The sequence below is a fragment of the Marmota marmota genome, unplaced genomic scaffold (assembly GCF_001458135.2).
Source record: "Marmota marmota marmota unplaced genomic scaffold, marMar, whole genome shotgun sequence".
NCBI lineage: Eukaryota > Metazoa > Chordata > Mammalia > Rodentia > Sciuridae > Marmota > Marmota marmota.
The window spans coordinates 4,529,269-4,601,357 of NW_025999925.1; the positions used below are offsets into that span (position 1 = coordinate 4,529,269).

The 72,089-nt window shown below is 39.3% G+C and overlaps 2 protein-coding genes, 1 long non-coding RNA gene and 1 pseudogene across 5 annotated transcripts; all 4 read right to left on the reverse strand.

The window, feature by feature from the left end:
* Positions 1–7,073: 7,073 nt before the first annotated feature.
* Positions 7,074–8,627, reverse strand: LOC125615815 (male-specific lethal 3 homolog). Its single transcript, XM_048800155.1, has one exon. The coding sequence runs from the start codon at positions 8,625–8,627 to the stop codon at positions 7,830–7,832; it is 798 nt and encodes a 265-aa protein (XP_048656112.1). The 3' UTR covers positions 7,074–7,829.
* Positions 7,163–9,398, reverse strand: LOC107152293 (male-specific lethal 3 homolog). Its single transcript, XM_048800156.1, has one exon. It carries the CDS (start codon positions 9,396–9,398, stop codon positions 8,664–8,666), a length of 735 nt encoding a protein of 244 aa, XP_048656113.1. The 3' UTR covers positions 7,163–8,663.
* Positions 9,399–20,945: 11,547 nt separating this feature from the next.
* LOC107152356 lies at positions 20,946–22,803 on the reverse strand (annotated as a pseudogene).
* Positions 22,804–31,760: 8,957 nt separating this feature from the next.
* On the reverse strand, positions 31,761–43,651 carry LOC125615816. 3 transcript variants are annotated; one of them, XR_007346412.1, is made up of 4 exons: positions 37,671–43,645; positions 36,860–36,984; positions 35,240–35,309; positions 31,761–33,876 (listed from the first exon to the last, which is right to left on the reverse strand). It is a non-coding gene; the product is annotated as an uncharacterized LOC125615816 (long non-coding RNA). The 3 variants fall into 3 exon arrangements; XR_007346411.1 differs by lacking the exon at positions 31,761–33,876 and having other exon boundaries at positions 33,916–35,309; positions 37,671–41,740; positions 43,281–43,651; XR_007346410.1 differs by lacking the exon at positions 31,761–33,876 and having other exon boundaries at positions 33,916–35,309; positions 37,671–43,640.
* Between the last annotated feature and the right edge of the window lie 28,438 nt (positions 43,652–72,089).

Sequence of the window (72,089 nt, forward strand, 5' to 3'; positions counted from 1 at the left end):
ACTGGAGCACTGTGTCTTCCTAATAGTCTTTATTCAGCTTGTCTACCTATGTATGACCTTATTCAACCTGTTTAACTATATATGCAAAAAGGGGACAATAACATTAACCTTGATAGTAGAGAAAACCAAATGAATTCTTACATTCCTTTTTCTCCCTAAGGAAAATGTATGTCCAGATACTAACAATTGTTTCCCATTCCATGGAGGTTTTTAAGGAAAACATCACATCCAACTTGATACAATAGAAAATGGCTGAAGACAGCCCAAAGCTCCAAGATGAGAAGGACCGATTTCTTGAGTGGAGTTCTACTTGAAGATTTGGCTTCAATTAACTATTCACTACCTGTCCTAATCAATTGTTGCTTATTAGAATTTCAGAATTAGTTTTCCTAATAAGAATCTAAAAATTAGAAAATTCTATATTTTGCAACATATTCTGGAATTCTTTTGCTTTTGGAATAGGAAGGCTATGGGATTTTAGAGTTTTCCTTCAAACAAATTCCTTTCTTTTGTATAATATTTTAATCTTTGTAACTGCAGTGTGGATGATAGTGAGCTATCCTGGAAGACTGTATCATTAACCATAGTTCTGTTTTTTAACTATGAGTGCTGACCCACTGACAATCAAAGCTCTAGTTACCCATCTATACATCTATGAGCTTTAGAGCATCTAGTTTGAATTAATTGGTCATTTTCCCTGAACTCCAGCAACCTTTTAATATCTCTTCTAACACTGTTTTCAGACTGTCAGAAAAAGTCTCAGATCTCTCAGGGAGATTTAGGGGATTAAAAAAGGGTTTGAGTTTTTGGTCATGTCTTTTATTTAAACAATATATTTGCTACCTTGGTTAATTAGGACTTTTGTAATTATCACAGACCAGGAGACAACAATCATTTGTTTCTCACAGTTACAGGAGCTGGGAAGCCCAAAACCAAGGTGACAACAGATCCAGTGTCCAGGGAGGTGGCACTTTCTGGTTTTCAGAGACCCAAAATTATATTCTCGCATGGAGAAATAAGAGATAGCTAGCTCTTTGGCCTTTTCTATAATGGCACCAATCCCATTCATGAAGACTTCAGCTCCATGACCTAATTATCTCCCCGACCATCACGTTGGGATTTAGGTTTCAACACAGAATTTTGAGGAGTCACTAACAGCCAGTTCACTGCAGACTCATTAATTAGATGGTAAGGCTATAGAACAGAATCTAAGAACACAGCTTGCTGCCAAACCCTGTAGTGAGAAAAGCGGCCCAGAGTGTGACCAATTCAGCCTCTGGCACTGGAGAAGAGTTAATGGGGCAGCTCACACAGGAAGTGTCAAAGTGCTAGCTGAGGGTGGGACAACGTTGCAGACTTCAAGCAAGAAGCCACATTTTCTTCCGACATGGGAGCTTAAAACATCCTTCTTATCTCTGTTGCAGAGAGAGGGCAGCTGGGGCGGGGGGCGGGCTCTGGTAAGCAAGTCGTTCTCATTAGCAGCCAGCCATTTTTATTAATAGGTAAAGGAAACAGCCAATACCTTGCTGGACACAAGGGAGAAAGGCAGAGCTGTTTGGAGACAAGAAGAAGATTTTGACAAGTGACCTGGGGACAACAGCTGCAGGGAACCTACAGAAGAGGATACAAACTGCTTTGGAGCACAAACTTGCTTCAGCCTTTTCTGTTAAGGCCAACCTACTCTTCCACAGTGAGGAGGAGTAGAGACGGATGTCAAAACCCACTGTGAATTCTTTATGGTTCTTGCCATTAACCATATGTACCAAATTGAATGTGATTTCAATTAACGATTTCAACCCTCCTCAATTAAACCTCTCCATGAACAATTTTGAATACATTTAAATGGAAACCCTAGGCCAGGTGAACCCTTCTCATTACAGTTAAGGCTCTGATGTCAAGAAGAGTAAAATTCAGGTAATCTGAGCTTTCCCATATCCGCTTGCTCTCAAAATCCTCTTAGACATAATTCCCAAGATTCCTGGGTCTTAGAAAGAGAAGAGAAGCAGACATACTCTGTTAAAATCAGGAGGAGCTTCCAGATGATTTTGGTTAATGGTTTCCTCAGGAAACTTTCTATTTAAACTCTTTTATTTCAGTCAGGAATTTTAAGTAGGAAATGAGAAGCAAGAAAGAAGCATTAGTTAAAGAAGAAGATGATCAAGGAGGCACACAACACTTGCAACTACCTGCTAAAACAAGTAACAAAATACACAGTCATTCAAACACAATAGAAGGTTAGTTATCACAGTCCAAGTGAGTGTCCCTTCTCAGTGGAGGTTGGTTTGTCCCCACACCCACCAAGGTCATGCAAGAACTCCAGATGGCAGGGAATCTTCCACCTTCAACGTAAGGTTTTGATATGAGGTGTCCTCCAATTAGTGTCCTATCCAATGTGGTAGGAATGTTCAGAGATAAAAATAATTAGATTATGAAAGTTGTAACCCAATCAGTGAACTAATCCACTAGATTAATAATTTAAATGAATCCATTTAAATTATTAATTTACTGGGTGATAAGTATAGGCAAGTGGGGTGTGGCTGAAGGAAGTAGGTCACTAGAAGTGTCTCCTTAGGAGTCGTATATTTTGTCCCTGCTTCCTCTTTCTCTCTCTGCTTTCTGGCTGCCATGAGCAAATTTCTTCTATGGCTCCCATCCGCCATGATGTTCTGACTCATTTCTGGCCCAGAGCTGTGGAGTCAGCTGACCATGAACTGAGACCTCTGAGATGGAGCCAAAAGAAATGTTTCCTATTCTAAGTTGTTCTTGTGTCACTCATTTCTGTCACTGCAACAAAAAGCTGACTAATACAGTTTCTAGGGTCACCATAATTGTTCCTCATCCCAGGGAAAAGAGGATGGAGGAGGTTTCCAGGAGATATCTATGGAACATCCCTAGTAATGGCACCTTTATCTTCTGTTCATATTCCGTTGGTCAGCACTCAGTCACAGGGCATCCCCCAACTATAAGGGAGTTAGGAAATGTGGTCTTAGCTGCCTGCCCAAGAATATGAGGAAACAGGGTTTTGTCAACAGACTATGACACAGAAGTTACAAAAATCTATTGACCCCATGCACACAATCAGGTGTACTGATTCTTTACTGAAAACCAAGAAATGGTTATGTTTACAATAAAAAGAGTAATGTAAGAGCTACTTACTAGGTTCTATTACCTATGTTAAGTGTACACATTAACTTATTTAATCCTCAAAGTAACCCTGATTTTGCAGACCAGGGAACTGAGGCTGAGCAAGGTTAACTCATCTGCCCAGGGCCCCATGGTAAGAGTTGAGATTTGAACCCAGGATGTCTGACTCCAATGCCCATGCCCTTAACCACCTCATTATACAATCATCCCCACCTGACAGAAGGACCAAAATTTAAATTGCAATCTGCTCCAGAGTTAAGCCAGGGTTCTCCTATTTTTCAATACCAGGAAAAGGAAGGAATGATCTTCAGATTTTAGAAGATTCTCAAGTGTCTGATCTTGAAATAGAAAAGCAGAAGAGCCTTTGGCCAACTTTAGAAATCCTTCGAACTCCTTGGATTCTGCCACTGAAGCCTAGCCTGAGCCTTTCTGGCTATTTTTAATTCTTACCAGGCACCATTTCCTGGATCAGTGAAACAGGTTTAAACATCCTTATGAGGTTTTTGGACCCATGTCCAAATTTTTTTTTTTAACTGAGAAAGAAATGCAGCTAAACCATAAGGCAAAGATATCTAAAATAAGAGGTCAGCACTTACACAATAAAAGAACAGAGCAACTAAAGCAGGCGGGTTTTGTTATGGCTGGCCTCCTACAGGGCTAAAAATCCTCTGGGAAACTTCACTCATTCCAGGAGTCTGTGGTCCCTGACCTGAGCCTGAAGGTCATGTCCTTTACTTAGCTCCCTTTCCCAATACGTCTGAACCAAAGGCAATGCAGACCCTTAAACTCCCAAACACTCTTATAATCTTTGTGGCTTGACCTTTATTAACTACCCACATATAACTCACCTGCCCAGGGCCTCATTGCCAATACCTAATTAGTCACTCAGGCTAAAATCAAGATATGGGAGTAGAGATATACACCAGAAATCCCAGGTGATCCAGTTGAAGCACCTTCTCTCCTAAGGAGGTTGTTGGAGAAAAACTATCACCTTTCCCCTCTCCTCTTAATCCTCCAGGCACTACCTCTCTGACTCCATACTAAAGTTACTATGCCTCATAGTATATCTGGAATGTGGATGGAATCCTTGCCTCCCATTATAACCTCGGAAAGAAAGAGGTAAAGGCAAACAAGCTTACCTGTCACCTTCCCTATGGCTATTTCCTCCTGATGAGAAAGAGAATAAAGTAAGATTGTTACTAGAATATGGTAAGGTGTGAACAACGCTCAGTGGTAGGAACAAGGGTGATCAATCTATTATTCTATGTAAGCATTTTGTAATATTTTAATATTTAAGGATAAATCAGATATCACCAGGAAAAGCTAGACCAAGTTTCTCGTTTCCATTTCCAATGCTACTACTCAGTGGCCGTGTGGACAGCCCAGATGGAAAGTGAGGCTGGAGTGCTCTGATGGGCATGAAGAGTTCACTGCCCTGGGTGCTGGGTATGTGCCCAAGGTTATTTTCCTTTATGCCATTCCACACCTTCTTTATATTGTTCCAGGTGAGTTTTTATGTATTCCAATTCATCCTTTCAGTCTGTCCCAAAGTAGTTCTAGCAAAAGTATAATCATTTTCCTATTAATAAGTTCATAAATCATCTAACAAGGTAATACCTTGGTTCCTGAGAGGGGCAGATGTTTCCCTTCCCTTGTGTAAATTTTCTCCGGGAAGATTGCCCATGTCTTTTGTTAGATCTATTCATTGACAATCTGTATTGGTGGCTTTATAAATGATAACTTTGTAAAAGTAAAATTTCTGGTAAATAGAAATGGAACTGACTTTTGTGTATAGATATTATAACTGTGAACTTGTTAACCTCTTTTATTGACCATAATTATTTTTATTTATTTATTTATTTTTATTTTTACTTCCCATGTGAACAATTACATCATCTGCCAACAATGACAGTCTTGAAGTCTCTTATTTCCTCTTTATTACTCATTGTACCAATCAGGACCTCTAGAACCATGTCGACTGGAAGTAATGATACCACAGCTGACTTTCCAAGTTTTTTTCATGATTTTTTTTAAAGGTCAGGAAGGTTGAGATATAATTGACATACAGTGAAATGCATCCTTCACAGATGTACAGATCTTTGTGCAACTAGAACCACAACCAAGATGTAGAATGGTTCTATTACCCCAAATTCTCCGGGGTTACCATTGCATTCCCTACCCCCAGTTCCTGGCACTCGCTGATCTGCTTTTTGTCCTTAAAGATTTGCTTACATCAGTATTTCATTGCCTTTTGTAACTGAATGGTATTCCATTTTAATGCTCTAAAACAACTCTTTTCTATCTATTCAGTTTACAGACATTGGGGTTGTGTCTTGTATGGGACAGTGATGAATAAAGCTGCTGTAAGTATTTATGTACAAGATTTTTGTGGACATGTGTCTGAATTTATTTTGGGTAAATACATAGGAGTAGGATTGCTGAGCTATACAATAAGTGTCTATTTAACTTCATAAGAAATTGCCAAACTGCTTCCTGAAGTTGTTGTACTAGCAAAGTGGCAACGTATGAGATTTCAGTTGCTTCACATTCTTGCCAACACTTGGTATTTTCAGATTTTAGAAAATGTCATCCATTCTTGTAGGCAAATCATGGTATTTCCTTGTGATTTTAATTTCCATTTCCCTAATGACTAAGGATTCTGAGCATGTCTTCATGGGCTTATTTGCCATCCATATGGCTTCTTTACTAAAGTATCTATTAAACTTCTTGTCTATTTTTAAAACCTGAGTTTTTATCTTTGTATGATTGAGTTTTCAAAGTTCTTCATAAACTCCGGATAACTGTCCTTCTCAGACTTCTGTTTTTCAAATTACCACCCCCAAATCTTTACCTTATATTTCTCTTTTTTCTTTTCTTGGCAGTACTGGGGATTGAACCCAAGGCCTTGGTCATGCTAGGCCAGTGATCTTCCAGTGAGTTACATCTCCAGCCCTTTTATAAAATTTTGAGATAGGGTCTCAAACTTGAACTTACAACCCTCCTGCCTCAGCCTCCTGAGTAGCTGGAATTACAGGTGGGTACCACTGCACCCAGCTTTCTTTTTATTTTCTTAATAGTGCCTTTCAAAAAGCAGAATTTTTCCTTGTAGTAAATTTATTTTATTCACTTTGTCTTATGGTTTGTTGCTTTTTTTCTCCGTTACAAATCTTTTCCTAATCCAAGTTCCCAAAGAATTTCTTCTATGTTTTCATGTAGGATGTTTAAAGTGTTTGGTTTTTATATTTCTTTGTGTGGTCTTTCCAGTGAATTTTTTATATGAGCTAATTGTGGATGGAGATTTCTTTTGTGGATTTGTTTTGGAAATTACTGTGTTCTCTAGGTAACCACGAACACTTATGATAACCATACCAACAACCAATTCTCCAACTCTCCAGGTACCAAGAAGGTATCCAATAATTAATTATATTCTAATATTAACTACCTAGAGTTTACATCATACCTGCATATAAAGGACTCAGTCCTACAAGACTATCTTCCAAACACATGCCAATCATAAGTTCCAGGCCTCTGGTACTTTAGAGGAACCAGCTATAAGTTAGAGATTCTCAAGTCTCCTTCTTTGGGCTGGATAATTTACTAGAACAAGTCACAGAACTCAGGAAAACGGCTTACTTATGATTATTATACAACAAGATTATACAATAATTACTGTTTATTACAATAGACACAGCCAGATAGATGAGATATATAGGGCAAAGAATGGAGAAGGGATGCTGAGCTCCCATACATTCTCCAGGTGGGCCACCCTCCCAGCACCTCCATGTTTTCACCAGTCTGGAAGCTCTCGGAACCCTGTTGTTTAGGATTTTATGGAGGTTTCAGTACATAGGCATGCTTGACTAATCTTTGGCCATTAATGGCTGAATTTATTTATTTATTTATTTATTTATTTATTTATTTATTTTTGATTCTTTCAAACAAAACAGGTGACACTTTATTTAGATCACCAAAAATAACACTTTATAGAAATGGAACCATAACATTACACAACAAAGTATAGCTGTAAAGTCTCCAACAAGACAGGCAATGCTTTATTTAGATAACCAAAAATAATGTTTTCACATTAGATATATTTAGATAACCAAAAATAATGTTTCACAGAGAGGGAACTGTTACAAGCAAATGTATAGCTGCAAGTTTTCTTTTGCCGTCAATATCAATTCCCTCTAAAGTACTTTTGAGACTATTTTGCACTTTCTAAGTACAAACTACAATTCGTTGAACAGAGTTGCTTAGCCTCCTCTCAAGAATGAAAATAGTTTGCAAAAATATTTTGTTTAATGCTAACAAATAACTAAACAATGTGGTTCTTGCTAACAACAAACTGCAACATCTACCAAAACAACTTCGTCTATGTACGCTTTCATGAACATTTCTTTATGAACACAACTGTTCTTTTCCTGCCATCACAGATGGCCTGTGCAGCAGCAAATGTGACATCACAGCATGTTCAGGCACCTAGAAAGTAATTTATAACAAACAACTCAAAGAACTACAGTATGTGGGCAACTCAAATAACAGAGCCTGCCTCTCACAGAGCCCTCCAGGGTAGGCCCAGTGTTTGTGCTCTCTGTAAAGAAAGCTGAGTACCTCATCAGTTCTTAACCTGGAACCCAGAATACAAAGCCAGACAGAGCAACTGTTCTTATAGAACCATTAAAACTTTAATAAATTGCCCTGGGGTTCTTGGTGCTGTAGTGTGCCTCACAGGCAGCAACATAAGCAGATTCTGGGAAGAAGTCATCATGGTATTCTGCTAAAAACCTCAGAAAGAGATCAAAGTGCTTCAGTAAAGCCTTCAGATTCTTCTCAGAAAAGGACATCTTTCCAAGGATTTCTGGAAGTTTTACAAATAATTGCAACAAATGTTGTGCCCCATAAATATAAGAGGGTGGTGGAGGCTGGTCACCTGGCGGGTAATTGTCAGGCACAAGCTTCCAGGAGAGGACCTCATTTATCTCATTAGTTCTTCTCCCCTCAAAGCCAGCAAACACAGCACTCCCTTCCTTACTAGGAGTTAGAGGAATGGGGGAAGATGATCTGCTATGAACTGGTGTCTTCTTTTCCAGGTGCAGGAATAATTTGGGCATGCTGGAGGATGTGTCCTGCTGCCTTCCCTTGGGCTGAGGTGAAGCGCTACTCTCAGATAGCCTGTCACAGTTGGTGCTATGGCGTGTGGACCGCCTCAGAGACTGCAGTGCTTCTGACTCAGCTTTGCGCCTCTTGGGGGTGGCTGGTTCACCAGTGGTAGGCTGACTCTCTGTGGACTGTGGTGTAGATGGATTCAACAAAGGTGGGCTTGGAGAGAGCTCTTCCTGGCTCCTATTAGTGTTTGTGGCACTTTCCTTAATTGGAAGAAAAAATTTAGACGAAGTCACCTTTTTATACTGAGCTTGTTCATATGGGTAGAGCAAAACCAGTGGGAGAGTATAATCAAAGGTTATTCTTAATCCATCCACCATCTCCTTACAAAGGTCCACATGTTTTTTCTGCTGGGACTAATGCACATTCATATTGGCGTGTACCATAGCATGATGGTGACGAGGCCTCTCATTGGCAGAAAAGGCTGCATTAATAGCAAAATGCTTCACATAGGATTCCAAAATAGTTATGATGTTGGTCTGGCATGGAAGTTTCACTAACCGTTTCCTCCTGTTAATATAGTAACAATCATCTTCAAGCTGCTTCTTCAGAACTTCGGGGATGTCTATAGTTATTGTCCTTTCTTCCATTTCTTTTTTTGTTTGCAGCTCTAGTTCTTCTTTCACTTCAGTCTTTTCTTCACTATCACTTCCTTCACTTATTTCTTCATCCTTTTCTTCACCACTGTCATCAGAGGAACTGCTTATGGAATTTTCACCATTTTCATCTTTTTCTTCAACAGGGAGACTTTTTAAGACAGAGTCAACACCGGGCAACCTACAGCGCTTTTTCTTTCTTCCTGTGCTTCTCAGGCGAGCTACAGCTTTTCTTGCCAATTTACGCTGTAATCTACGATTTTCATCTGTATCACGAAGCACATGATCTTCGGCTGCCCATCTATCCCAGCTTCTGTTCCAACCATTAAAATGAATCAGGTATTCTGGGATCTTTCTGCCTTTTTCGTCTTTCCCAACAATAACATCGACAATCTTGGCATCGTACAGCACTCGCGCCTTGGTGGGGTCAGGCTCGAAGCACAGCACTTTCTCCCCAGAGTGGAATTTAAATTTCATGCCCTCGCTTGCGCTCATTTGCTCTTCGTGGCGGAGGGCTAGGCTCCGGGGCCGGCGGAGCGCGCGCGGTGGGGAAGGGCGGGCGGGGAGGCCAATGGCTGAATTTAATCTCCTGGTCCCTCCCTCCGGAGGTCAGGAAGTGAGGATACAAATTCCAAACTTCCAGTTAAGCTTTGGTCTTCCTGGTGACTAGACACCAATCTGAAGCTACCTAGGAGCCCATCCACCTGTCATTTCATCTCATCATACAAAAAGACAACCATCACTTGGGTGATTTTAAAGCTTTTACAGCTCTTATGCCAGGAACTGGGGGAAAAAACCCGAATACTATAACAAAAAAAACGTTCCTGTCACTCTGGAAATTACAAGAATTTCAAGAGGTTTGAGCCAAGGAACAGAAACAAAGATCAAGTATGTATTTCACAATATTGTAACAAGAGATGCCCAATTTTTCCAGCATCATTTATTAAAAAGAATATTTTTTTCTCTATTGTATTACCACTGCACCCATTAAAAATCAGTTTTATAAGTACATAGTTTGCAAAGGTACACACATACACTCAGAGATACATGCTATTTGGTTTTGTTGCTCTCTATATGTATCCTGTTACCATGACCACGCTGTCTCAATTACTGTATCTTTATATTAAATCTAGAAGGGAGAACTTACAAGTGCTCCAACTTTGTTTTTTTTAAAAAAATAACTTTAGCTATTTTAGGTCCCTAACTTTTCTACATAAACTGTGGACTCATATTGACTATTTCCATAAAAATGCCAGCTATTTTGATTATGACTGCGTTGAATCTATAGACTAATTTGGGGACAATTGACATCTTAACCATATTGAGTTTTTTTTTTGGTTTTGTTTTGTTTTTTATGGGCAGGGTATAACTCTTCCTTTATTTAGATCTTCTTTGCTATCTCTCATTATAGTTTTGTCATTTTCAGCACACAAACCCAGCTAATATTTCTAAGATTTATCTCTAGTATTTATGTCTTATATACTATAAATGATTCTATTTTCTAGATTCTGATTTCCAAATGTTTGTTGCTAGTACAAAGAAATACACTTCAGTTTTATATATTGACTTTATATCCTGTGATCTCGCTAAATTTACTTGTTGGATCTAACAGTATTTTTATTATGTTTTGAAAGGTAGGGGATAGTTTCTGCATATGCAATCATGTTGTTTATGAAGAAAGATAATTTCATTTCTTCCCTTAAAATCTGTATCCTTTTATTTCTTTCTCTTGTTTTGGCTGGGCCCTCTGGTATGATGTGGATAGTGTAGATCTTTGGTAAATGATTTTTTAAAAAAATCAATTGAGAAAGTTACCTTTTATTACCAGTTTTCTGAGAGCTGTTAATATGAAGATACACTGAATTTTTTCAAATGATTTTTCGGCATCAAAAGAGAGAATAAGCTGGGCATGGTGGTGCATACCTGTAATTCCAGCAACTCAGGAGGATGAGGCAGAAGAGTCATAAGTTTGAGGCCAGCCTCAGCAATGTAGTCAGGCTCTAAGGAACTTAGTAAGATGCTGTCTCAAAATAAATTTTTTAAAAAAGGCTGGGGATGTAGCTCAGTGTAAAGTGTCCCTAGATTCAATCCTCAGTATGAGAGAGAGAGAGAGAGAGAGAGAGAGAGAGAGAGAGAGAGAGAGAGAGAGAATAGTTGCTTGTTTTTAGTCTATTAATAAGGTGAAAGAGACTTATTTTTAAATTTTGAAACTTTACATCCCCAGAATAACTCCATTTGCTAAGATATATTGTGCTTTTTATATATTGCCGAATTCAACTTGCAAATATTTTGTTACAGGTTTTTGTGTCTATGTTCATGAGGTACATTGAGCTTTAGTTTTCTGATGCTATAATGTCTATTCATAGTTTTAGTATCAAGACACTATTAGCTTCATAAAATAACTTGAAAAGTGTCCTTTTCTGTTTTCTGGAAAACTTTGTTTAGAATTGGTGTTATTTCTTCCCTAAGTGTTTGGTAAAATTTGCTAGTGACACTATCTTTTTTAATTGCTACATTAAATATTCCCTCAAAAGTTAGCATCTTAAAAAAATAAACATGGAAGTCTTAACCAGAGATTAGTCAAGCAAATAAATAAATAAATAAAGGTCAGCCAAATTACAGAAGAAGTAAGTCAAACTTTCCCTGCCTGCAGACAACATGATCTTAGATATAGAAAACCTAAAGACTCAATGAACTGTTAGAACCAATAAATTCAGTAAAGTTGCAGGATATAGGACCAACATACAAAAATCAACAGCATTTCTATATACCAACAACAAACATCTGAAAACAGAAACCAAGAAAAGCAATACCATTCACAATAATTTTTTTTTTAAAAATGAACAACAACAAGAACAATAAAAAAATAACCTAGGAATAAATTTAATCTAGCAGGTGAAAGACCTCTACAATGAAAACTTTGGAATGCTGATGGAGTTAACTGAAGAGTATACACACACACACACACACACACACACACACACAAATGGGAATACATCCCATGTTCATGGATTGGAAGAATTAATATTGTTAAAATGTCTGTATTACCCAAAGCAATCTACAGATTCAATGTAATCCCTATCAAAACACTATTGGCATTCTTCACAGAAATAGAAAACATACCAAAATTCATATAGAACTTAAAGAGATTCCGATAGTCAAAGAAATTTTGATCAAAATAAAATGAAAACAAAGCTAGACACTTCATAATGCCTGACTTCAAAACATACTACAAAACTATAGTAAATCAAAACAGTAGGATACTGATATAAAAACAGACACAAAGACCAATGAAACAAAGTGGAGAACCCAGAAATAGATCCACAAATTTATAGCAAGCTGACAAAGGCACCAAGAATATACACTGGGGAAGGCTAATTTATTCAATAAATAGTGTCAGGAAAACTGGATATCCATATGCAAAAGAATGAAACTAGACCTATATCTCTCTTCTTACACAAAATTCAACTCAAAATTGATCAGACTTAAATTTAAGACCCAAAACTACACAAATACTTGTAAACATGGTTAAAATTATTTAGAACATTGATATGGACAATTTTTTTATGGATATAACTTCAAAAGTCAGGAAATAAAAGCAAAAATTGACAAATGTAATCACATCAAACTGAAAAGCTTTTGAATGGCAAAGGAAATAATCAACAGTGTGAAAGGGGAATCTACACAAAAAGGGAAAAAATATTCACACACTATACATCTAACAAGGGGTTAGTATCCCAAATATACTAGGAACTCAACTCAATAGCAAAATCATCATCATCATCATCATCATCATCATCATCATCATCATTCAGTTAGAAGTTGGCAAAGGATAGACAACTCCCAAAAGAAGACATTCAAATGGCCAATAGGCGTACGACAAAATGCTTGACATTACTATTCATCAGGGAGATGCATATTGAAACACAATGAGATACAACTTCATTCCAGTTAAAGTGGCTGTTATTAAAAAGAGAAAAGAGAAATGCTGACATGGGTGTGGAAAAAGGGGAACTCTTATGCACTGTTGGTAGGAATATAAATTAGTTCGGCCACTATGGAAAATTGTATGGAGGCTACTCAAAAAACTAGAAATATGACTACCATATGATCCAGCAATCCCATAAATGATTGTGTATCCAAAGAATATGAAATTAGTATATTGAAAAAATATTGCACTTCCATGTTCATTGTAGTATTATTAATAATAGCCAAGATGTGGAATCAACTTAACTGTTCGTTGACTGATGAAATGGTACACTATTTAGCAGTAAAAAACACAATGACATTCTTTCATTTGCAGCCACATGGATGATTCTGGAGGACATTATGTTAAGTAAAATACAAATACCATACATTCTTATTTATATAAGGAAGCTAAAAAAGTTGATCTCATAGAAGAAGAGAGTTGGCAGTAACTGAATAATACCTAAAGCTGGGAAGGATGTGGGAATGGAGAGAAGATGGCAGGTACAGGAGTGTAGTTGGAGAGGAGGAATAAATTCTAATTTCTCTAGCACAGTAGAGTAACTATGGTTGACAATAATTATATATCTCTTTTGAATGTTCCTAACACAAAGAAATGATAAATGTTTGAGGTGGTGGATATGCCTCTTATTCTGATATTATTATTACATGTATCAAAATATCACACTGTGCCCAATCAATATGTACAATTATTATATTTTAATTAATAAATTAATTGTTTTTATTAATTTAATAAATTAATATGTGTTAAATAAAATAAATTTAATTTAATAAATTAATTGTTTTAATTGATAAATTAATTAGTATGTTTAAAAATACTATCAGTTTCTGTGGTTTAGGAATTTGGAAGCAGCTTAGCTGGGTGGTTTGGGTTGAAGATTTCTCATGAGGTGGTAGTCAAGCTGTAAGTCAGGGAAGAGACATCTCAAAATCTGACTGGAGCTGTAGGATCTACATCCAGGCTTACCCACATGGTTGTTGACAGCCTTCTCTTCCTTGTGGGTTGTTGGACTGAGGGCCTCATTTTCTCACCATACTATGTGGGTCTTCACACCAGGGCTACTCCCAACGTGACAGCTTGCTGTGCATAGAGTGAGTAAGGAGAGACAACCCAAAACAGAAGCCAGTGTTTTTATAACCTTGTCTCATAAGTGATAGCTCATTCCTTCCTGTCCCCCATATTCTATTTGTAAGAAATAAGTCTGTAAACCTTTAAATTCTCAAGAAGAAAGTATATAATGTTGGAAATATCAGCAGATGAGGAGTTTGGGGGGCCATCTTAGAGACTGCCTATCATACCATCTCTATCAAGAGTTTTCCTTTAAATTTCCTTCATATATATAGACTCCTCAGGTTTTTCTATTTTACTTTGAGTAAGATTTGGTTGTTTATGTCTTTTTAAGGAATTTGTCCATTTTTTTCTAAGTTATCAAATGAAACAACATGATGTTTTGTTATTATGTTTTTGATGTCATCTGTACTGGTGGTCCCTCCAGATGTAGGTAATTTGTGTCTTTACTCTTTTTGTCTTGGTCATTTTGAATAGAGGTTTATCCATTTTCTTAATCTTTTCAAAAAACCAAGTTTTGCATTTAATTGATTTTTCTTCATAGTTTTTCTGCTTTTTTATTTTATTGATTTTTATTATTATTTACCTCCTTCTTGATTTGGGTATATTTTACTTCCCTAATTTCTTAAGATGGGAACCTATTTTATTGACTTGATACCTTTTTCATATGTAAGCATTTAACATAAATTTCCCCCTTTCTTCTTCTTTAGTATATCTGACACATGTTGATAAGTTGTGTTTTTATGGTTACACTTAAACTGATCATCTTTCTGTTGTTTTCTATTCATCCCATCTATTCTTTATTTCCATGTTTCTCTCTCTATGCCTTCTTTTAGATCAGTTTACTATTTCCTATAATTCCATTTATTTTCACATTTGACATCTTAGTTATAGCTCTTTTTTTTAGAGAGAGAGAGAATTTTAATATTTATTTTTCAGTTTTTGGCGGACACAACATCTTTTGTTTGTATGTGGTGCTGAGGATCGAACCTGGGCCGCACGCATGCCAGGCGAGCGCGCTACTGCTTGATCCACATCCCCAGCGCCTTAGTTATAGCTCTTTTGGAAAAAAAAACTTAAATTGCTGGTTTCTCAGGGTTTATAGTATGCATTTTCATTTACCAAAATTTACATTCAAATGCTATTACTATACTTCACAATGCCATAAAAAACCCTACAATAATACCCTTCCAATTCTCTCTTTCTTATTTTGTGCCTTAATTTTTCTTTTACATGTGTTATAAGACCTATAAAGCAATGTTACAAATTTTACTTTAAATAGTAATCTTTTTTCATCAAGAAAAATATTTACACATATTAAGTATTTACATATATAGTAATTATATATATAAAGTATTTGCATTTATATGATATATATATATATATATATATATATATATATATATATATATATATATATTTCATTTTTACCCCTTCTGAAATTTTTCATTTCTTTGTATGACTCCAACCTTCAATCTGGTATAATACTTCCACTGCTTGAAAATTTCTTTGTAATACAATTTTGCTGGTAATTAATTATTTCAGATTTTCTTTTTCTTAAGTTTTTATTTTGTATTCAACTATGAAAAGTATTTTCTCTGAGTGTAGAGTTCAGGGATAAAATGATTTTCAATTCTTTAAGATGTCACTTGTTATAGTTTGGATGTATGGTACCCCCCAAAACCTCCTGGGATTGTGGCTCAGTATTAAAGCACTTGCCCAGCATGTGTGAGGCACTGGATTCAATTCTCAGCACCACATTATAAATAAATGAATAAAATAAAGCCCATCAACAACTAAAAGTACATCTTTAAAAAAAGCTCCTGTTAAATATGCAGGAATATTCAGAGGTGGAATGATTAGATTATGATAGCAGTAATCTGATCAGTCCATACTAGTTTGAATGGATTGACTGGGTGGTAACTGCAGGCAGATGGGGCATGGCTGGAGGAGATGGTCACTGGAGGCATGCTCTGCCCCTTCCTGTCTCTTACTCTTTGCTTCCTTGCCATAAGGGGAGCAGCTTTCCTCTGCCACACTCACCTTAGGCCAGAGCAATCAAGTCAGACATCTATGGACTGAGATGAAACTGTGAGCCTCACATAAACTTTCCCTCTAAGTGTTCTTGTCAGGTATTCTGGTCACTGTTTTACCATCATTCATCTGCTTTTGGTTTACATAGTTCCTGATAATAAGTCTGCTGTACATCTTACCATTTTTCCTCTGCGTGTAAAATGTGTTTCTTCTCTGGCTGCCTTTAGTTTTCAGAAGTTTGAACATAACAAATCTAGTGTCTATGTCTGGGTGTGTGCATGTGTATGGTATTTATCCTGCTTGGGGTTCTCCAGGATTCCATTGATGTTGTCCCACAGATCTTAGATATGTTTTCTATTTATTTTTACTCTTTTGTCTGCATTTAGTATGGATGGTTCCTATTGCCCTATCTTCAAGTTCATTGAGTCTTTTCTCAACTGTTGATTCTATTAATGAGCCTATAAAAAGATTTTTTTTGGTGGGTACCAAGGATTGAACTCAGGGGCACTTGACTACTGACCCACATTCCCATTGCTTAGCTCCCTGCTTTTGTTAAGGCTAGCTTTGAACTCGAGATCCTCCTGCCTCAGCCTCCCAAGTTGCTGGGAATTACAGGCATATGCCACAATGCTTGGTTAGGAATTCTTTATTTTAGAATTTTTTGATTTCTTCTTAACACTTCCATCTGATTCTACCTTATAGTTTCCTTCTCTTTACTAATATTTTCCATCTGTTCATGCATATTGTTCATGTTTTCACTTGATCTTTTAACATATTGTCTATAGTTATGTTAAAGTTCCTGTGTTTGTTCCAACATCAGGATCATCTCTGAGTCTATTCTTTTAATTGTTCCATCTATTGACAATGTGTTGGGGTTTTCATGTACCTTGTACTTTTATTGACTGCTAGACATTGCACATAGAATAATAGAGTTTGTGAGGTATAGTGTTTGTGATGGACAGATTCTAAAATAGCCCATAAGTACCCCACTTCTTGATACTTATTCCTCTATGTTATCCTCTCACATTGAGGGTGGGCAGATTCTATGACTTACTTCTAACAGTATGTGGCAAAGGCAATATAGTATCACTTTTTTAAAAAATTATTTTTTAGTTGTAGTTGGACACAATACTTTTGTATTTTGTTTATTTATTTTTATGTGGTGCTGAGGATTAAACCCAAGGGCTCACATGTGCTAGCAAGTGTTCCACTACTGAGCCACAACCCCAGCCCTTGAGTATCACTTTTGAAATTATGTTCTATAATAGCTTTCATCTTGCTATCAGTCTTCTTTTCCTTTTCAGCTTGCATGTTTTGATGAACAAATGCTATGTAGGGAGGCTCACATGAGGAGAAAATTACTCCAGGCAACAGTCAGTAATAAAATGAGGCCCTCAGTCTACAGCCACAGGGAACCAAATCCTGCCAACAATCATGTGAGACTGGAGGCGCCTCTTTTCTCATTTAAGCATTCAGATGAGACCTCAGCTCTGTATGACACACTGATTATAGTCTCATGAAAAACCTTGAAGCACAGTAACCCTATTAACTCATGCCTGAATTCCTGACCCATACAAACTATGAGATAATAAATTGTGTTTATAAGCCACTAAGATTGCAGCAATATTTTTATTCAGTGTTTATAATATACCTATTATTATAAGTAATACCATATTTATTCCTAGAAATGGGAAAACCTCCTCTTCTGTTAGGTGATCAATGTAGGGAAGTTTTTGTGTGTTTGTTTTTATTTTTTTTTTATTGTAGTTGGTTGGACACAATACCATTTATTTATTTATTTGTTTTTATGTGGTGCTAGGATCAAACCCAGTGCCTCACATGTGCTAGGCAAGCACTCTACTGCCGAACCACAACCCCAGCCCCTGTAGGGATGTTTTAGTGAGTACTTTTGCCTCAGTTGTATCCTCAGATACTCTGATTTAGTTGGTTTGAAGCTGTGACCTAACTATTAGAATTTTCAGAACAACTTAGATGATTCTAACATGTAGCAAAGATTGAGAACCACTTCATAGGCACTTTTTCATGTCCCCCCCCCCTTTTTTTTCAACTGTCACCTTTTTTGGTCTTCTCAGATTCTATCCTACAAATATCACTTTGCTTCAATACTGACCTGCCTGGGTATGCACAATCTGTCCTGTCCTTGAGCATATGCACATCTTTGTTTCAGACAGCACTGACGAACCCAGACATTTATAAAGCCTCATAGATGGTGACACTCAGAAATGAGACAAGTCAGTCTCTGTGATTCCTGCTCCTTAACTCAATGGTACACATTTGGGGAAGCAGCAAGACAGCAGTGTCTGTCAGGAGGGAGGGAACTGAAAATCTGTAATGAGGTCTAACATTTTTGGTTCATGAGTAACACATCCTGACACTGTTTAAGAAGTTTCAAGAGACCATCAAATGTGCTAGATTATAAGAAGTAACAGAAAAACACCATGAGAAGGATATGCAGTAAATGCTGGGTGTGTATCATCATCACCCAGTAAATTCTGAATATGAATACTTTGAGAGAAAGACCTGGCTTTCCTCCTTCCCTTGATAAATCATATAATGATTCTTATTTCCTTAGAGCCTGTATTTAAGGGCATATGTCTGTTTGGGTATAGTATACAGAACTATCACACTGTTATTTTTAGTAGTCAATATGGCTTGTGGCTAGCTTGTCCTGACTGATAAATGTGTTTCTGATTTGTCCTTGCAATAAGTCACAAAGGACACTGGACAGAAATCTGCCCAGGGTGATATGATTACATATTATGTTAATGGTTTGGGACCTTGAAACCCCCAAATCACAGGAGCATAATAACCTGACTTGGGGAATAAAATTCTGCTCTGGATGGAGGCCAAGAGGATATCCTACAAAAAACTAGCCTGCACTTGCATGTATGCAACCAGCTTCCTGCTCTGTTGGAAGGCATCCTGCCCTTCTGACCTCCCACCCCAGAAGACCAGCCTCACTGCCTATCACAGGCACTGCAGGTGACTGTGAATGACCATTGTCTCCCCTCCCCACTTATAGCTGCTAAATTGTGCCAGGGGTTAGAAATTGATTTATTGCTTGTTTGCTGTAAAAATTGGCCTACATAAGAAGAAAAGCAATTTAAACAGTACCTTTCTGTTGAGTTTTTATCGCTTTTTAACCCTTCTTTTAGATGAAACAACCTGAGATTTAGGCAGCAGTATGCCTCATTCCCTATCCAAAGAGCCATCTATCACTGGCACTAAGGCTTGGTGGATGGAACGTGCATGTTGGCATTAATAGAATAAGATTTCCCAGCTCAACCATTTATTAGCTTTATTATTCTTAGGCAAGGTGCTTCACCTTTCTAGGCCTCTCTGCTTGATCATTTTCTTGGCCCCGTACCTGGCACATGTTAAATGCTCAATAACTAGGAGCTACTATCATTGTTACTTGCACCTTTTCACCCAGAGATGTGTTCTACCCAGGCACATTTTTGCAAACCAGGTTACAGTTCATCCAGACCTCTATCGACACCTAATCCCTTGAAGAGGTGCTCCAGAGCAAACGAGTAGCCTCACCCATATGTAGCAACCCATTCAAAATTTCTGTATTTGGAAGTCAAAATCCCCATTTGATCTTAACAAGTGCAAATTACATGGGCAAAATGTAGTGCTGGGTGCTGGAGGAGACACACAAACATAAGACTTGTGAGCCTGGGAGTGGCCCCTTCCTCATTCAAGTCTTCAAATGAGACCTCAGCTGTAGAAAACACACTGATGACAACTTCATGAGAGACCCTGAAGCACAGTCCCAATTCAGTCACAACTGGACTCAATTTTTTTTTCCCAATACAGAAGTGATAATGATGTTAGTGGGGAAAGTATTAAATAAAATCCTAAGGATGATATCAGTTCAAATAATTTATTTACAGATATATTTTTCTAACACAAAATTGACTACTTATTATACAAGAAATTTTGTGTTACTTGTTTTTATGTTTTTTTCTCTAATATTTATTTTTTTAGTTTTAGATGAACACAATATCTTTATTTTTTATTTTTATGTGTTGCTGAGGATCGAACCCAGTGCCTCATACATACTAGGAGAGCACTCTACCACCGAGCCACAACCCCAGACCTGTTTTAAATTTTAACATTTCACTTGCGATTTAGCCTTGGGAGAGAATTTAACTAAATTTTTATCTACTTAGCCAAAAGGCATTCTAACAGACCAGATCCATTTTTTATTGTAAAATGTCAGAAGCTTATAGTTTTATTTTACTGAAGTACAAATGTATCTATATCTTATTTGTTATCTTATTTGTATTGATGCCTTATTCTCTTTCTGTTTGAACTTTACAGCTAAAATCTAAAATCATCGACTTTATTCAGCTTAAAATATCTCTCACTTGTAGCAAGAAGCCTGTGTCGCTTAATATTGCTATCAAAAAGGTAGTTGTGTCAAAAGAAAACAATACAATTAAGTATACCAAGGCTTAAGGAGCTTAAGAGGGTCATGAACTTATTGTGAAGTATTTTATATTTATAAAATGTTGAATTAAAATGATTTACTTTCCCTATTTCATGTTATAAAATTATGTAATTCTTGATTCCCAATTTTGACAGGTCTCAAATGCTCATATCTGAAAATATAGCTCTCTTATATAAAGTATCAATGAAATTGTGCTTAAAATTAAACTATTGGGGCTGGGGCTGGGGCTGGGGCTCAGCAGTAGAGCGCTTGCCTAGCATGTGTGAGGCCCTGTGTTCGAACCTCAGCACCACATAAAAATAAATAAATAGAAAAGGTATTGTGTCCAACTACAATTAAAAAATAAATATTTTTTTAAAAATTAAACTATTAACCACAAAATTAATGGTGTGTACATGAAGGAACTGTTGTTTTCATGGGAAATTTGTAACAGTCCTTTCAGGCATAATCAATCTTTCTTTTCTAAGCCCCTGTATTCTTAGAACCAGACTGTTAAAGCATGTTAGCAGACTTCTGGAAGTTACCTGAATTTTTCCTTCCTTTTATCAGCTTGTTCAGAATAAGATGTCTGAACCCTGAAGTGGCTCTGTGTGTGCTTGTTCACTTGTATAATAATAATGTATGCTCCACTGTTCAGAGATTAGCTTTAGGTCCTATTTTCAAGTACTAAATGGTAGTATTAGCTGTAAAACTATCATCTTCTTTAAGATACAGCTGCAGAAGAAAGTGTGTAATGATTTTCTTCAGGTCTTCCCAAGGAATACAGGAGCAACCACACCTGCTACTCTCTGTTTGGCTGCATCCTTTCCCATCCAAGAATCAATCCATTTTAGTATAGTGAGTTTTCCATTCAGTTCTTCCTGTTTCAGGATCTTAATCAGATCTTTATAGTATTCTGTTATAATGCTATTTTCAAATGAAATGTCCTTACAAGCAGTTATCACACATTTTATTACATGCTTCTGAGTTCTGCACTTCATTAAATGCTGAGCTATTAATACATTGCGACGTTTGCTTATGTTTTAGTAGTATCTCATAAAACTTATATTGTCCCACATTTTCCATGACCACCATCAAACTTACTATGAATATATCTTCAAGGCCATAATACCATTTTCAATGGCTTTACTCATTGAATGATGAATAACAAACCTCACATCTGATTTATCAATTCCCACCCAAAATGCAACCATTGCCACTACCACCTGAAGTTCATTAGCTGACCATCTTGTGTGAACCTGGTCTTATCATCTGGTTCTATATTGGCAGGTAAGGACCTGCATGGATTCCCATTCTATAAACTAACAGTTACTTGTTCAGAGTCTTTCTGAGAAAAACAATATATGATTCCTAATTTCCCTTTGTATCTTCCATTAATGAGCTTTACTATATCCTCAATAAAATTTTCAGTGTTTGCTGAACCTCATAATAAAGATTTGGATGAAGCTGTGAAAGTAAAACGCTTTTCAACATACAAAATTTTCTAAGCATCTTTCAAAACATGATTTTTGCAGTTGCAGTCAGCTCAGTTAGTGATGCGTTAGGGAACTGCTGCTTCAAGATACCAAGTGCCTTATGATCAGGTCTGAAATCACATCCCCAATGATTACAGCCATGAACTTCATCCACAGCGAATAAATCTTGTTGCTTCATAGGCTTTCTCTAGACTTGAGCTAAACAAGGTAAAAGTCTTTTGCAATTTTCTCTGGAGTCACAGAAATTAGCTTTAACTTGGAGTTTTTATTTACCATTTCAGCATGAACCCATTTCACATACTCCTCAGAATTAGAAGCATTTAACATGTAACTGAAATTCCAAATTCTTTTGAAACCATTAAATGATCTTCCAGAAGATCAATGAGCGTAAATCACAAGTTTAAATTCATTTGAACATAATGCTGGTTACTAATAGCATAAACTTTTTCACCTCTTGAAGGTATAAAAAAGAAGTACTTCCTTTCCAGCCATTGTTACATTAATAGTTTCAAACTGTCTGCAGTTTAAAGACATTTTGCAGAACATCTTTCATGTTACCAGACTATGGGAAATCTATATTCTAAGCAGGAGGTGAAGAATCACATTCATTGCTTACCCCAGCATCAAAACCCTTTAAGCAGCACTTTCTGTGTTAGGGAACATTTTTTTCTGAAGAAGCTTTTGTTGCTTTTCCATGAATTCTTGAATTTGAATGTCTACTGCATGGAGTTCATTGGTTATAGAATTCAATTCCTCAGTTACAGCTCCTTGGCAGGGGGCAGAAACCAGTTCCTCCAGCTCTTGCTGAATCTCCCTGCAGCAAGTTGGCCTGCAGCTTCTTTGGCTTCTCTGAATCTTTCAGTAGGCTTGCTTGCAACTTTCTGTGGCAAGAGCACCCGCTCTTCAGCAGGATACCTGCTCCCTGAAATAAATACCATTCTAAAATTGAACAGGAGATCCAAATTTCTGTCTTTCTCTGCAGCTCTGCAAATCTTGGCCTGGATTCTTGACCCACAGAAATTATTCTGTTTAGACCACTGAGTTCATGCAATGTTGCTACTAAAAGGCACCAGCTTCTAATAGCTTATGGTCTATTTAGAGAAGCATGACATGCCTACTGTATGTTAACCAACAGTAGGATGTAGCATTTGGTGAATGGTATAAAAAAGTGTTTTATTCCCATGGTGATCTCTGGTTAAGCTACATGTGGAATTCTTACTATGTAATGATGATCAATAAACCCTAAAATGCAGAATAGAGCGATTCATTTAAATTCAGATGATTGTTTAAAAAAATTTAAACTTTATAGCAGACAATTATTGTGCTCTCTTTAGTCATGCATTAAACATGCAGAGGAGAGAAATGAAAAGGTAGGACTTAAAAATCTATACCTGTGCAAAATTTACTATTGTCATTGTGTTAGCTTTGGCTGCCCAGAATCTAGGGAAAAGTATGGTTTTGATTCATTTTGACTCATCCACTGTGTTCTTTTGCCTGAGTGAAGTCTCAGCCATGGTGCTCTGGGGTTCCCATTGAGAAACGATGACAGAAGAAGTCTGATTGTAAGCAGCTTAGTCTCAATTTGGGGAAAGCAAAGTATGGTAACTATAAAGATTCTTCTGGCCTCCCATAATCCTCTGCTAACTGTATTATGGAAATGATGGTAATTACTACAAAGTCCCTGGTGATTCCTGTGTCTTTGGTGCTGTTCATTGTCAATTCACCTCAGTCAACCAGCTGTCTCATGGACTTGCCTTTTGTACCAAACCTTTAATGAAACTGGCATTTGTGTCAATAAACTTTAAGCCCGTCTTGCTGAGATAATTATCTGGGTCACTCAAATTTCAGCTACTTCAAATAATTATAGCCTTTTAGCCCTGAATATAAGGTGACAATTAAAGGAGAAGGAATCAGGGGTCCCCATGCCCAAGTCAATTAGAGAAAATGCTGGAAGGTCTTAGCTCAGGCCTCTGATTTGAATGTACAAGCCTCTGGCTATGTCAGGGACTTGCAGAGAATAAGTCACTCAGAAAATACACATTTGTTTGGCTGAACCATGATCTAATTTGCAGAATACAACAGTTTTCCCATATTAGCAGTTAAGGGGAAAGCTATCTCAAGAACATTATTGTCAGGACTGTTTTGTGGTACAGTCGTACCAAGGATTACCAGAATTCAGTTCCATTTCCCCTAAGAACAATAAATATAACACAAATCTCTGCATACATTTCAAAGCTATTCACACCGGGGGGGGGGGGGGCCGAGAAGTGATTTTTACAGTCTCACTAGATTTCTTTTTTTTCCTATGGTTTAGTAAACTTTTGAAAGGGTGCCCTTTGATCACTTCATTGTCCTCATATATGTAATGTGACAAAGTTCACTAATTACGAATTACTCCTATTCTCATTTTGGTCAAAAGCTTGAAATGTTCAGGAAAAAGAAATCTCTGGAGACTAGGAAATTGTGACACTTAAATCCCTTTCCTTCCCAGGACTAGAAAGACAAAGCACTTTATTAATCACCCCCACCCCCACCTCCATCTCCACCTGTCAACGTTTAAAACTGGAGACTAATGGTAGACAGGCTTCTCCTGCAGGTCGTAATTGCCTTTCCAACAGAGAAGCTATCTCCAAAGCAACCAAGATATGAGCTATGAATTCAAGCTGTGACTCTCTATGTAAATTGCTTGCAGTGAAATTGAAATCTCCCAGAAGAAAGCGGCATGGATTCAGTCTATTAAACGCTTTCCTATCACAGATGCGGGGATGAGCTCCACACTTCCTACACTGTGCATGGAGATAAGACCCGAGTGCTTTACAACTTGGTCTTAAATTTGAAAAGAAATACTGCCATTGGGCTGGGGATGTGGCTCAAGCGGTAGCGCGCTCACCTGGCATGCGTGCGGCCCGGGTTCGATCCTCAGCACCACATACAAACAAAGATGTTGTGTCCGCCAAATACTAAAAAATAAATATTAAAATTAAAAAAAAAAAAAAGAAATACTGCCATTATCAATGATATCATTCAATAACAATTTTTCATCATTTAAAACAATCTGTCCACAGCTGCCCACATTAATACCAACGTGAAATATTATTCCATACAGTCTAACCTCACATTGGCTTTCATTTTTCCCACATTAGCTTAATCACATTTTTTTGTACAAAGTATTTTTGGTCTTTGGCATGCCCTGAATATGCAGTACTAAATATTCTCATAAATTGTCCTGTTTGTTTTCTTGTTTTAAATTATTTTTTAAATTGATTTTTTTTTAAAAAATAAATGACAGCAGAATGCATTACAATTCTTATTACACATATACAGCACAATTTTTCATATCTCTGGTTGTATATAAAGTATGTTCACACCAATTCGTGTCTTCATACATGTACTTTGGATAATGATGTCCATCACATTCCACAATCATTGCTAATCCCCTGCCCCCTCCCTCTTCCTCCCACCCCCCCATCTAGAGTTTGTTCCTCTCATGCTCCCCCTCCCTACCCCACTATGAATCATCCTCCTTATATCAGAGAAAACATCCGGCATTTGTTTTTTTAGCATTATCTTCTCCAAAGCCATCCATTTACCTGCAAATGTCATGATTTTATTCTCTTTTATTGCTGAGTAATATTCCATTGTATGTATATGCCACATTTTTTTTTTTGCCATAACCCCCTCTACCCCAAACCAGGATCTAGGGCCAGATAATGTTTTATTGCACGAAGCTACATTATTATTTTTCAATTATTAAACAATTATTGCCTGGGGGATAAGATATATGACCCTTGAGGCACAAAATTTGGGAAACACTTGACATGCATCATGGGACCATCAACACTGCATTTGACCCAACTCTTTTTTTTTTAAATATTTATTCTTAAGTTTTAGGTGGACACAATATCTTTATTTTACATTTATGTGGTGCTGAGGATCAAACCTAGTGCCTCATGCATGCTAGGCGAGTACCCTACCTCTGAACCACAACCCCAGCCCCCATTTGACCCAACTTTACAGAGACCATTCTCAGCCCCTCCCTCTCTTCCTTTCCCCGCTTTCCTACCTTCCTCACACTGAATAACTTTAGGCTTCCTCAAACTCTGCCTAGAAAAACAAAGGGTAGGAAAATAAACATAAGGGACACACACTGTGACAGTCCCCAGCACACATTGCCCCCTCTTTCTGTTACAATAGAACCCTGATTTGGGGCAGAGCAGATGGCTACCTGGAATGGACTCTATCCCAGCCTTCTGTAGAATCAGGGATGACATGAAACTTGTCAAGGCCACAGTTTCTTTAGTCAATGTTTGGGAAACCCTTAAAATGTATCAGGCCCAGCCTCTTAGTCCCCTTTTCTTTCAACCTTTTCTCCATCGTGATGTGTAGTAGAGAAGATGGCAAGAGCTCCAACCACCCTCTGGCTGCAGAGAGTTGAGGGCCATACCCTAGTATGGCAGAGAACTCCACGGAACTAGCCCTGGACTACCCACCTTCAGTTCCTACTGTGAGTGTGAAGCCCACTTCCATCTTGTTTAAAGCCACAATTACTTGGAATTTCTGGAGTGGAATCTAATCTTAATTAAAGACCCTCTCTGATTTTCATTAGCACGAGAGGCTGCTTTTCATTGTGTCTGCATTCAGCTCATGGAATCTTTAAGCAACTGGTAAGGTCATATGCTTAACAAATGTTTGACTAATTACATGATTGATTCCCTAAGAAAAGTCTCATTTTATTCATTCACTTAATGCCCAAAATATTAGAATTCTAACCAATGGAAACTAAAGAGCAACTCTTATGTTTTTTTGTAAGCAACTTGCTCTCAAACTCTGGAATTTAGGCTCAGAAGTCTACTCTGGTGTGACTTCACTTCTAGAACTCACTTTGCTCATTTGTAAAATGGGGCTCTTATCTCAGGGGGTTGGAAAATGGGGAAGGAGCAGAGCAAGAGGAAATCCAAATGGGTAAGCCTCTGGCTCTACAAAGCTGCATTCCAAATAGTTCTACCCTTAGAATTCCACATAAGATTTTATTCAAAAGCTCCACTAAGGAAATGAGGATCTTAACAACCACTGAATCAGATCATCTATAAGATCCCTTACATGGTCATCATGAGGCAAGTGGAAGTACTGCTGTAAGTTGAGCGAATGGGAGTGGCATTATCCTAAACACGTCATCTGAAAACATGAGCCCTCGAATAAACTTTTCTTCCCTAAAATTACTCTGGTCAGATCTTTTAGTTACAACAGCGAAAAAGCTGACTGAAACAGATGCACATTGAAGGTTATATATTGATTAACAATTACAGATTACAATTAATCAGAGCAGATGTAGTCTGGATACATCTTGCCTCATTCATTCATGAAACATTTAACTAGAAGAAAAGAGAGGCAAGGTTGAGCAGTGCAGATTCCCACTTGCACAGCTGCTGGGGATGGGCCTGGCTGGAGGTGTTCATGCCCTGAGAGCATGACCTGGACCAGCCTGCCAGCTTCATCCCAGACAGGAAATGAACAGGGGTCCAGGAGCCAGGTGGCCCTGCTCTGGTCTCAACTCTGCCCTTTTGCCAAGTTTTTCTCCCTTTCTTGGATTGCTTCCTCTTCTGCAAATAAGTAAGGGGATGATCTTTACAGCACTTTTAGTTCTGAAACTTCAGGTTTTAATGTGCAAGATTTGGGGAGTGGGACAAGTTGGAATGCTTTGCCTCCTCTTATAGTGTGTCTCTGGATAGAGGCATCTGCCCCACTGGACACTTCTGGATTCTCTTTGCCCTTCTTTTCATACCCCAGCTGTGAAGGTGGAGATTCAAGTAGTTGGTAATTTGGGTGTAGGGGGCAGGATGAGTGGGCATGTTGGACTCCATCTTCTTGCTTGGCACAGGATTCAAGCAGCTGGTTTCCATTCTGCCTCCAAGAACAGCTGCCCTTCCCTAGGGTGGGCCTGCCTCCACCTGGCACTGCCTAGAATCAAGCAGATGTTTCTCACCTGGGGACTCAGCACCACCAAGCCCTCTTGGCCACAGTCCAGTGACAGTCTGGCCTGGCATCATTTCATTTCACAGGCTGAATGCACAGTACAGCTGACCTAGTTGAGCTGGCCACTGACGTGGTTATGAGCCTCTGCCCTGTTGACTCCTTTCTTTGAAACAGGGTCTCCATGTGTTACCCAGGCTGGCCTCCACGCCTGGGCTCAAGCGATCCTCTTGCCTCAGACTTTCAGGGAGCTGGGACTACAGGTGTACACCGCCTGTGTTTATCTTCACTGACTCTTTTATAAACTAACCCTATGAAGGAAATGTTATTATGATCCCACTTAACAGTTGAAGAAACTGAGACTCAGATTTTAAACACTTTGCCCAAGTTCTCACAGCATCTACCTCATAGGTCTGAGAACTGCATGAGCAGTTGATGAATGTGTTTCTCAAGGTTGTGTCACCAGGCCTGACTGAGTGACCTGTGATGAAATCGGTCTGGGGAGCCCCCCCCCCCATCAACAGCCTGGTAGATACCAGGAGAAACCTACCTTCTAAGTCACAGCTCCAAGAACTCTCAATCTGTCCCCACTGGGTTCCAGCTGGGTAGCAGCTGGTTGAACAGAGGAGAGATGGGGCCTCCATGTGCCCTAGGAAACCTTCTCTTTGATGATGTGGGGCATGAATTTGGAGGGCTGGGGTGGGCAGGCTTGCAGTCTCACCAAGTTTCTCTCAAGAGGTGCAGCTCACCTGGGGGGCCCTCCAGAGGGTGGTCTCCATCCCTCCCTGTCAGAACAGGAAATGTCCACCTGACAAAGCTGTCAGCTGCAGTTAGAATGAACCCTAACTTAGGTGTCACCTCCTCAGGGATGTGTCTTCAATGGTCTAGATCAGCAGTTCTCAGCCCTGGTGACCCATTAAAATCCCAGAGGGATTTTTAAAAAGCAAAACAAAAGATGCCGGGGCCCCCATCCGTTCCCTGGTAAATCAGAATCTCCAGGGTTAACCACAGCCAAAGCCATGTCTGGGAACCACTGTTCCAGACTAAGCTCATTCCTGCATCTCCCAGGCTCACATCCCCCTTGGATATCAGTTTCTAAACACCGCAGCCATCTTTACCTGGATATCTGCATTTCCAGATAACCTTTGACCTCCAGGGAGCAGAGGTCACATTGTGCCCTCCCGTTCAGTGCCCAACACAGTTCTTCATGTTCAGTAGCAATTTAAATAACATTTAGTGAATAAAATCAAATAGGGATAACTTAGAATTCAGGAATTTTTCCTTTAAAAATCTCAATATATTTTTACACTGAAAATCAAAGTCAAATAAATGTTTGCATGTATGCATTTCATAATCAAAAAATTCATTAATAGTTCACAAATTGTTAGTTACATTAAACCCTATGAGGTAGATACTATAGCCTACTTTTGACCTTGAGCAAGCTAATTAAATTCCAAGCCCTAGTTTCTTCATCTTTAAAATAGGATGATGATTCCTTCCTCTCAAGGTTGTTAATGAAATAACTTTAGCATATAGCACATTGGTTCATAGTCAAGTTCAAGAGAGTGGGCTATTATTGTCATTCCTCTCATATTACAGTGGCTTAACAGGTTCAGATATATAAAGTAAATTGCCCAAGATCTCACAGGATTCGAAACCGAGGTCTTCTAAAGCTTCCCTGAATCTTATATTCTTTTATATGTCATGTTTAAAAACATTTTTTCTTTGAGCAAAAGGAGACATAGGCAAGCTCAGTTTTCCAGATGGGGAATGCAGGTCTCAGAGAGGTGATCTGTGTGGAAGTCATACAGACGGAGGCATCTGTTCAATGCAGGGAAGAGCAGCGGGTTAGGCAGGCACCTGTGCATCTCTCCTCTGCTCTCCCATGGGCTACCTGTGGGCCTTCAGCCAGCCACACACCACATCCTTTCCCCGTGCCTCAGTTTTTGCCTCTGCAGACTCAGGGGACTGATGAGATTATCATTAGATTGTCTCTACTCCGGGGCTGTGTGTGCCCTGTGTCTAGGGGCCCTCTGCGTGGTGTATGCACAGCAGCATCTGCCCCAGGCCCAAGGACGGGAGATAATAAATCATCTTCCCTCCTTACCCAGAATGTCCCACTCTCCCAGGAGCTGGGGAAAGAAGTGGCTGCCCCTGGACCAGGTCCTGTGAGCCACTCCCTCTCCCACCCTCCCCCTCGCCAGGCTGCCTTGTGCACTTCCTGAGCTGGGAAGCTCCAGGGAGCCCCAGGAGACTCAAGGGCTCAGGCTCTTCTTCTGGAGCATCCTGCAAGGTGGTAAAGAGCCGCTAACACTAAGGAGTCTCTGGCTTCTCCTTAATATCCCAAGGTGTCTGTCTCCTGTCAGTCATAGAGTGCCCTTCTTCCAGGAGGAGTAGTTCTGGCTTTCCTCTAAGTTCGAGAACACAAAGAAACTAAGCAGAGAGTATATCAGAAACCAGACAAGTAAAAAGGGGGGGGGGTGGCGCAGAGAACCATGATCAAAACCACACCAAAATATTTCTATCAATTATCTTTGAGGAGTGATATTTTTTTCTTTGGTGCTGTTCTAGGATTTTATTTTTGTAGTAGTAGGTATTGCTTTTCCAAAGAGAAAATGTACACAACATGTTTTTATTTTTATTCAGGGAGGAGTTAACAAGGAAGTGAATTGCCTCAGCTTCTTTTATCTTTGTCCTTTGAGAATCAAAGTTGAGGTCTGGGAAAGGCTAGCACCTGAGAACAGGCAGGACTCCCTTAGCTGACCTCGGCCACTGAGAGTCAGAAACTCACACCCACCTGGCACCTGCAAAGGGTCGTCCATGGACTGTCCATGGACTGCCCCTGGCCAGGCATGATCTGCTCTCTGGGACTCCTCTCTTCTCCCTCAGCCACCTGTTCTTGTCATGAGTCGAGTATTCAGGTCCGGACATCCATACTAAGTTACTGCTGACCAGAGACTTAAGCATTCTGCTCAGTAACTCATTATCTCATCCTCATGAATTTAGAAATAGTGGCTGTCCTTTATAGAGCTGCCTTCTGTGCCATTATTTTCACATACCCTCAGTCAACCTTTTATTTATTCACTCATCCAATATCTACTGACCTATAGAGAGCAGTATGGAGATTCTTCAGAAAACTAGGAATGGATTCACCATTTGACCCAGCTATCCCACTCCTTGGTTGATATCCAAAGCACTTAAAATCAGCACGCTACAGTGACATAGCTTCATCAATGTTTATAGAAGCTCAATTCCCAATATATGGAACCAATCTAGATGCCCTTCAACAGATGAAAGCATAAAGAAAATGTGGTACATACAATGGAATATAACTCAGCATTAAAGAAGAATGAAATTAAAGCATTTGCTGGTAAATGGATGGAGATGGAGAATATCATGCTAAGCCAATCCCAAAAAACCAAAGGCCAAATGTTTTCTCTGATATGCAGATGCTAATTCACAATAATGGGGGAAGGTGCTAGAATAGAATAGAAGAAGTTTAGATTAGACAGAGGGGAGTGAAGGGAGGAGAGGGGGTTTAGGGGTGGGAAGATTGGTAGAATGAATCAGACATTATGACCCTATGTGCATATATGATTACTCAACCTGTGTAATTCTGTATCATGTACAATCAGAAGAAAAAGAAGTAATACTCCATTTTGCATGATGTATCAAAATGCATTCCACTTCAAGTATAATTATTGAAAACAAATTTTAAAAAAATCTAGTGACTTTCTGCATTAGACCAGGCATTATGCTATGTTTGGTACTGAGGATGCAATATTGAGCAATAAATTCAAAACACCCACCTTTAAAAAGTTAATAGATTTTATTTCACATCCTCTCAAGAAATATGAATGGTTGACATGATTATTCTCATTTTACAGACAAGAAAACTGAGGCTTAAACAGACTTAATAACTTGCCCAAGTTCACAGAGTCAGAAAGGAGCAGAGCCAAGATTTGTAACCAGATCTATTTGAAGTCCAAAATTTGTACACTTTCTATACCACTATACTCCACCATCTCTTAGCAAACACAGGAGCGTTGGTTGTCAGGCCCTGCATTTCTGGAGTTTTATTTACTAAACTGCACACACTGGAAGGCATGTCTTAAATTTCTTTATAGCTGTGCCTAGCACAGCATTGTTGCCTAAGAGATGCTTAAAACATAGACGAGCAACAACATTTGAACTTACTGGGAGCCCTTGACAGCTCACCTTCCCATCTACCTCTTTAGTCATCTCTATCTCTTGTTCACAGCCAGATTTTTTTAAGAGATGCCGCCACTCTCCGTGTCAGCTTCCTCACATGCCATTCACCCCTCACCCACCGTCCCTGAGAAATGTCCCCTGCAAGAGAGGCAGTAACTTCTTCATCAGTAAACCCAGTGGGCACTACTCAATTCATTTTATTTGTCTTTCCAATGTGCAACTCTTTGAAATCCTGTTTTCCCAGCTTCAGGACTCCAGTTTTCCTCCTACTTCTTTGGCTGTCCCTCCTTGGTTCCTTTTTAATTACTCTTCCATTGCTCCTCAATAAGCATGGGTCCCCCAGGGTGCCAGCGCACTGTCTTCTCCCCTCCCTCTTTCCACTCTCCCTGGACAACCATGCTCCCCCTCATCCTCACATCTCTGCCCAGATCTCTCACCCAAGATTTAGACAGCAAACCTGAACTCAGTGGGATCCTGAAAAGCTGTCCTCCTTCCTGTGTCACATACAAGAACTAATGACACCCCTGTCACCCAGATGGAAGCCTCCTCCTTCTCTTTCACCTCCACATTCAATCTAGCACCAACCCCTGCCAGGTCTACTCCATGGGAGTGTCTTTCATTATTCTCCTCTCTCTTTCACAACCACCACCTAATTTCAGGGCTCTATCATTGTATCCTACGGTCACTTCAACAGCCACCAACTGCTCCTATTTCCTTCAGTGAGTCTTGCTTCCTTCAGTCCAACCTCCATACTGCAGCTGGAAGAAGCTTTCAAAGACTGCAGACGCCATCATCACTTTTCTGCCTTCAATTGTCTTATGGAGGACTTGATCTGAACTCACATTACCATGGCTCAGAGGACTCAATGATCCAGCTCCTGCCTACCTTTTTGGCATCATTTCCTTCTACCCTCCACCCCACTCCTGTGTTCTATGCTCTGACTATATTAAAACAGATTGCAGTTCCCGTAGCCTGCCAGATTCTCCACCCCAATATATCTTTGCACTCACTGTTCCCTTGCCTTGGAAAGGCTTTCCTGACCCGCCTCTGTTCTCCAAGATCCGATTCAGGTGCAATCTCCTGCCGGAAGACTTCCCTCCACCCTCAGCCTGGTGAGGGGTTGTCCTCTGGGCTTCTATTCTGCCCACCCTTCCCTTACTCATGGTACCTAGTGCCCTGCTCTATAATATCCATGCTCTGTCCCCTCGACTTAGAGGATCTGAAGGGCAGCACTGTCTCTTTCCTCTTTGTACTTGCCATCTGCATTCTGCTATGATATTTGATATATAGATGCTCAATGGAAGGATGGGTGTGAAGGGGTCCGTGGGGGTGGATATTAACGTGTAGGTGATGGAAACTGGAGTTAAGGAGGCTGTCTACTCACACTCCCCAACTCCATCCTCCAGGACCAAGTGGAGCCATGCAAAATGGCCCCAAAGCCCAGTGCCAAGCAGAGTTCTGTGAGCTATCCGGGGAAAGCACACAGCACAGATGGAGACACAAAACAAATACAGTTTAATAACCAGCCACATTTTTTTTAAAATGGGTATGTCCAGGTTGACATGAAAAGAAACTCAGAAAGTACTGGCTTCTATTTAAATGGATATCCACAGCTACATTCTAAAGGGATGCAGAGGACAAAGTTTTGATCCAACGACCTAAGTGTTCCATTGGGTACAACTTGCACTACTGCAGAGCAAGCCGCAGGACCTCTGACAAAAGGGAATCTCCTAAAATCTATCTAATCACCTATTGAAAAAGAAAAAACAAACCTATGGTTATTTAGTATGTTAAGAAAAGGAAGTGTTCAAAATCATCACTGAAATTGTACTGAAGGCCTCAGAATTCACGAAACCAACTGACCACAACCAGAACAATGAAGACGATAATACAGAGTCCTACTGGGTGCTATGCACTGTGCTTCCCTTTCCCAGAACCCAGCGTTTCACATGACAGGCACCTGCACACCTCCTCTTTAATCTGATACCAAGTTCCCTATCTCAGCTCTAGTTTGGGGCAATTCAGATGAAAGTTTTCCGGAGGCAACCACTGAACACTTCCTGATGGAAACTGATTCTGATCTTTGTCTAATAAAGATGTCTCTTTGGTGCCAAAATTGAGAGCTCCCTTCCCTTTCCCATTTTCTTCCCTTTCCTTTTCACATATTCACCTCCTCCTGCTCAGGACACTACAGCTGTCCGGAAAAACTTTATTTCTATTGCATATGAGGGCCAATCTTATTTCCAATTCTTTGCATCTGTGGCTGCCTGTCCCTTGAAGGCTTCCCACAAGGAACTCTATGGTACCCTCAAGTCTCCGTTCAAATACTAGTACCCTAGAGACACACTGGCTAATTAGTTGCTTAATACTTGCCACCAACTCTCTCCATCCCATCACCCTATTGTGTTTCTGCAGGATAAGACATAGAGGGGATCAACCAGGCTTCCTGAAAATTTTCTGTGACCACTTGCTCTAGTTTGGAAAGTCCCCCCAAGACCTATGTGTTTAAGGCTTTGTCCTCTGTCATGGTACTATCGTGGGATTTCCTGGGGAGTTTTAGATCACTGGAGGTATACTTTCCTCAAACCATTGTTATTTGTGTCTGTAATAGTAGCCAACCTAGAAGCCAAATAATCTGAAATTATCACATTTATTTACTTATTGTATGCTGCTGTTCTCCATTACTTCTACAAAATGAGATCTAAGAAGGTAGAAACCTTTACCCTTGATCACCACCATATCCCAAGAACTCAGAACTGTACTTGGTAGATAATAAAGACACATTAGACAAAAATGTAATAAATATACGGTAAGTATTTGCAACAAGAATGAATAGATAAAAGCATGCGTGAGTCGCTGGTTCTCCTTGCTAACTCTCTGCCCAGGTTTTTCCTTGTATGTCCCTTTCTGTCCACCTCTCCCAGCTTGTATGGCCCTGTTCCCAGGCTTCGCAATACCAGAGGTGCTGCATCTTGCCCACATACTCCCCTGGCCTGAACATGGAAAACCAAGTTTTCTGGCTCAGGGGTTTGAACTTTTCCTTAGTGCTTTGTACACCCAGATGAGCTTGGAAAAGCCTTTTGACATAAGACCACACTTGAAAGAAAGTCACCTGGGATATCGGATAGCATCTGGTCCCTCTCTGGGTCACCACCACAGTGCTCAGTTTCTTCCCTTTCATGCTGAAATATCAAAACATGAAAAACAGGTGGTTACCAGCTATGCAATCTGTCGGATTTTTCTCTCACCTCCCAAGGATTCTGGTGTGATTTGAGGGCTGATTTGGGGTGACTTGAGGCTGTGAGTCTCAAAACACATCAGCCTTGGTTTAGAGCCATGTTGTCAATAGAAATAGAAAGTGGACCACAAATGTAAGCCATAGGTATAATTTTATTTATTTTTTTTATTTTATTTTTTTATTGGTTGTTCAAAACATTACAAAGCTCTTGACATATCATATTTCATACATTAGATTCAAGTGGGTTATGAACGGTATAATTTTAAATGTTATGGTAGCCACATCAAATTTAAAAAATATATAGGTGGAACTTGAGGACATTATGTTAAGTGAAATAATGAAGACAAATTGTATTTTCTCACTCTAGTGGAAGATCAAAAGAAAAAAAGTCAACCTCCTACAAGAAGAAAGTAGAACAGTGATTGCTACAGGAAGGGGAGGGGAGGGGAGGGGAAAGGGGACAGGGGGAGGATATGGAAGACCAAAACACAGTTAGATAGGAAGAATCCGTTCTAGTGCTGTACAGCACCAGCAGAGTGGATGGTTTACAACTTATATATTTTATAAAGAACTAAAAAAGAGGACTTCATAGACTCCAAACACAAAGAAAAATGTCTAATATGATAGAATTCTAATTACCTTGAACTGCTTACTGTATGCATGTACCAAATGATTATATTGTACCCCATAAACATGTAGATTTATGTTGGTTAAAAATTTAAAACTATATGTAATTTTTAAGTAAAAAGAAACCAGAGAAATTAATGTTAATGATATATTTAATTTACATTCAAAATATCATTTCAATATACAGTCACTTAAAAATTAACAAAATATTTACATTCTTTTTTATACTAGTTCTTTGAAATACCAAGTGGATTTTAAACTTACAGCATGTCTTAGTTCAAAATGACCATATTCTAAGTGGTTACTAGCCACACGTAAGTTCAAAAGTATACTGGTTATATGAAAGTTCAAGTGCTTAAACATGTCATAAGTTCACATGCTCACTAGCCACATGTGGCTAGCAACTATGATACCGGACAGGGTAAGTCTAGAGCAAAAGGTATTGAATTAGACTGTGGCCAAGTTTTGTCCTGAGTCAATCCATGTGACACTACTGCAGAGCAAGCCACCTTCATCCGTAAAATGAAGCTAATTACATCTGCTTCCCAATTGTTATGGTTTAGGTATAAGTTACCCCCCCCCCAAAAAAAAAAAAAAAGCTCATGTGTAAAACAACACAAAAATGTTCATAGGTGAAATGATTAGATTATGAGAGCTGTAACCTAATCAGTGGATGAATTTGCTGATATGGATTAACTGGGTGGTAACTATAGTCAGTTAGGGTGTGGCTAGAGAAAGTGGGTCCCTGGTGTGTACCCTTGGGGTTTATGTTTTGTCCCTGGTGAACAGTTCTCTCTCTAAATCCTGGTTGTCATGTCCTGAGCCTCTTTCCTCCACCACACCCCTCTGCCGTGATTTTCTTCCTACCTTAGACCCAGAGTTATGGAGTTGGCCGACCGTGGGTTGAACGTCTGAAACCTTGAGCCAAAATAAACTCTTCCTCTGCTTAACTGTTCTTGTCGGGTACACTGGTCACAGCAACACAAAGCCAACTAAAACAATAATGTTTAGGGAAGGAATTAGAGAGCAAACATAAGTGAAAGTGTTAAATGTAAGACGATTTGATTTTTGTCAAAAAAAGAAATTAGGCCAGGAAAAACATGACACATATCCCATAAATATGTATAATTATTATTTGTCAATTTTTAAAAAGATTTTTTTTTAAATTTAAAGTGGATTTCAGTATTCTCTCTACTATTCCTCTCCACTAATATGAAAGTTATTCAGCAAAACAAGAAAAGGAGAAGGGATACCCACCTTCTGGATCAACGGATGACTCCTATTTGACTGCTTATCTGATCCTTCTCAGACCTAGGAGGATTTGGGGCGGGGGCACTGGAGTGAAAGTGTTAAGCTACACTGTATTACAAACCAGCAAGTAATGAATCTGGTACATCTCCTCTGCTCTCAGGGACTTTGACTATGAAATGAGCTGTCCTCACACTGAACTAACTCAAGAAGAGGGGGGCATTAGGCCCTGGCTTGAGCAAAAGATCAGAAGAACATAGGATTACTCTTGTTGTATAAATAAATGTAACACTGCACATCCACAAACATTTTATGATTTGGTTTGGATATCAGATTTCATTAGCATTTTGTTTTAGTATTTCTGTCTCAGTTATCAATTGATACATAACAAGTTATTCTGAAACAGTGTAAAATCATAAGCATTTATTACCTCATAGTTTCTGTAGGTCATGAATACAGGAGCATTCTGAGCTGATGGTTCTTCTTTAAGGTCTTTATGATACTGTGTCAAGGGGTTAGCCTGGCCCTCGGTCATCTGAAGGCTTTGCAGGGGCTGGAGGACCCACTTCCAAGATGGTTCACCATTCACTTGGCTGTTGGAGGGAGGCCTCAGCTTCTCCTCACGTGGACCTCTCCATGGTACTGGTTGACTGTGCTTATGACTTCTCCTCCCAAGGCTTCTCCCAGAAGGAGCCAACCCAGAAACAAGGGGGAAGTCACCATGCCTCTCATGAGCTGGGCTCACAGTCATACCCAACTCTTCCTGCAATATCCACTTGGTAACAGAGGTCAGCCCTGTTCATCAGGAAAAGTAACTATACAAAAGTATGAATACCAGGAGGCCAGGATTTGGTGATCATCTTGGAGGGTGACTGACACAACTGCCAACTGATGATAGTCAAAAACAGGGTCTCTTAAATATTATTTAAGCATGATTCACTCTGGGAAAGAGTTTCTGGTTCATTCCTAACACACAAACATATACACATGAGATGTGTATCCTCACTCACTTCGAACACAGACCTTCCATGATGAGAGAAGGAGGTCTAGATCTATCACGGCTCCTCAGGGCTCTTTCCCTGGACCCTAGAAATTGCCTCGGGTTGTCCCTTAAGTCCCCTGTTCTTCCCTGGTCCTTCTCCTCCCTACCAGTTCACAGACCACAGAACAGAAGAAGACCTGGCTGCAGAGCTTGTGATTTGGTTTGCAACAAGATTGTTTTGATATTATGGTGAATTCTCAAAGTGCAGCTGACCAGGTCTTTAGAAACAAGCAGAGCTGCCCTCCTCAAAAGATGAGAGCCAATCAATTGCACAAACAGGACTCTGTTTTTTAAAATGACATGAACAGATGTGCTCTCTTAAGAAGAGATGACAGAGGCTTAAAAAGCAGAGGAATTGGGAGAGCTCAGAAAAGGAGTGACCCTCCAAAACTGATTCCCACATTATTAGAGCCAAATGTATTTTTTTGCCCCTGAACTTGGGGTTCCTTTCTCTTCTCATTCTTTTCATTCCCATTTTCTTTAAAAGGTCAACAAATCCTGGCATTCCTCCTTTGAAAGTTCTCTAACATCAGTTTTCTCCAGTCACCTATGACAGTCTGGCCTGGATCCTGGCTCTGCCTTACTGTCAATGGCCCTGATGGGCAGCTCACGCCGAGCACTGTGCAGATCCAGGTGCAGGGCTTAGGCAGCTACTACTACCACACCACAGCTGTTCCCCTCAGATCTGCCCTTGGACATGGAAGACAGAGGCTATCCTCTAAATGGAGGGATTCTAGAGGCTCCAGAAAACACCTCTCTGTCTGAATGTGTTCCCACCATAATGATTCCCCCATAATGTTTCCCCCAGGTGGATTTCCATCATTGTCCTCTGCCTGCCCCACCTCCATCCTGAAAATGTAGATTCTGCTGCGGCTAACAACACTTGAGAATGCAGTGGTTCTTAAACTTGACTGTGATTCAGCAAATCTGGGTGTGAGACCTGGGCATCAGTGTGCTTCACTGACACCCACAGGATTGCTGGAGCGTACTCTGAGCAACACTGTCCTTAAGCAACACTGTGACCTTGTTTCCCTAATTCTTTCCTCTCATGGTGGCTAAGAATGCAGACTGGTGGCAAATCAGGCTTCTCTGATAGTCCTGACCAAGAACCAGACTCTAGGGCTCTGAGCATCAGGAGTCTGCATGCACACACACACACACACACACACACGCATGTGCACACTTCACACTTGCACACACACACACACATACACAGGCACAGCTGCTGAATACACTGTCCCCATAGTGCCTGGCCTGACTCCAGACCACCAGGCTGTCTCTTGGGCCCCAAACCCTTAAAAACTACCAGGCAGATCGCCGCTTTCATCCTCCCACAGACAAAAGCACAGCTCAGAAACAGGCAGCAAATTCCTGCCCGAGGATACATATCTCTGGGCTGATTAAATAAACAGGGCTTAATTAAATTAAAGCAGGATCAGAACCTGCCTAAACTCTGCTGGCAGCCCAGCACCGTCCCTCATGAATCTTTCATTTTCATAAATGAGTGATTGTCTGTCTGCTATGGGGCTTGCCCTAAAGGAAGAGGGGCCTCAGGGTAGAAACAGCTCCTCTGGTCCAAAGGAAGTGGTAATGGGGTATTTTTATTCAGGGGACTTTGAAAGCTTTTTGTGCACTATTTGAGGGAATAAAATTCCCATTCTGTCGCTGAGCACAGAATGGATATGACAGGCTACTGTCTTAACCCCAGAGGGCCGTGAGAATTTGGGGACAGCTGACCAAATATATGGTAGAGACAGAGAGACACACAGACAGAGAGACAGAACCCTGAGAAAGCAGAAAATTCAGCCACAGTTGAGGGCATCACAAATAGGCCTCGGGAATTCCAAGAGACAGATTCTCAATGGTGTTGGTGGCTGCCAGGAGTCAAGAAGGAGGGGGGAAAGCACCTGTTGTAAATCTTCTCAAAGGAGAAGCCCAGAGGAAATAATGAAAAAAGCAACTGTGTAAACCTGCTAGGCAGATAGGATTCCTCTGCTCAGTGGGGTCAAGTCCAGCTGCCTTCTCGAGGCACAGCCAGAGGCCTATGGGAAAGGGCTGCTCAGCATGCAGAGGGCCAGCAGGGCTGCCGCACTTCCTAAGAGCCCTGTATGTTACTGCTGAGTGACCCACCTGGGCTGCAGAGGAGGCAGTGAGGGGACATTACATCAAGAATGGAACTGAACTGGGGGAAGCAGCCTGGTCTCTGTCCCTGATGTGAAAAAGCCAATGACACAACTTGGGGGTCTCTCTCCAGGGATGTGCTTCTACAGCCCTACCAGTCTCTTACAGCAGGCTGGGAAGGGAAGGACAAAGAAGTGACATGCCCAGTGTGCCAGCTCCAGCAGAAAGTCTTTGAGAAAGGAAGTCAAAACTAATGGGCAAACTGTGGCTTTCACGCATCCACATTGCTTGTTGCTTCCATGAGTCCAGAAATGTGAGAGAGGGCCTGTGCAATCTGTCACTGTCCTCTGTGGGTGCCACTGACACTGCTGACGACGTTATTTTCTGCCTCAAACTTCCCCTCATCAGCAGGATTTTTGCTTAAGTTTCTCACAGACCTAATGTCTTCTATCACCTGATACACTCTTTGAGTCCCACACTGGTGATCGCTCAGCTCATCTATGGTGTCCTCACACTACCAACACAGGCTCTCAGCCACAGTTGAGTAGACTGCTGTTCCTATATCCTACTCACCTGCTTCCTCCTCCAAGCCCTAACCTGGAATACCTCTCCATCAGTTCTCTGACAAGCAGTAGAGATGTCTTCTTGTCATTCTGATCAAGAGCTCTCTAGCCAGTGGAGTTCACTCCAGCCTCCCTAGTGGCCCCAGGGTTGTGTTGGACCAAATGAGAAAGAGAATTATAGAACATGGGGACTGCATGGTCTAGAGAAGCTGTCATATGTCATGGCTGGCTGTGTACTTTTGAGCACATTAAAGAGCCATTTTAAAAAAACCAAACGACCTAGGGCTTCTAAGTCTAAAGTGACTCCACTCTCAGGTTTATCTCTTCTGTCTACAGAGAATCCAAGAGAGACACATCAGATTATTTAGGATTTCAGTGTCTTGTAACACACAAAGCAGATGGAGGAACGTGAAGGAGGAGCTGAGCAGAGGAGACTGGGAAGAAAGGAAAAAACACAGAGGGCAAGTGTGAGAAATGAGGGTGCAGCAGGGTCACCAACTCAGTCTGTATTACAGAACCATCTCCCTACATTTCCCTCTCGCAGCCCAGCTTACAAAACACCTGGCAGCCAGGTACTTACATTCAACTCTGAGGGAGGAAGAGTCCCAGAATAAAGCTGAAACTTTGTCAGTACAATAAATGCAAGTGGATTTTTTTAGGAGGAATGAGGGCACACTGTGTGGGACTATTGTTTGCCACACACAACTCTTCTCTGAGCTTCAGAGGCTCTCCAGAAGAAGGAATGGCTGCATCTTCCTATCCAAGATCAGCAGGCTGTTGAGAGAAGCCCAGATGTGAAATGGAAAGACCAAGAGGAACAAAAGAAGGAAAATTCATCTTGGAGGAAAAAAATAAATAAATTAATTAAAATTATGAAAACTCTAAATAGTCCTTCCAGGGACATATGAAAAGACTCTTCATCCACAAAACAACAACACAGAAAAGAGACCATCAGAGATGAAAGAAAAATCCTTGAGAAGTAAGGCTATCACTGCTAAAAAAAAAAAAAAAAAATCAAAGTTAATAAAAGAGTGGAAAATTAAATTCTCAAAAATATACCAGGATATAGAACATTAAGATGAAGATACAAAAAAAAAAAAAAAAAGTGAGAGAAAAGCTACATAGGGAACAAATTCAATTAATAGAATTCCCAGAAAGAGGCAATAGCGGACAGGAAAGATGTCAATATGCTTCCCAGAGATGTAGGTGTTCAGGTAGAAATGGAAATCTCGCTTGAGGTTTGGAACAGTCCATTTTAAGACGCCTTCTGCTTAATCACATCAATGTGACATTTTGGAATACAAAGTACCAAAATAAATTCCTAAATGCATCAGAAAAAAAAAAAAGAGATCTTTGGTTATAAAAATATAGACACACACACAGAGTTTCCAACTTAACTATGGTTCAGCAGGATTTTTCAACTTGATGATATGAAAAGAATAATTTTAAGTACTTTGAATTTGAATCCATACAACCATTCTGCTTTAGACTTTCAGTACATTATTCAATAAATTAGAAGATCTATTAAACACTTTATAAGACAGACTATGTGTTAGATGATTTTGTTCAACCATAGGATAATGTAAGTGTTCTGAAAATACCTAAGGTAGGCTAGGCTAAACTTGACATTCAGTAGATTAGGAGCAGTAAGTGCATTTTCAACTTGTGATATTTTCATCTTTTGACGGGTTTGTCAGGATGTAACCCCACTGTAAGACAAAAATAATCTGTATACATAAAAACCTTAATCTAGCTTACACTAACAGAAACATAAGTATTGAGTAACCACCTATTGATAGAAAATCTGTGAAAGGAAACTCAGGAAATAGGCAGAAACAAAGAGAGTCGGAGGAACAAGAATGGAACCAATGTCATGCCACAGGAATAGCCTGGCTCATGTAGAGCTGTCACTGTCAATGCATCCTGCCTACGAAGTCCAAGATCACCACCACTCTGCCACATTTGAACTCTGAATTCTACTTCAACCCCCAGCAAAATACATTTTTGCACCACTTATTTCAGATTCAGAGCCCAAAATGGGGGCATCTGATTAGCTTAAGTTAGGCAGGGGCAAATACTCTAGTTTTTGTAAATCAGAGAGAAACTATCTGACTTTCTGCATAGAGTTTGGAATCCCACCTCCCACCAAGACTCACTCAGGGGTGGATTCTTGCAGCCTCAGATGCCAAGCCATCAATAATACCAAAGTAATAAATCTTTACTACAGTCCCCCGCTCTGACTCCTCACCATCTTTATAGATACCACTCTCCATGTTTACAATTCCAAAACTTGTGTTCAAATGTTTATACCTACCATGTGCAAGTAATTGACACTCACTCCCTTAGTAAAACCAGTCTCAAGAGTTGGTGAACACAGGGGCTGGGGTTGTGGCTCAGTAGTAGAGCACTTTCCAAGCATGTGTGAGGCACTGGATTTGATTCTCAGCACCATCTAAAAATAAAGAAAGAAAATAAAGGTATTATGTCCATCTACAACTAAAAATTTAAAAAAGAAAATTGGTGTACCCAGAAGCAATCCAAGAATTTCTAGATGATATCCATTTTTCCTCAGCTGTATCTCAGTCCCATACTGATTTTTGCAATTTTATAAGCTAACATATCCTATATACAACATTAAAAAAGTAGGAAAGTAATACATCTGTATTTCTATATCTAGATATAGATATATAGATATGTATCACAGCAAGAAAAGAAATTTGAGTAAATATTGTAGTCTTCTTTTTCCTCAGCTAGTAATGGTAGCAAACATATTATAGATAATAAAAAGAAATCTAAACCAAATATATTTAACCAAATATATTTGTTCTCACAGAAATATGAGAACTGCCCTCCATATAATAAAAGCAATTCAAAGCAGACAACCTGCCACAGGCTAACCGTTTTCAGGCACTGTAGTAGAGTTTCACAATGTCAAACTGGGCATTGAGAAGTGAATCAATTTATCTGATTATTAAGAACCCCCTTTGGCCAGGATACATGCCTATAATCCCAGCTACCCGCAGCAACTTCGCAAGATCCTAAGCAACTTAGTGAGAACTGTCTCAAACTATAAAGGACTGAGGATTGAGCTCAGTGGAAGAACACTCCAGGGTTCAATCATGGTGAGCAGCCTCTTGGAACATAAATATTCTCTCACAATTTGTTCATTCTGGGAAGCCAACGTATACGACTCTTCTCCAAACCTCCTGCCTCAGTCTTCTAGTAGTGCTCCTTTCAGATCCCTAATCCTAGGTCAACTCCCCTGACGCAGTGTACCGGAACCTTCTTTTCTCAGGTTGCTCTCTCTCCATGCAAATGGACAGTGAGAAGCACTGCTCAAAACTGCCTGTCAGGAGAATTTGTCTTCCTCGAGGTCCTTTGGGTACATAAGTGAAACCTCTGCACCAACCTATTTCTGTTCAATGCAGAGCATTGGGCCCTGTTTGATTTGGTAGAAAATGGCAGAAAGACTTCTACCATTTTTCAGTTTCATTTCTGAGCATCAGAAACATGATATCCTCTTAAAGATATGTTACATCTATATCTATTAATATATTTTATCTATAGTATATTTGTAGATGCTCAGGGAGAGGCCTTAGAGTGCACCTGGCCTGGCCATGCCCTGACCATTCTTTCCTTTGAGGCCACACACAGCCCTCAGTTAAGGCCATTCACATGAGGCACCTATGACTGGCCAACTAGCTGGCCATGATATCCTCAACAGGTGAATGAATATTTGAGACCCCAGATGTTTTAGGTCTCAAAGGCCCAGGTGTTTATTATATTATCTTAAAATACTACATTTTATCATGTTGGATTTTCCAGGAAGCATATCTGAGAAGGATATTAATGGCTACAGGGTCTCTCAGAAAACTGCACTTGAAATTAATACTTTTGAAAGGGAAGAGATACAGCACTGGGCCAGAAGAAAATAAGGACTGTGATGTTGAATCAGTGAAGACTGTAGGGACCCTGGTAGAAAGTCTGATGCTGAGGTGACTATCAAGGCTGTCTTCAGCTGGACCAAAGGGCACCTGGGCTTCAACACTGAGTTTTCCCTGTCAATACTTGGTCTATATTTAGATTTCACAAAGTAGTTTAAAAAGTAGGTCCAAGTCACATACCCACATTACTATAAACATACTTCCAAGTTTTACAACAACTAAATTTTATCAACTTTTAAATTTAAATCAAGGAAAATTAAGTAGAATTAGAAGTTAATTTCCTCAATCACACTAGCTCCACTTTGGTGCTCAACAGGCACATGTGATAAATGTTGTTCTATATTGGACAGAACAGGCTCATGCTGAGAGCCACAGCGGAGTTGGAATGATGCATGGCATTTTTGCCAGAAGGAGTGGTTGAGAGGTGACACCAGCAAGCCATTGAGATGATGATGGTTATGTTAAGCTGTGTATTCAATTGTATATTAGACTCCTACTGTCCGCCTCAGCCTGCTACTTTGGAGTTCTAGCGGGATTCCTGGAGAGTTCCCATTGGTTGGGGAAGTGCCGGAGGAGGGATTTTCTGGTGTGTGGTATGTCCAGGGAGAAGGCCATGTGCGTGGCATTCGCAGGAGTTCGGAAATAAAGTTTGTTCCTGCTTGAGTGGCTCGTGATTTGTGCCCAGCCAGACTGCGGCAGGCTCATCCTATAAAAATCATGTGCACATATTCCTTTTACCTAAAGGGATACGGTTTTGGTCCCTGAGTAGTTCAATTTCCTCATATTTACCTTGGGACCAATAATGCAAAGCACACTTACACACCATTTCTAATCACCAACAACCAATTTATGAAGACAGCTGTACACAGGTGCCCATTTCTGCCACAGAGCTTTCAGAGACTCCATGGGCTCAGAAATTAAAAAGGAGAAGAAACTGAAAAGTGAAGACAGACTAGAAGAGCTGACCATGTGTGTTAGTCAGCTTTACATCACTGTGACCAAAAGACCTATAAATACAACTTAGAGGAGAAAAGTGATTTGGGCTCATGGTTTCGGAGGTTCAGTCCAGAGTCAATCAACTCCATCACACTGGGCCCAAGGTGAGGCAGCGGATCATGGCAGAAGGGCTAGGTAGAGGAAAGCTGGGAAGCAGAGAGAGAGAGGGAGGGAGGAGCCAGGAAGACAAGGTAGAACCCCCAAAGGCATGCCCCAGTGACAAACTTCCTCCAGCCATACCCTTCCTGCCCACAGCCGCCAGGAGGTTAGTCCGTATAAATTATGAATCTATCAAATGTGTTAGCCCACTATTCAGGTGACAGGTCTCATAACCTAATCCTTTGACATCTAAACATTCCTGCATTAACACAGGTGCTTTTAGGAGACAACTCACTTAGAAACCATATCACCATGGCAGAGACTTAAGCAGTGTCACAGGCAAGACTGGCTTGCCCTAGGCTTTTGCCCTAATCCAAAATAGTAATCCCTAAATTCCCAAAACTCAGAATGTACCACCTCATTTTTATTTTATTTTATTTTGTGGTGCTGGGAATCGAACCCAGAACCTTATACATCCATCACTGTGTTACACCTCCAGCCTACGCTACTTCATTTTTTTTATGGTACTCTACTTCTACTAATTTCAGTCTTCTGCTTCTCTTAAAAAATTCAAACATTTTAAAATATAAGACTGTCATTCTTTTTTTGTAATTGTTTTTAGATATACATGATGGTATGGTGTGTTTTGATATATCATACATACATGGAGTGCAACTCATTCCAATTTAGATCCCATTCTTGTGTTGTGGAGTTACACTGATCATATATTCATATATGAGCATAGGACAGTTATGTCCAATTCATTCTACTGTCCATATAAATTACTAATAAATTATACTGTCTTTCCTACTCCCATACCTGCTCCCTTCCCTTCATTCCTCTTTTTCTAATTCAATGAACTTCTGTACTTCCCCTCGCTATCCTCCCTTGTTATGGGTTAGCATCTATATATCAGAGAGAATATTTGGCCTTTGGTTTCTTGGGACTGGCTTATTTCACTCAGCATGCTAGTCTCCAGTTTCATCCATTTACCAACAAATGCCATAATTTTATTCTTCATGGCTGAGTAACATTCCATCGTATATACATATACCACATTTTCTTTATCCATTCATCTATCGAAGGGCACCTAGGTTGGTTTTATAGCTTGGCTATTGTGAATTGAGCTGTTGTAAACATTGATGTGTCTGCATCACTATATTGTACTGATTTTAAATCCTTGGGTATAAGCCAAGGTGTGGGATAACTGGGTCAAATGGGAACTCTGAAAGAAAATGGATGCCAGCCAAGAATATTATACCCAGCAAAATTAAGCCTCAGATTTGACAATGAGATAAAAGCCTTCCATGATAAACAAAAGCTAAAAGAATTCACAACTAGAAAGTCAGCATTACAAAACATACTCAATAAAGTATTTCATGATAACAGTCATTCTAATCTTAGAGATTGTTTGGTCAAATGGTTTTGCTCTTAACACCTAGCTGTGTTCAATAATGAACTCAATATATTTCACAAGCATAAAACAAATATTAATATGAGATACTTCCTGGGGTGAGCACATCTGGATACGGCACCTCCATTGGGAGCATAGAGCAAGGTAGGAGTGCTAGGGGTCCTAGAAAGCTGGAGAAGGGGCATCAGCAAGTGGGGTGGGAACAGGGAGGCTGCCCCAGAAATGTCACTGAGCTCTGTCCTATACATAAAGAACAAAGGGACACTCTCTTTCTTCATCTCCTTGTTGCTTTCTTCCTTCTACTCCTCCTCTTTCCCTATCTTCTTTCTCCTTCATCTTCCTTCATCTTTCTCATCTCCTCCTTTTCTTTCTTCTCCTGCCCCTACCAACTCTACTCACCTCTACTAAGGCTCTCAGCTCCCACTTACAAGGAATCAGACCAGTACACATCTCAGCTACATATAGACTTACATTTCCTTTGTTTGTTTGTTTGTTTGTTTGTTTGTTTTGGGGGAACAATCTTGGGGACCTCACGCTGCATATAGTATTATTTTTTAAGCAGATGAGTTCCTCATTCCAAGCCACTCTCTGCAGTTTCCTGTGTGTCGACTCTGGAACACAGTGCCCACATCAAAGCTCACTAAATATTACTTCATTATAAATAGATTAAAGTGTGAAAATTCTTTGATTTAAGTGTATTGCTTCACAGAGAAACAAACAATAGCATCAACTTAGCTGCCAGGTTGAGAACAGACTGCAATTAAAACATTCATCCATCAACTCAGAAGACACCTTTGTTATAACAACAAAAATCTTCCCAGTAGCTGGAGGCCATGTGTTAAATAAACTAGAAGAAATATTTCCAGCGGGAAATGCCAGCTTTTCCCAGCTAAGTCTGACACTTGATGATTTTTGAAACTTGATCTAAAGTCAGTTTCATATTTATAAATGGGAAGTTATTTTTCTAATTGTGACACATGAAAGTATAAAAATGTCACATTTGAATTTGACCATGTTCCCTGGTTGAATTTTCAAGTTAATTAAGAATTGTCTCCAAGTAATTTGTTTAAAGTGTTGGGTTAATGTTTTTTTTTTCTTTTGTCCAAATATCCATCCATTCCTTTGTTTTGGGGAGAAAGGGTTTGTTTTGTTGGTTTATGTTTACTGTTACTATTGATTGCATAGATAAAAACAGTTAAAACAGTCATTGAAAGAAAAATTTTCCTGCAATTTCACCACCTCTACATCTCAAAATGCTTTTATCTCTTTATAATGGGAACTTCCATCTGGGTATAGGTGGAGGCTATCACACACACTGATGTCATTAATAATTCAATTATGCAAACAAGCCTTCCTCAAATATGAACAGATATATTACCATTCTTAACACTTTATCATTGAAGAAATAAGTAATGTATAGTTAGTGTGCAGTCAGAGCACAGTTCTCCACGAGTTCAGCCATGATCTTTCTTCTTGCCCACTGATGAGCATCCTGGGGTCCCAGGAAGCCCTTTTTCTAGCTCCCTGCCAACTGCCATTTCCAGATGGTAGAATCAGGTACCAGAATCAAGGAGAGTTGCTTCAGCTTTGGAGCTGAGGCCTCCTGCTCATCAGCAATGCAATTATCTTTGAAAATTTAAATGTGGCACAGAAAAACTGTAGTAAACTGGGAAGTGCTAAAGTGGATTCTGCCAATCAAAGTGAAATGACATCTGGCCTTAGCCCAACGGAGCCCTCCTTTGCACTCTCAGAATGGACTTGCCGAGCCTTGCTGCACTCATTTACTGCGTTGACCCTTGAACCAATTAATAATAATGGGTTCCTTCCAGCATAGGCCACATTAACAAAGGGCCAAAAAGAGGAGAGCCCACCGCCCACCACAATCTTACGTATACACACTGGGTGCTTAACAACTGTTCACTCTTATCTCTGTGCAGAAAGGCACACAATTAATAAGCTCAATAAATTATCCCAAGTAAATTATCCCAGTAGCCACAATTCAGTTTTTAAAAAAAAAAAAAATTGTCAGCAGCCCTGAAACCTCCCTAGAGTCCCTCGTCTTCCCAAAGGTAAACACCACCCTAATTTCTAAACCACAGTTTATTCAGTTTTATAGCCATGCACCTCACACAAGGGAGACATCAAATGTTTAGCACCATAATTTAGATTTGCCCATGTTTGAACTTTATTTAAATGGATTTGTGAGATTATCCATGTTGAAGCATGCAGTCACAGTTGATTTGTTTTTTTTTTTACCCCTGTATTCAATTGCATGAATATATTTTCATACCTACTGTACCTCTTCTGGTGAAAGACATTTGGATTGTTTGCAGTTGTAAGCTATTTTTAAAATGCAGCAATGAACATGCTCTTACAATGAGCATGCTCAATGGACATGTGTATACATTTCTGTTGGCTATATATCTAGAAGTGAACTGCTAGGTCCTAAGACACGAATATCTAACTTCATTAGAAATTGCCAATCTTGCTGGGCATGGTGGTGCATGCCTGTAATCCTAGCAACTCGGGAGACTGAGGCAAGATGATTGCAAGTTCAAGGCCAGCCTCATCAAATTAATGATACCCTCAGCAACTTAGCAAGAACCTATCTCAAAATAAAAAATAAAAAAGGCTGGGGGTGTGGCTCAGTGGCTAAGCACCCCTAGGTTCAGTCCCCAGCACCCCCGCCAAAAAAGAAAAGAAAATGCCAAATTTTCTCAAAGTTGGGTATCAACCTGAATTCCTACCAGGGACTTCTAAGAACTTAATGATTTCACAACCTTAATTACACCTGATATTATCAGTCTTTGCAATGTTAGTCTTTCTGACAGGGTATAGGGGTATTTCACTGTGACTTTCATTTAAAATTCCAGGCCACTAACATGATTTAAGAAGCTCTTTCAAGGGTTGGGGATATAGCTCAGTTGGTAGAGTGCTTGCCTGCATGCACAAGGCCCTGGGTTCAATCCCCAGCACCACACACACACACACACACACACACACACACACACAAAGAAGCTTTTCATACATTTAGAGAACATTGAATATGCTCATTTGTGAAGTTCCTTTTAAAGTCTTGGTTCCCTTTTTTTATTCGATTGGATTCTTTTTCTCATTGATATGAGGACATTTTCTATATCCTACACCTGTCTGTAAGTGTCCAACACACATTGTCTCTCCCCGTGTGACTTGCCTTCCAAATCTCAGTGGTGTCTTTTGATGAGCAGGAGATCCTAATGTTATAGTCCAACTTATCAATCTTTATTTTATGGTTAATGCATTTTATGTTATGTTTATTTTTGTCTACCCAAGGTCATGGGGACACTTTCAACTGCAATCTTCCAGAAGATTGTTTTACTTTTCATGTTCAATCTACATTCCACCTGGAATTTATGTATGCTATGAAGATGGTTGAGATGGTTTCATTCCAAAGCTATCTAATTGGCCCAGTACCATTTATTCAAAACACCATCTTTTCCTATTGCTCTAACACCTACCTTTGTTATAAACCAAGTGTTCATCCAGACCTGATTCTGAGCTCTGTTTCTAGCTCTATTCCATTTGATTTTTTAAAATATTTTTTTAGTGAAGGAAAGTTATACTTGTACTAATATACTACTTTGTTTTAAATTACCAAAATTAAAATAAGACTTTTAATCCACTAAAATAAGTCTTCTAGGCTGGGGTTATGGCTCAGTGGAGAGCGCTTGCCTAGCATGTGTGAGGCACTGCGTTCGATTCTCAATACCGCATATAAATAAATGAATAAAATAAAGGTTCATCCATGACTAAAAATATATACATAAAAAAATTTTAAAACTAAGTCTTCCAACTTTCTTCTTCTTCAAGATTATATTGGTTATTCTTGGCCATTTGAAATCTCATATAAATTTTAGAATCAAGCTTGTCAATTTCTACCAGAATAGCTGCTGGGATTTTAAATAAGACTGCACTGAATTTATAGATCAATTTACAGAGAATTGACATCTTTATTAAACTGGAGTTATTCAGTCCATAAACATAGCCTATCTCTCCATTTACTTAGGTTTTAATTAGTTTCTGTCAGCAATGTTCTGTAGTTTTCACTGTGGAGGTTTTTACACATCTTTCATCAGATTACTAATATTTGATATGTTTTGATGTTATTGTAAGTGACATAATTTTTTAAAATTAATTTCCTAATTCTTTGGTTCTGAAATTGAGAGATATAATTTGTTTTTCCACATTAACATTATAGCCAGTGAACTTGCTAAATTCATTTTCAAATGCCATTAGTTTGTCTAATTCTAATTAGTTTACAAATTCTTTTGTGTTTCCTATATACACAGTTATGTCGTCAATAAATAACAAGAGTTCCAATTCATTTACCCTTAATTTTTTTTTTCATTACCTTCTTACACTGCCTGGAATCTCCAGTACCCTGAGGACTAGAAGTGATGTTAATAATAAGCATATTTGTCTCATTCCTAGTTCCTGAATGAAAACATTCAATATTTCACTACCATGTATGATATTGGCTGTTTTTGTACATAACTTCTGTCTGATTAAAGACATTCTCTTCTATTCTTAGTTTTCTAGAAAGGTTGTCACTATAAGTATTAATGAAGTGTTGAATTATATCAGATTATTTTTCTTACTTGTTGAGATAATTGTATGATCTTTCTCCTTTATTTTGTTAATGATATGAATTACACTGATTTGGGGAAGCAAAACCAACATCATGTAGAATATAGTCACAATGTATTTTCCTTTTTATGTATTACTGGATTTAATTTTCTAATATTAGGATTTTTAATCCTAAGGTTTGGGGTACTTCTGTTGATAAGAGAGATTGATCTGCAACAGTTTTTTTCTTGTTGGTAAAGAACTTGTCAGGTTTTGCATTCATTAAATTAGTTGGAAGGTGTCTTCTTTCTATTCTCTAGAAGAGTTTATGTGAGTGTTTGAAAGTAATTTGAAACTTTGCTGAAGAAGCTACCTGGGCCTCTACTTGTCTTTATGGGAAGTTTTTCTTTATGGATTCAATTTCTTTGATGGCTATGGACTATTCAGATTACTTCTTCTGTGTCATTTTTGGTCAATTTTTTTCTAGAAATTTATAAATTTCAATCAAGTCATCAAACTTGTTGGCATAAAGTAGTTCATTATATCCTTTTATCTTTTGAATATCTGTTAATAATTGTTTCATCTTTTCATTCCTGATCTCAATCTGTGTAATTCATGTCATTAGCAAAACATCGTGCTTTCTCTCCTTGTGATTGATCTTGCTAAGGGTTTACCAATTTTATCTCTTTTTAAAAAAGATTAAATTTTTTAAAAAAGATTAACTTTAAAAAGTTAATCTACTCTTAACTTTGGTGCATTCTTCCTTCTGCATGTAATGGGCCCAACTTGCTATCATTTTCCTACTGTTAAGGTGGATTGAGATTATTTTTCAATCTTCTTTCTCTCCAAATACATACATTTGTATGTAAATTTGTTCTTAAGCATGATTTTAGCTGCATCAAATTGCAGTATGTCATATTTTAATTGTCATTTGGGTAAAAATGCTCTTTTATTTTCATTGTTAATTTCTTCAATCCCTGGGTTATTTAGAAGTATATGACTTAATCCCCAAACATCTTTTAAGGATTTTCTAGTTACCTTTTCTAGATAAGGTAACTTGATGAGAAGGAGATCCTAATGTTATAGTCCAACTTATCAATCTTTATTTTATGGTTAATGCATTTATGTTCTGTTTATTTTATTTTTATTTATAATAATTATAATTTATTGTAATTAGAGAACATAATCTATATTACTTCAGTCCTTTGAAGTTGAATAAGACTTGTTTTATTTACCAGGATAGAGTCAGTTTTAGTAATTGTTTCCTTACGCACTTGAAAAGAATGTGCATTCTGGAGTTATGGAGTCACAGGTTCTCTACTTGTTAGGTCAAGTTTGTAAATCATGCAGCTTACTAATACATTGTGTGCTTGTTATATCAGTTACTGAGAAAAATGTGTTAAAATTGTCCATTGTGAATTTATCCAATTCTCCTATCATTATTATTATTTTGGGGGTGCCAGGGATCAAACCCAGGGCCTCGCACATGCGGGGTAAGCACTCTATCACCAAACTACGTCCCTAGCCCCTTCTCCTATTATTTTTGTCATTTTTTACTAGCATTCTAGCCAATAAAATGTACATGAAAGAACTTTAAGGTATAAAAATGGAAAGGCAGAGACAAAATTAAACCTGTTTGCAGATGACATTATTGTTTACCTAGAAAACTCAAGGAAATTTAATTTTTCAAAAGACTACTAAGAACAATAAGGAAATTCAGTAATATTGTGGGGTAGAATGCTAATACAGAGAAGTCAATGTTAGAAGCTAACAGATTATAATAGATTCCATGTACATTAGTTAAAAAATAACAAAAAAATCCTTAGAAATAAATTTAACAATAAACTTATAAGACATATACTTCAAAATTTGTTTTAAATATTCCAGAAGGAAACAACAGAACACATAAACAAGGGAGAAAGCATATCATAATTTTTAACAAGATGCCTCAATGTCGTTTTCCTTCCTTATATCAAAAATATGCTGATATTTCTACTTTGATTTTTAACTTTATCCATAATTTCAAGAATCCTGCAAATGTTCTTTTTTTAAAACTGGATAAAGGAGGGCTTGGGTTGTAGCTCAATGGTAGAGCACTTGCCTAGCATGGGTGAGACACTGGGTTCGAGTCTCAGCACCACATATGAATAAATAAAGTCCATTGACAACTAAGAAAATAAATTAAAAAAAAAACTAGATAAAGGAATTCTGAAGTTCATATTAAGAAATAAGCAAACAAAATTCACAAAAGAAAGAAGATCAAAGAAAGGAGGTTTACAGATATAAAAATATTCTACCAAAACTCAGTAATTAAAACAGCAGAGTACTGGTTCATAAATAGATAAAGCATTAGAAAAGAAAGAAAGGTACAGAAAAAGGACACAAATACCACCATAGTGGAGAAAGCAGACTACTACACAGTGAATAGTGGCACAGCAAGCTGCCATATTGAAAGTGCTAATGTTGAACTCGTGTCTATGTTCCATGAGATATTCCAAAGGATCAAATCTCTAATATAAAAAAATAAAGGGAGTAAATGAGTGCATGGGACAATTTTGCATAATCTCAGAATACGGAGGGCTGGTTAACTCCCCCAATTCTGAAATCATGAAAAAAAAATTGATAAATTCAACTATGTAAAAGGAATTTTTAAACCTCTACATAACAAAAGTAAGCCTCATCAGAATTTTTAAAAAGACAAATGACAAACTATGAAACATAATTATAACTCATCATAGACACAGTATAGTCTTCTTAATATGTAAAAAGCTTTAGAAGTAGATAAGAAAAAAGCCAATAACCCTCAAACAATAGACAAATGTTACAAACAATTCAAAGGATATACAAATCATCCTTAAATATATTTTTAAATGCTCTATTTCACTCATAATAAGATGCATGCAAATTAAAACTACCCTAAGATACCATTTTCCCCATAAAATTGGCAAAAACCCCAAATTTGATAGCACATTCTGTTGCCAAAGCTGTGGAAGCAGGCACTCTCGTACCTTGCTGGTGGGAGTAAAAATTTGCACAACCCATATGGATGGCAATTTAGTAATAGCTATCAAAAATTATAAATGTATGTACTCTTGGATCCAGTAACTCTACTTTGGGGAATTTGTCCTACAGATATATTTGCATATCTACAAAATGGCATGTATACCATTTATTTATTGCAACATTGCAATCAACAGAGAAAAATGAGGAGAAAAAAACCTGGATACTTGTCAATAGGGGATAGATTAAATAAATCCAGCAGAGTACTTTGTAACTGTATGAAGAAATAAGAAATCTCTTTATATATTGATACAGAAAACTCACTAAGATATATTAAATGAATAAAGCAAGGTACAGAGTGGTGGGTATAATATACTAACATTTATATTACAAAAAGGGGAAAACATTACATTTGTATTGTTGTTTATATTTGTTTTATATTTATTTTCAAAATAAATCTCTGGGAGGGCAAACAAAAGACTAAAAGCAGTGGTCATTTGGCTATCAGGACTGGAAATTGGAAACAAGAATAACCCATGTGAAAGAGAATTTTTTTGCTGCACAATTTTTTCATACTTTTGGTGTTTTTGCCATGTGTATGTATTAGTATTCAAAAAAATTTTAAAATAACTTAAATGAAAGTACCATCCTAACAATACTATCAAATATGTCTCACGCCACATATAGCTTAAATACTGTATCCACCAAAGCTCTCTGTGCTATGAGTACTCGGTACATCAGTTAGAATGGTTTTGACTATAAGTGCTAAAAGGCTTTACCAATGAGGACAAATTTATTATCCCAATTATCAAAATATCCTTAGTCAGACGGTCCCAGAGCCAGAATTGCCTCTGCAATTTCAAGCAGCACATAAAGACCAGATCACTTAACTGTCAAAATGGACAATGTCTATGTCTCCTGTCCATTACCCTTAAGTTCCCCAACAGATTTCCTCTCAGGTCTAGTTTGCCAGTGGTGTGTAACATGTCCATACCTGAACTGCAGCAGAGATGGCACATAATCACAATAATAATAATAGCTAACATACATGGAGCACTTCATATGCACCAGTTCTTACTATCATAAGAATTTTACATACAGGAACTCATTTACCCTGCAAAGATACCTATCAGGGAGGCAGTAATATAACCACCTACAGATGAGGAACTGAGGTCAGAAAGATTAAACTTGTCAGAGTTGACAGTAAGTAGTGGAAATGAGATCCACAATGTCAGTGATCTCTAGTATCCTGTATGTTACCTGAAATGAGTCTTTGGTGTCTATAGTAGGTGGTTGATTCCATCCACAAGGAAGAGGGACATACAATTATTGTTTCTGTCTATAAGCAGTGTTTCTCCTCAGGAACAAATTGTTCAAATGGCAACCTTTGAGTGACATATACCAAACCCATCAGTAGCTAATTGAAAACATTCTCACATGTTCTCTTGAGACCTGTGTCTCAATCATTGGGTAGAAAGAAACAAAGACAATGCCTGAGATCTTTCTAGAAGCAATGGCGGCAGCAGCTCCACTAGAGAAATTTCTAACCAATGGTCACTGTGCCTACAGGGGACATTGCTGCAATGCGTACCAGAGAATAGATGTGCTTCTTTCCGTGGGAAAGATAGTAACAGGGGACCCCCTGTGGAAAACCCCTGGGTACTTTCACAGGCGGTCACATACCATGGTTTAACTGCAGCACGAGTTTCCATGTTTCTTTCTGCCCAGGCAGAAGTGGTGCTGGGCAGTGGACCCTGCATTTCACTTATCTCAAAAGAGGTGCACCCTTGTAATCCAATGAAGGCTTTGGTCTGTGAGAAAACCAGCCGTGCCTGTGCTTCACAGACAAATTCCCCAGCCAGCTGCACTGCTGGTGATAAAGTTAGCACTGGACATTTTCCTATTTCAGAGTTTTCCAACTTCTCCATGCCTCACTTGTCTCTTAAAAGCCCCCCATTGTGAACTATGTCTAAAATTAAAAAAAAAAATTAAAAAGCTTCCATCTTCTAGGACTTTGCATCAGCTAACTCTGCCCTCGGGTGCTAAAAATATTGGGGTTTTATTCTCCTGTCATTAATCCAGTAGTTTTTTCATGTATTCCTCTTTTCATTGAGTCAGAGATACAGTGAGTCAGTTTCCTCACCTCCCAGGCACATCGCCCAGGGAAGGGGGTGGATATATTCTTAGCCTGAGAGCACTTTGCTCTGTCTTATGTAAATCCCCTGGAGGGAGATGACTGTGATGAAGAGGAGACCAGCGTGAGCAGAGTTGGCAAGAGAATGAAGCCCCTGAACAATGAACCGAGCTCCCAGTGGAACACTCTGGCTGCCTGCAGATCTGAACAGAGCTGTTGGCCTGTGGAGAGGAGTGAGCAGAAGGGAGGAATTCCTCTCCAAGTTTCCTCCCTCAGAGGTATCAGAACTCCTAATCCTGAGGGGCATGGCCATGCCCAGGAGGACTCCCAAGCAGAATCATTAGAACAAGATGGAGTGTGTCTTGCTGGCCATCACAACCAACTTTCCTCAGGCTGCAAAAAGGCCATGGTCGTGTTCAGCCCATAATGTTGTAGATTTGCATTTCCCAGAGCCAAGAGAGCCAAGGCCATGTATTCTTTAAGGCTGTGCAGTCTGGTGGAGCCATCTGCCTCTGCTGGTTACATGCAAAAAAGGGCAAAGATCTCAGAGTCATGTCCACCTTCTGAAAAGCCCCCGGCAGGCTCTAAAGCAGCTGCTTTCACAACTCTTCTCTCTGGTGTGGCCGCTGACCTTGGCCAAGTCACATCACCTCCCCCGGCCTCCATAGCCCCTCGTTGTGAGTGAGGAGCTAGATTCTAACCTCCATAAGCCTGTCCAGTTCTGAAGTTCCGAGCTTCAGAAGAAGACATCACTTCCCATTTGGAGGGTGAAAGTGCCTTATGTCCCACCCCTGCCTTGGCGTCAGATTCCTTCACTGTCCCTACACAACCCAGCGCAGAATCTAGAGGAAATCTGAGGGAGACCCTCTCACAAAGATTGCAACAGTTTCTCACCCTCAGGATGCCAAGATAATCAACGGATTATTTAGAGTGTGATAGGCCAAATAATATCCCCAAGATGTTCACTCCCAAATCCCTAGAATCTGTGAATATGTTACATTAATCACAAAAGGGACTTTGAAGGTAAAATGAAGGTTTTTAATCTGTAACCTTAAAATGGGGAAATTATCCTGGCTTATCCAGGTGGGTCCAATCTAAGCACATGAGGTTTTGCCAGAAGAGTATTTTCTTCAGCAGAAAGGAAAAATCAAAAGAGGTTTGAATCATGAAAGGACTTGAGGGGCCACATGGAAAACATGAGATGGAAAAGGGGCAGGCATCGATCGAGAGCAAATAAACCAGCCCTTGGCTGACAGTCACCAAGGAACTAGGGACCTCAGTCTTGTAACCACAAATGAATTCAGCCACAGCCTGAATGATCTTGCAAACATTCATTCCCAGAGCTTCCAGAAAGGATCTGACACCTGAGAGACTGAGCAGAGGACCCAGCTGACCATGGTTTACCCACATTTCTGATTTAGTACTGCAAGAAACAAATAGGTACTGTTTTAAGTCACTAAATTTATGGTAATTAATTTGCTAGAGCAGCAATAGAAAATGGATCTACAGATGTCTCTGGCAATTGCATTACTTTAACATGAAAGATTTGTCATTTGGAACACCTCCGGCATCTGGCAGTTGGATGGCAAAGCCTGGCAGAGGGGTCTGTGCTCTTCCTGGATACTAATCTCTGTCTTGTTTCCGGGAATTGTCGTGTTTAAAAGCTCAATCGAACAAAGAGAGAAGGAAGGGAGGAGGAAGAAAGGGAAGAGGAGGAAAAAAGGGAGGGAGGTCAAAAGGAAGGGAAAGAACTGGTTCTGATATTGTTACTTGTGATTCTCACAGACCTAATCCCCAACACCCTCCTCATCATTAAGAAACATGAAGTTGGGGCCATGGCCATATGGGAGAATAGGGGCTAAGGAATGCCCTGAAGATGTTTTGGAATCCAGGAACTTAAATATCTGCAGAAAACATCCCGTGAGGCCCTTTGGCTGTGAAGATGCAAATGACCCAAGCTGGCTGCCAAGTGTCACCCGGGAGGCCCAGCTGGTGTAGGACTCTGGGCCTAGCTCCATTCTTAAATCTCTCTCCCTACCACCATGATGGCAGATCACATAGGTCACACCCAGAGTCTGCTCAGGAGATGCATGGTGGGGATTCTTTCTCTCTCTATTTTCCTTCCCCTTTCTTTTCTTCTTTTCCTTCTCCCTCTTCTCTTCCTCCTCCTGTTCCTTCCCTCTCACTTCCCTTTCAAGTTCCAAAGTGAATAATGAAATGAATCCTGCCCTCTTTAGCTCTCCTTTCTCCTATGTCCTTTCAACGCAATATAGTAAGATTATACCATTAATTCTTATTCCTCATAAACAGGAAAAGGAAAGAAGATAAAGTTTGAGTTCATCCAAAAGTCATCTTTCTCTAGCTCTGGAAAGTCCTCTCATGCCTACATGGGGTCATGCAATTCCACTCACTGTCCCCCACTCTTGTTCTCCTCCTAGCAAGCTCCCATTGCCAGCATAGGCTGTAGGGAGGCAGACAGCTGGGGAACAAGACCAAGGGTGGCCATGGATAATCCACCACAGGGAAAAACATTTGTGATCATCAAGAGCCTAAAGGCCCTGAGAATCCAGGAGTTCTTCCCATATGCCAAAATAATGATAATGACTGAACTCATTCTCCAAATGACCCTCTGAGCATCCAGCAGGGTGACTCCATTATAAAAGTCAACATGAAAAGATTGGGAATCCATGATCCATGATCCAGGCCTGTGTTTCAGTGGATGACTTGCTCATGAACATCACAGAGAGAAGAAATATGTAATATGGATTCAGGGGCTAGTGGAGATCATTTTCCTAGATGCTCCCCTGCCTACTTCATAATTGCATCCATTTGTCTGTCCAACCATCCTCCAAACCTCACATGCACCCCATATGTGCATAAGCATGTGTGTGTGTGTGTGCGCGCGCACGCACACACACACACACACACATACACACATACGCACACACCCGTTTTACTCCTGGAACCTCAAACCACTTCTCATCACCAATTCTAGCCTCTGGTGAGTGACACATAGAGTGCAGACCAGTCAAAGGATGCTCCTTCTCATACTGGAGTTAGCTTTCCCACCTCAGAGACACCAGGACCAGGCTAGAAGCAGAGCTACAAGCAGGAGAAGGAATCAGGAGACCAAATGGGTCCTCCCAGCCAGTCTCATCTGCAGAGGGGAAACCTCTCAGCTTCAGTCTGCCCTTCAAGATCCACTGAACCCTTCCCTGCTCTACAGCAACAACCAGCCCCACTGAACCCAGGGGCATGGTCTTCTGGTGTGATTTTTACTCCTAAGGCTGGAGGGAAGAACCTGTCCTAGCCTGTGGAAGGAACATCCCCTGATTTGATCATTTTTCCTTTTTTCAGAGCCATCTGTTGAGAACTATTATTCTGCTGAAACACAAGCTGTGGTTTTATTAATTCTTCTCCCTCTTCCAAACCTCATGATACATGCGAGTCATTTTTCAAAAAAAGAGTTTGAGCATTTAGTCCCTACCCTTTGAAAAACAATATAATAGAAACAAACACTGGGCTAGTGTCATGTGCCAAACACTGTTCTAAGCACTTCACATTAATCAACTCAGTGAATCCTCATAACAAGCCTATGAGGAAGATTCTCTTACTGTCTCATCTTACAGCTGAGGACACTGAGGCAAGGGCAGTTAAGTGACTCACCACAGGCCATAGAGTTGCTAAGTGGAAAATCTGGAATTCAAATCCAGAGAGCATGCTCCAGAGTGCGGGTTTAATTAAATCATAGACACTGTGCTTTCAAGGCTCCCAAAAATGTGTCAAAGGAACTGCCCGGACTCTAAAAAGATAGAAAGAAATAACGTGAGCCAACAGCACATTGTCCATAAGAGAAAAGAAATGTGTGTTCTCTGCAAAGAATTACTCACATATGCACACATATTTTTACATCTTCCTGGAAGATGGAACCAAAAGGCAATTGTGGTACTGATTGGTATGGAAGGAATACCTGGGAGAGTAAAAGGATTCAAAGAGAATTACTGTATATTTAATTGAATACTTTATCTTATTGACACCTACATTGTTGTTACCTCAAAATTAAGATAGTTGAAAATCTGGGTCAGTATTTAATCCATAACTGAGAACTATATAACCAATAGCATAATAACTCAAACCATCAATTTCAAAATCTCAGTAGCTTACTAAAACAAACTTTTGTTTTTATCTTTCCTGAGTCTGTGGGTCAGCAGGGCTCTGTTCTAAGCTATTTGGGTCGGCTCCAAGTGTCTCTCTGTTTTCTGTACTAAATTCTACTTGGGAAACTTCTATCATGTCCTTCACATGGCAGATGGCAGAAGCCCACGGAGCCAAGCCAAACAGTGAAAGCACATGTAAAGCTGCTACCAACCTCCTTTGACCTAAGTCCAGTCCAGCTTCAGTGTGGCAGAAAATACGTTCTTCCTCCTCGACTGGAAGGGACCAGAGTCACATGGCAAAAGGCATGGGTGTGCAATTATATAACCCCGAAAAGGTAAAGAACTGGGAAGAATCCAACCTACCTTCATAGTGGATCTTCTCCCCAGTGTCTTTCTTCAACTAACAATATCTCAAAGTCAGAAAAGCACTAAAGGAGCCCCATCCGGGTGAAGGAGGGGTTTAGGCACCATCTCAGAAGGTCAGGACCTTGAGCTCAAGGCTCAGATTTAGCAAAATCAAAGCTGGACTTGTTGTGAAGCGGCAATGGAGTTGTGGGGTTAAGTGGGAAGCCAAGGGAAGTGTGGGGAAGAAAATGGATGCTTTTACATTAACCTGCAATTAAAAACCAAGGATAAGAACTGGACATGGGAGGAAACAACCACAAACATCCTTTGAAAAACAAAGAAGATTTATAGTAGGAGCATAGTAACCCTGGATCAGAAAGTCAGTGATTATGAGGAGAAATGAGCAGATTTTAGGAGTCCTCTGTTCTTTTTCTATAAAACATAAAGGAACAGAAGAAAGGCAGATGCAGAAAACAAGACTGGTCTTTTATTTTCAGGCTATTATATTCTGTGATCCAAACCAAAATTCTTATCACACACACAAATACCTGTACATTTTTAAAAAACAGATGAACTGGAATAATTATTCATTATACCACCACTAAGATTATCATTTCTGTGTATACTTTTTTTTTTTGGTACCAGGGATTGAACCCAGGGGTGCTTAGCCACTGAGCCATATCCCCAGCCCATTTTATAATTTATTTTGAGACAGGGTCTACAAGTTGCTCAAGGTCTCACTAAGTTCCTAAGGGTGGTTTTGAACTCACCATCCTTCTGCCTCACCCCCTGAGCCACTGGGATTACAGGCATGCACTTCAATGCCCAGCTATGTATATCTTTTAAACTCTTTTATATATATATATATATATATATATATATATATTTCTTAAATTGGAATTATACAGTACATGTTTATGTAAACAGTTGGTTTTTTTTACCTTATAGAGCATGTCAACATTTTATTGATGTCTTGTATTTAAATATTCCACAGAATATTCCATTTTAATTATGTGCCAAATTCAACTTAATAACTCATCATGAGACATTTATAACTCTCCAATTTTTCACTGTTACAAACAGTGGTGTGCTAAACATCCTTGATTGTAAATCTCTATATACTTGTCATTTGTTCTTACCATTCTTTATAATTTCAAAGGTGTAGAATTTGGGAGTCAATGCTAAAATGACTCCAGGAGAGCTTAAGGGATTTAGATCCCCCCCCCCAGAAGGTATGAGGATTAGCCAGCACACTGTTATAATGTTGCCCTACTAGATTTATGCAGACCCACATTAAACTCAGGAAATAAGCAAGAGTCCAGAAATACCACATTTTCCAGAAAACTGACTCAAAGGGCAAATCCTATTATTCTGCATCACCTTTGATGCACACAAGAAGATAAAAGATGAGTACAATTGGTTATATATCAGCCAAGACAGGAAAAATGAGTCGATAGAATCAACATGACTCCATGTTTCAGTACATCCTTTCAAGATAAACTATTTCACTTAAAAGATCTTTTTAAATAATCATTGCAATACTTAACATGGATTTTAAGAAGTTAAACGGCAAATACAATTATAAAGTAAAAAGTAAATATATATATATATATATATATATGTATGTATGTTATGGAATGAATAATACCAGAAAGGTAACTATATGGGTCATAAAACTTTTTAATTATATAAACATTTGAAATTTATTATTTAATGATAAAATAGTAGCAAGATATTTGTGGGATGTACAAATGTATCACAACAGTAGCACAAAGTTCAGAAAGGGAGAAACTGCAGTATGATATTGTAGGGTTCCTATACTATAAACGGAATGGAATAATATCACATGAAGATAGATCTCAGATAGAAATTATGTGCTCTATGAACACTAAAATTATCCCCCAAAATTAAAGCCACATAAAGGGTTTTAGCTAATCAGCCAACAAAGTAGGTAGAATGAAAAACAAAACAAAATAAGACAGAAAATAAAAGAACAAAGAACAGAGAAGACAGATAAAAAATACATAGTAATAAATAAATAATAAAGAAAAAACAAGAGTTGAAAAAATAGTAAAAAGTTAGATTTGAATCCAACCATATCAATTATTCCCATTAAATATAAATGGTCTAAACATTGCAATTAAAAGCAGAGATTGTCTAGCTGAGTAAAAAAAAAAAAATCTTTAAAATAAGACCAAACTAAATATAGAAACCCACTTTAAATAGGAAAACAAATAAATTAAAAGTAAAAGATATGATGAATATACCACATTTAAGATCCAAAGAAAACTGAAGAGGATATTTACCATTAAAATAATTCCAAAGCAGCCCTATAAGGGCTAAATCTAAGGCTCAAATACTCCTAACGTATATTTTAATCAATTTTACCATATTAGGAGATCAGTTACAACTCAAGAGAAAGGAAAGTGTCCCTTGGGGCTGAGTTTCATCGGAGAAAAGGTGATGTTCTCTTGAGGACCAAATATGTAGGTGTTATAGCCAGTCCCAGCCAGGGTCCCAATTTTAGATAGCCATTGTCACTTGCTGCATACATGAGTGAGAAAAACCAGTCCTTGCCTTTGGTTTACCAACCTGACACTAAATGGAGCACAAATAACCTATCTCCACCAAGCTCTGACCAAGTTTCAGGTTTATAATATCATTATTTTAAGTTACTAAATTTTAGGGTGATTTGTAACACTGTAATACCCACAATAACCTTTTTCACTCCATCCCCAACTGCTGCTAACATTTATTATCCAACATCCTGAGATGACCGCAGAAGTCAGGTAACAGTTTTTCAATAATTTATACTGCCTGAATTTATAACATGCACTCAAAAATTATGAGCAAGACGTTGCACAAATTATATTGTTATAGGGTGTATTTTGTGCATGCACAACTACCTAACAACAAATCCCATTAGTATGCACAACTCTAATGCACCAATTTCAAAAAATGTGGAAAAAAATAAATTTTAAGAAGAGTTAAAAAATTAATTGGCATTGTAATGTTTAAAAACTGACAAGAAAGTGAATGAACAAATGGAAAAATTGAAGCAAATACCGCTGAGGTAACTTTCCCTGAGTTACCTCTTCAAATCCCAGTTACATAAACCAAATTAGAATTTTTTTCCCCTTAACATTCCCTAGGTTCCTTCTTTGAACCCCAGGATGCAGGCTATAACATAGAAAGGTTCAAATTCAAGTTGCATCATCTTCTTGCTCTGTGATGTGGACAAGTTGCTTTACTATATAAAACAGATACTGTATACATTAGAAGAGATAATGAATACTAAAGTGTTTGACACAGTGCCAAACAGTTAACAGCTGTTCAGTAAATACTGTTGTAATATTCAGTATTAGCACAATTTTCATTGCCATGTAAAAGAGGTCATGGCCAGCTTCTTGGTCATGTGACCTATACAGTCACTCAGAAAGGTCCCAATGCTTGTTATAATGCTTTCTGTCACCATCTTGCAATTCATAATTTTCTCTTTGTACTTGTGTTTCATAAGTAAAATCCAATGGGATAACAAAGTGTTTCATGAGCATTCAACACTCACACAATATGCATGTCTGCTACTTTCCTTACCATCCATTCCCAGATATCATTACAAATGTCCTTTTAGCACAGAATTCTACTGGAGCCACAATGCAGAGGAGTACAGCAGGATTCAAAGTGAGTACAAGATAACAAAGTTATATCTACGGCTGAGTAAGTGGAGACAGCCCCAAGAGGTCATCTGAAGACACTGGAATTCTAAGGAATACAAGCTACCAAGGAACCTGTCACATTCATCCACGTCCTTCCTTACTTGGGTTATGTCCTGTATTAGTCAACTAATTACTCAGAAAATAACTGGATATATAAGATATATATATAATATATACATATTATATATATGTACATATTTATATATATATGAACATATACACACACACATACATACACACATGCATACACATATATGTATATATACACATCTAGGGGGGAGAGAGAGAGAGAGAGAGAGAGAGAGAGAGTAATGCTATCCATAGTTCCTTCTCTTTCCAGACCTTCCTTACTCATCAGTAAGCCATAGGTGGAAGCAGTGGTAGAATGTGCCCATACCCAGAAGCAAGAAGAGTCATATTCATTTCATGCAGCATTTCCATTGTTCTGGTAAGAACAAAATACATATGCATATATGAGCTAAGAAATATAGTTTGTATAATTTTGGTGTCTCTGCAAGTGGATTAAATGCTCTTATATTTGCATTTAAATCCATCATTGCATTACATAAAGCTGAACTGTAAAATTCATGCCAACAATTTAAATTGTTAATCTTTCTTTACTTAGGATGACATTAAATAGCAAATTTTTAAAAAATGAAAACACTATGACAAGATAAAAGGGAAGAGAGGGAAAGACTGGGGAAGAGAGGGAAAAGCTTTAAATTTTAATATATACCTTTAACAATACTTTTTCTCCTGCTCTTTAAACAAAGGGCCCCACATTTTTCTTGTGTACTGGGTCCCACACATTCCTAGCTGGTCCTGAAAGATGAAGTCTATTCTATGATGATGCAATAATTGCAATAATTATAATTCATAGGAAATCACACATAATCAAAAACAAATTATAAAAATAGTTGCTTTGGGGGCTGGGGTTATGGCTCATCGGTAGAGCATTTGCCTCGCATGTGCAAGGCCCTGGGTTCGATCTTCAGCACCACATAAAAATAAATAAATAAATAAAAAGTTATTAAAAAATAGTTGCTTTGTTGGAAATAAGAGATTATAGACTAGAGAATTTTGGACTCATCGAAGACATTTCCTGTGGAAATTTCACAATAGGGGAAGATTCATAGCTACAGGTGTATGGCTACAACATTTCAATGTCAACTAGCAAATTCAGCATATTGAACACATCTACCTTTTTCTCAAAAACTAAGGGTCTTAGCTGGGCACAGTGGTGCATGTCCATAATCTCGGCAACTTGGGAGGCTGAGGCAGGAGGATCTTGAATTCAAAGCCAGCCTGTGCAAAAGCGAGGCTCTGAGCAACTCAGTGAGACCCTGACTCTAAACAAAATACAAAATACAGCTGGGAGTGTGGCTCAGTGGTCAAGTGCCCCTGAGTTCAATACCCAGTACCCCCTTCCAAAACAAGTAAGGGTCTTTCTTTTTCTATTACTACCAATGTCATCAGTTGTAAGATACAACTTTTTCATTTATGGTCAGGTTAAGCAATGCAAGAAGACATTCCAACAAAGCAACTATGACTCCTTTCTGCCCTATTTCCATTCCCTTGTGGGTACTACCTCCTTACTGCGGTGTGTTCCCTCTCACGATAGATTTATCATCTCTGGCTCTGTAATGCAAACCATGTTCCCAAAATAACATACCGTTTCCATCCAATTATTATCATGAAACACTGAAGGAAATGTCTATAATTATGATATTGTACTTCAAATTCCTGACAGACTAAAAAACATCAAGAACTGAGAACCTAAAAATCAAGGTGCTATCTGAAAAAGAGCAACTCCAAAGCTCAAAGGAACTTTAAACAGGTTTCCCCATGTTACCACTAGAAGATGGTTCATCAAATCAAGTTCATTCTCTTCATATTATACCTGTGGAACTTGAAGCCTGGAAGCCATGAATAACTCCTGCAAGGTATTAAATCTATGGGGACAGAATGAAGTTACCTGTACAAACACCTTGACTCCTTGTTGAGACTCCTTCCACCCCACCTCAATAAAACACAGTTTGCAGAATAATTCTTTTAGGTTAACTTCTCCAAAGGAGTATTCAAGTCACTGAAAGGAAAATCCTAGACTCTTCCTCTGATTCGATTCAATTTAATTTAAAATGAAACAGATCTTCTCATCAAAAAAAGAATTTAAAACTAGTAAAACTACCCTATAAAAAGCATTCACTTTGGATCTTTGACTAGCACTTTAACAGTTGTAAGATAACATTCATTTTTAGTTTCTTAAATCAATAAAGTATAACAGAACCAGCAAGAGCCTTTCTTTGTGTCCTCCTGGTGCCTCAAATTCAGTTAAGGCAATTATGAACCTCAACACAGACACATATGTTCCATCCAAATGTCACTTTCTGTGAGTCAGTTCAATAATGATTATTGGCAGAGTGGCTAGCCATGTGCCAAACACTATCCACCGCCCAAATTACACACCCAGCAGGTGAGAGACAAGACCCCTACCTTTGTTTTATAAGCATGTGGGGAAAATAAGCACTGGAGGGGCCAAGCATGACAGGGTGTCACACACCATCCATAAGCTGAGGGCTGGAAGACCACTCCAGAAAGACCTGAAAGATATTTGCAATTTGCTGGTATTCAGAAGGCTGAGGCAGGAAGATTGTGAGTTCAAGATCACTCTGGGTAACAAAGAAAGACCCTATTTTAGGGGCAGGGGAAGCAGGTGCGGTAGCATATGCCTGCAATCCTAGCAACTCAGCAGGCTGAGACAGGAGGATCTCAAGTTCAAAACCAGCCTCAGCAACTTAGCAAGGCACTAAGCAACTTAGTGAAACTCTATTTCAAAAATAAAAACTTAAAAAAGGCTGCAGATGTAGCTCAGTAGTGGTTAAGCAGCTCTGAGTTCAATCCCTAGTACCAAAAAAAAAAAAAAAATTAGAGGGGATTCAAAGTTATCCCTGTAACATACCATTTCTACTCCTTTGCATTGTAACACGCTCTTTAGGACAAGAGAAAAAGAAATACACAGGTGGTCCTATGTACTCACAGGTTCTAGATCCACAGATTCAACCAAGTGCAAATTGAAATATTCTAAAAACTAATGCATCCTTATTGAACATGTACCGACTCTTTTATTGTATTCCTTAGACAATAGAGCAACAATCATTTACATAACATTGACATTGTATTAGTATTATAAGTATCTAGAGATGATCTGAAGTATACAGGAAGATATGTGTATGCTATATGTAAATACTACACTGTTTAAACAAAGCACTTGAGCATTTGTGGATTTTTGGTGTCCAGGGGGTCCTGGAACCAATTCCCCATGGATACTAAGGGACCACTGTAGTTATAACTGATACTGAGGAGAAAATGGACATACCTTCAGTCTGTCTTAGGACTATCACAATCCAAAGGAACCTATCCTACTGACACACTCATACACTGATCCCAAACTCCTCTTCTCTTATCTGTTGTTTAAGCCACCTGGTTTGTAGTACTTTGTTACAACCCCAGGAACCGGTAACCTTGCCAGCCCTTGAGAGGAGGCTCAAGGCCCTACTCCAGAGCTCCGTGTTTCTCTCTTCTGCTGTTTCTCTCTTCAGCTTCTCTGGGTATCATTTTGTCTCTCCAGGTATCATTTCTACTCCTATTTACAGTTTTCCTGTTATGTGATTTTCATCACAATTAGAAATTTTTTAAAATTATCTTAAAATTGGAAATAAGCCTAACCAGGAAATGTAATTTAAAGACTAATTTCAAAGACTTTATCAAGTTGCTCAGGCCAGATATGAACACCACTTAATTCTTAAATGCAAAACAAATATGTAATGGGAATTTTTCTGATGAGACAGTTCATGAAGATCATCAAACAACTAATTCGATCAAGTAACAGATTTGGAAAAAGACCAAATAACTTAGAGTCCCACTGTTCATAGATGGCAACAGAACTGGAATTGGAACACAAGGCTATCTTTGTCAGAGTCCAAAACACTGGGTCACCCCTACAGTGAGGCAGAGGCATTAGCTATTGGGTAAACAGGAAGTGAAAGAGGAGAACAAATGCCATAAAGAAGACCTCATATAATTAATTGTTGTAAGAACTAAATGAGGATGTAGGCAAAAAGTCTGAGACATTGGAGGTGGATATTAATCCCCTGTGTTCCTGTATAAGTCAGCTGTCCACCATTGTGAGAAAATCAACTTAAAAGGAGGAAGATTTACTTTGGCTCATGGTTTCAAAGGTTTCAGTTCACGGTTAGTTGGTGCCATTATTTCTGGGCCTGCACTGAGGCAGAACATCATGGTGGAGAGTGCATGGTACAGAAAAACTGCTCACCTCCTGGCAGCCAGAAAGCAGGGAGAGAATAATAGACAGAGGGGGAAAGAGAGTAGAGGTGAGAGACAAGATGTACTCTTCAAGGCCAGGCCCCACCTTCTACAGTTTCACTACTACCCAACAAACCATCAGCTGGGGATCAAGCCTTTGTTACATGAGCTTTTGAGAAACATTTAAGATACAAAAACTATAACAGATGCCCAGCCTGGCACCTTCCTGGGAATTAGTTTAAATGACTGCCCTTCCCAGGAAAATTCCCTTCTGCATTTTTAAAAAAGAATTTAACCTTTATTTATTTGTTTTTTTTTTTGTGGTGTTGAGGATCAAGCGCTCTACCGCTGAGCCACAATCCCAGCCCTCCTTTCTGCATTTTAAGTAGAAGGCACAGAGTTACAGGCACCAGGTCAGATGGAAGACAATTTGGGATTCTGTGTAGACCCTTAGGTAATGGAAAGAAGCCACTCAATTCTTCCTAGTCAAAAGGCCAGCCAAGCACAGCACTATCCTCCTCCCTGAGCTTCCTCAGCTTGTGCCTGGGGAAGTAATTCATGGTCCTTTTGTCCTGGGGGACAATAGCAGACTACCCCTGGCTTAGGGGCTCACTAATGGCTCCTAATAAGCACCTAACTGGGATGAGGCCTGAGCCCACATCTGCTCTGAGGTCTGCCTTTGCGTGCCAGCTTAGGGAGTGCCATTTAAAATCTGTCCATCTCTGAAGACAGCATCTCAGCACATGACAGCTGAGCCTGGGGAAGCAGGATGTTACAGACAGAAGTGTCCTTTCTCATGACACATGCAGAGCAGCAGGAAGAGCCTGCCTGCCAGGGAAGAGGCCACGGAAGTGAGCAGTAAATAACATGGGGGCCTAGCGAGCACCAGCTTAGAGATCACGTTGCACCAAGGAACACCCTCAGATGGGCACAGAAGAGGAGCTGCAGCTAACAGTGTAACTGCATTGACTCAGTCCTTGTTCCCCCTGAGTGGTTCATTCTCTAATTTGTTCAAACTTTTGTTATAAAAGGAAAGTAATTCTGCATTCAGGAAGCACTATGGATCCTGGCTAATTTGCTCCATAAGGGGCAATTTCAACAGACAGTCAGGTTGCCATGGTAACATTCCTGTTTTATTTATAGTAACAAGTTCAAGGTATGGGCTATGAGAGGAAACACATCTCCATTCTTGCTGTGATTCTCAAGCTGTTCTCTGAGCAGTTTGGAGGAATCCTCTAAAGCTGGGAGATGGGATGGGGGTTTTAGCTTCCACTTCCAGCACACACCTGGAGCAACCTTGCTTTCGTCTCCTTACATCTTTGGGTTCCGCTGGTTCAAAATAAATAAATAAATACAACTGGAGAGTTGTCATAAAGAGCACTGGACCAGGAATGAGAAGGCTACGTCCTTGTCCCTTCCTACCCACAATACAGAAACCGATGCTCAGAGCTCCTTATTACCACTACACAGAACAGGGGCACCTCTGCACCATCCTTAAGCTCTGTTCTAGGCTCTTCCTGGCCACACTGCTTGGCCCCACACATGCCCCTAGGCCTGCTTTGTGCTCCAAACCTACGCCTGGCTTTCTCCTAATGGAAAAATACGCACTCCAAGTCCTTGAAAGGCAGATTCACTTACTTTTGCCAGACCCTGGGGGCAAACTTTTTCTGCCATTTTGTTTACTGAGGAGAATCTTGAGACTACAGGGTGAACTGTTAGGAAATTTTGTTTCAGCCAGGCATGATGCTAGGCCCCAGCTAATCGAGACGCTGAGGCAGGAGGATCACTTGAGCCCAGGAGACAATTCTAAGCCAGCAACTTGGTGAGACCATGTCTCTTAAACAAACAAAAAAACAAAAAAACTGCTTCTTTTCAGCTGGTTTTTGTTGGTTTGTTTTGTTGGTTTGGGGGCACCATTTTGTTTGTTGTTGTTGTTCTTTGTTTGGGGTTGCAGTCTTTTTTTTTTTTTAATCTTTTCTTTTTTGGAACTGGGGATTGAACCCAGGACTTCATGTATGTGAAGCAAATGCTTTGCCACCGAGCTATACCCCAGCCCTTCAGCTGTTTTTCAGGATGTCCTTGATACCAAAGAAGAAAAAGAAGAGGAGAAGGAAAGGTGGCAAGTGGGAGGGGAAGAAAACACCATCGCAGCTAATATTGACAGAAGAAAAGCTGCAGTTGTCATCCACAGTCCCCCACCTGGACTCTGATTTGACCACAGGCCACGCTCATGCATGTGTGGTCAGGGTGATCCTTCAGGTTGCCGTCTCCCTGTATCCCTATCGGACACGATGGCCCCAGGGAAGGTGGAGGTGACAACCAGCAAAGGAATGAGACTTTATGGGAAGTCTCCTTGATTTTGCTGATAAACTAAAACTCTTCAAAAATAT

Bases quoted from the DNA above. Each gene is read 5' to 3' on its own strand.
- LOC125615815 (XM_048800155.1), bottom strand. From the start codon at position 8,627: ATGGTGGATGGATTAAGAATAACCTTTGATTATACTCTCCCACTGGTT.
- LOC107152293 (XM_048800156.1), bottom strand. From the start codon at position 9,398: ATGAGCGCAAGCGAGGGCATGAAATTTAAATTCCACTCTGGGGAGAAA.